The sequence below is a fragment of the Fistularia commersonii genome, chromosome 29, assembly GCF_037954325.1.
Source record: "Fistularia commersonii isolate RoL2024-O1a breed Wild chromosome 29, RoL_Fcom_v1.0, whole genome shotgun sequence".
Classification (NCBI taxonomy): Eukaryota; Metazoa; Chordata; class Actinopteri; order Syngnathiformes; family Fistulariidae; genus Fistularia; species Fistularia commersonii.
The window spans coordinates 492388-553335 of record NC_141312.1 but is presented as its reverse complement, the minus strand read 5'-3'; the positions used below and the strand labels follow the sequence as shown (position 1 = coordinate 553335).

General features: G+C 56.0%; 5 protein-coding genes across 8 annotated transcripts in view; 2 read left to right on the top strand and 3 right to left on the bottom strand.

Annotated features, from left to right (window-relative positions):
• Positions 1-271: 271 nt before the first annotated feature.
• LOC147216526 (insulin receptor substrate 1-B) lies at positions 272-8784 on the bottom strand. The gene is made up of 3 exons (XM_086176836.1): positions 8439-8784; positions 4241-7273; positions 272-2931 (listed from the first exon to the last, which is right to left on the bottom strand). Exons 1-3 carry the CDS (start codon positions 8782-8784, stop codon positions 2924-2926), a joined length of 3387 nt encoding a protein of 1128 aa, XP_086032962.1. The 3' UTR covers positions 272-2923.
• A 3233-nt stretch (positions 8785-12017) lies between these two features.
• gucy2d (guanylate cyclase 2D, retinal) lies at positions 12018-29598 on the bottom strand. Of its 3 annotated transcripts, XM_086177237.1 has the most exons (20): positions 29566-29598; positions 27224-27323; positions 24815-25823; positions 24419-24720; positions 23568-23940; positions 23399-23483; positions 22483-22594; positions 22259-22378; positions 21992-22069; positions 21635-21811; positions 21394-21550; positions 20305-20454; positions 20064-20212; positions 19818-19981; positions 18945-19137; positions 17500-17674; positions 16454-16552; positions 15485-15579; positions 15093-15175; positions 12018-13626 (listed from the first exon to the last, which is right to left on the bottom strand). In XM_086177237.1, exons 3-20 carry the CDS (start codon positions 25656-25658, stop codon positions 13542-13544), a joined length of 3441 nt encoding a protein of 1146 aa, XP_086033363.1. In that variant the 5' UTR covers positions 25659-25823; positions 27224-27323; positions 29566-29598; the 3' UTR covers positions 12018-13541. The 3 variants fall into 3 exon arrangements, with proteins under 3 accessions (XP_086033363.1, XP_086033362.1, XP_086033364.1); XM_086177236.1 differs by lacking the exon at positions 29566-29598 and having other exon boundaries at positions 24815-25819; positions 27224-27579; XM_086177238.1 differs by lacking the exons at positions 27224-27323; positions 29566-29598 and adding an exon at positions 26317-26382 and having other exon boundaries at positions 24815-25819.
• A 6326-nt stretch (positions 29599-35924) lies between these two features.
• On the top strand, positions 35925-38690 carry hsd20b2 (hydroxysteroid (20-beta) dehydrogenase 2). The gene is made up of 10 exons (XM_086176606.1): positions 35925-36075; positions 36154-36200; positions 36275-36350; positions 36465-36575; positions 36833-36900; positions 36985-37029; positions 37122-37156; positions 37557-37638; positions 37725-37790; positions 38502-38690. The coding sequence occupies exons 1-10, from the start codon at positions 35925-35927 to the stop codon at positions 38688-38690; spliced, it is 870 nt and encodes a 289-aa protein (XP_086032732.1).
• Positions 38691-39913: 1223 nt separating this feature from the next.
• Positions 39914-51544, bottom strand: slc12a9 (solute carrier family 12 member 9). Its single transcript, XM_086176712.1, has 14 exons — positions 51291-51544; positions 47720-47936; positions 47479-47613; positions 47264-47401; positions 46600-46902; positions 46393-46500; positions 46123-46234; positions 45885-46042; positions 45043-45125; positions 44845-44969; positions 43912-44104; positions 43274-43448; positions 41898-42044; positions 39914-41824 (listed from the first exon to the last, which is right to left on the bottom strand). The coding sequence occupies exons 2-14, from the start codon at positions 47916-47918 to the stop codon at positions 41007-41009; spliced, it is 2694 nt and encodes an 897-aa protein (XP_086032838.1). The 5' UTR covers positions 47919-47936; positions 51291-51544; the 3' UTR covers positions 39914-41006.
• A 2395-nt stretch (positions 51545-53939) lies between these two features.
• gnb2 (guanine nucleotide binding protein (G protein), beta polypeptide 2) overlaps positions 53940-60948 on the top strand; it is a 10020-nt gene continuing 3011 nt past the window's right edge. Inside the window, exons 1-8 of one of the 2 annotated variants that reach the window (XM_086177206.1) lie at positions 53940-54410; positions 55599-55679; positions 55762-55800; positions 58008-58114; positions 58344-58407; positions 58543-58705; positions 60009-60075; positions 60151-60352. In XM_086177206.1, coding sequence (XP_086033332.1) covers positions 55623-55679; positions 55762-55800; positions 58008-58114; positions 58344-58407; positions 58543-58705; positions 60009-60075; positions 60151-60352 — 699 coding nt within the window. In that variant the 5' untranslated portion in view covers positions 53940-54410; positions 55599-55622. Of the gene's footprint in view, positions 54411-55029; positions 55680-55761; positions 55801-58007; positions 58115-58343; positions 58408-58542; positions 58706-60008; positions 60076-60150; positions 60353-60948 lie in introns of those variants that run through there. The other variant, XM_086177207.1, reaches the window with a different exon arrangement.

Sequence of the window (60948 nt, the reverse complement as noted above, 5' to 3'; positions counted from 1 at the left end):
GCACGGTGGCGGACCGGCCGAACGCTCCTCCGGGGTTCTGGACTCGGAACCGGCCCGGGGGTCACCGGGTCACCGGGTCACCGGGTCACCGGCCAACACCGACAGAAACACGGCTTGGAAAAAATGTTCGTCTTGGCTGGAATTCTTCTTCCTTCCTGAAAACTCAGGGAAGACCCGGCCCCCGACCCGACCCTGGCCCCTGATCCGGCCCCTGATCCGGCCCCGACCCGGCCCCCGGCCCCCGGCCCCCGCCCCCCGGCCCCCAGCCCGGCCCAAGTCACACTCTCTTTTTGGTAAGTTGCCGGACAGCAGCAGGGGAGACACCTGGACGGCAGGAGGGCGGGATGAGGCGCGAGCCGGACCTCCGGGTCCAGACCTGGGTTCGGGTTCCAATCCACGTCCAGAACGTCCGAGGAGGAGAACAAGACATCACCGTGACTTGGGGGAGGGGGGTTCAAAAATGTACGCCACACCCTCCTGCTAGTTAGCTTAGCACAATGACTGGTGGTCTATGGGTTTGTTAGCCGTCACCCATCAGTCGTCGAGGAACCACCGCTCTCATTCCAGCTAAACAAGCCGGAATTACTTTTCCCGGAAAACCGGCGGAGGGATTTGAAAGAGGACCTGGGGGGGTCAAAGGTCGAGGCCCGGCCGTCCTCCGCGATTCCGTCCTCCTGTTCTCGACTCTTCATGGAGGCAGAGCTTTCCTCCAGCAGGGCGTCCAAGAGCTATGGTGTAATTGGTTAGAAGACTTCCCGCAGCTGCTGAGAACTTGGATCTTCTTCCGTTCCTTCTTTCTGCGCCAAAGACGAGGAGATCCGTGCGAGGACGCTCCTCCCGCCGGGATCCCACTTCTTGACGACCGCCGTCGGGGGCCGGGTCGTAGCATTTATCGTGCTAAGCTAAGTAGCAGGGGACGGTAGACGTCACCGGAGATGATCCACATCCCTGAAGAACCTCCGGCGCCGAATTATCCTTTGTCCTGGAGAGTTCTGGGCCGGCTCCGGGCCGAAGCGCGAGGCACCTCAGAGATCTTTCTGTTTTGACATGTTTCCGATAAACACAGTAAGGCAGTTTGATTCTGGCTCGCCTCCCAACGCCAGAGAAACTTTAGGGGCGGGAAAGAAAGTACAATTTGTTTTTTCTCTTTCCTCCCCCCGCTTTGAGATCACCGGTGTAAAAACAGCTACAATCAAAAAAGAGGCACTTTATAAAAGAGTATATAGATATCTAGGCTATATAGTATTGATCATTATACTGTATACTGTATATCTTATATACCATTGTAATGTGTCGCTTTATAGTAGAATTGTGTAAACGTAGAAGAAATGAGGAAACGTACTACAGTATATACTATAGTCCATGTTCTACTTGTACACTATAGTAAATACCATAGTTTAATATACAGGTTTTTTTGTCTTGTTTTTTCACTTTTTTTTAAAGCAGACGCCAGAAAAGTCCCGACACCCTCAAAGTCCTTCCCGAGCGCCGCGGGGTCCCGCCGCGTCCTGCACGTCATTGGTTCTCTCCAGACGTTTGACTGGAAGGTCTCGCCAGCGGCCGACGGAAAGGGACGGTTTGCCGGCTGAGGGTTTCAGAGCCGCACAAAAGACGCCGGGTCTAATTCACGCCCAAAGATGGCGGTTACGCCATCGGGAATCTGCTGCAAACGCCACCCTTTTCCTGGAGATTATTGAACATCTGGGCCTCCACGGGCCGCCGGGGTCGGAGCTGGAGAAGGTCCCGTGGACGGGGATCCTCCTCGGACCCTCGCTTTCAGGTCTTTCTCGCCAGCGAGTCGCACGTCGGAGGCTTAAACCGCCGTCCAAATTGCCGTTTACGCCAAGAAGCGCTGTGCTAATTTGCTAGCTCGCAGGCTAACATGCCGTGATGGACTCGCACCGCCGGCCCTCCTGAGGGACGCGCGTGAAATTAATAATTTAGAAATGCCATGGCGGCGGCCGGGATTCTGACGTGCCGTCACACAAAAGAAACGCAAGATGAAACCGGTTATGTATTTGTAAAGTTTGTCAGCAGCGGCTTGAAGGTCAGACCTGCGCTGGAACGCACCCGGGTTCGGGTTCGGATTCATGCCAAAGCAAGAAGCCGTCGGAGCCAAAGCCAAGGCTAACCCTCGACGGGGCCCGCGGGCGCCGCCGGGGGACGTCGACTTCCGTGTGAAAATGCAAATGAAACGGAAGAAGATCTCGCAGCGACGGCCGACTGAGAGCGTTTCACGACGGTTGCGTAAGCCAGGTGGGACCCCGCGCAGCCGCGCTCTTCTTTTGTATAGAAACACAAAAGAAGCACATATATATCCATACAGCAGCAAAAGGAGGGGCCTCTCGGGTGTGAAGACTTTTGGGGCGTCAGCGTGTGTGTGTGTGTGTGTGTGTGTGTGTGAGTCTAGCGCCGTGACGTGTGGAGCGAAAACCTGCCCAGCTGTTGTTTCCCGCCGCCGTGAACCAAAGCGGCGGTCGGCGACCTTTCACCCCGGCGTGCGGACATGGGACGGCGTGACGGCTGGCCGGCGTGGAGGCTCCGCCCACACGGCTGTGCTTCGCCGGAGATCCGTTGCTTGGCGCCGATTCCCATCGGGACTCGGCCCCGCGAGCCGAGCACGCCGCCGTCTGCGCCGAACGTCACTTTCCATCAAACCAAGGCCAATGCCGTTTCCTTACCCTGTGTTTGGTGTGTGTGTGTTTGCATGTGTGTGTGTGTGTGTGTGTGTGTGTGTGTGTGTGTGTGTGTGTGTGTTTGGCACATGTTTGGCTGACAGGAAGCCGTGGTCGGGGCGGGCCGGGGGCTCCGGCTGGGGGTTCCGGTGTTCAGACTCCAGAGGAAAGTTCTGCTGCGGCGCCACCGAGACGCGCTCCAGGATCCAGATCCAGATCCAGATCCAGATCCAGGCGGCGAGCGCGGATCAGCAGTCTGGACGGGGAGAGAGGGAAACACGCCTGGAGTCAAATCACAAAGATCTCAGCGCTCAGACAGCATCTGGTTTTCAGACGGTTTCCTGCGGAGGTTGAGGTCCGTTGGCTCGTTTTGGAAACGACGATCAATTAAACCGATTCTCGATTGAAATGCTTAACTGTTTTGAATTCCCGCTTTCGTTTCTCTCCTCCAGACCTCCCGTGTCGCCACCCCGAGACCTGACGTTTGTCTCGTCCGGCCGATAAAGACGTGCGAGCAGCTCATTCGGGAAACGAGACGTTTCAAGTTTGCGGGACGTCGTGCCTCTGTTGACGTTCAGCGGATTGAATAAAGGCCGGGCAACATCGGCCTGAACGCGGTCCGTCTCCAACCGCCTCCGTGATCCCGGTGACGCCGATGTGTCCTGCACCTGAAGCCTACTGATCCTTCACGGACCGCCTGAGGAGCGCCAAACCGAGGCGTGGGAACGGAGCGGCGGCCGCTAGCGAGGCACATGATGCAAAAGGCCGCCGACTGAACAAACGGTTGTTTATATTTATTGTTTCGCTGGAGGATCTGAGCTGTGCTGCAGCCTGCGTCCGCCAAACACACATTAAATCATTTCCATGGCGGGAGGAGGAAAGGGGAGGCAGGGGGAGGAAGGGGGGGCCGGCAGCCGCCACGTGACTCCCCGCAGCCGCCGGCTCACCCACACGAGCGCCGACACCTGGCCCCGCTCGCCGTCCTCGCAGCGCCGCCTGCGTGAAAAGGCTCATTACCAGCAGACAAATCAATTGGCCGGGCTCTCTGAACGCCCACTCCTGATAATAAGAGACTCTACAGACGACCCGCAGCCGGGAAGCGCCGCCGCGCCGCCCGCCGGCGAGACGCCAGCGCGCTCGCCGCCGACGGACGGGAGGGGAGGGGAGGGGAGGGGAGGGAGCAACCGAGAGCCAGACGAGGCTCGACTGCGGCTCGCTCTCAGCGCGAGGAAGGCCGGAGAACATCGGCGGGGAACGCGGACGTCCTCCTCGGCGTCCCTCTGGAAACCGGTTCACGGGTTCACATGGAGCTTAAACAGCACCGCAAACGGAGACATGCGACCGTTCGCAGCTCCGGACACGTCAGGGTCTCCAGGAACACCTTTGGACTGCAGGAGGAACCCGGAGAACCCCGAGGAACCCCAAGCAAGCACGTGGAGAACATGGAGACTTCCACTCAGGGAGCCTCCTCACCGAGCCTTCTGCTTTCAAACATGGCCGTCCGGAGCTGCGAACCGACGCCACGGCGACCGAACCGACGTGCACGTGGATCCGCTCCTCCTTACCTTGACCGTCCTTCCTGCTGATCTGGTGTGCTCGAAGTTCTTCTGATTTGCAGAAATCAATACTGGCGTAAGCGTTGAGGCCGCCGCTCACAGCTCCTCCTCCCACGCCGTAGGCGGCGGTGGCGACGGCGCGCTCGGCTCCGGCTTGAGGGCTCTCCTTCACGGCCAAGTCAAGGTCAATATAGTTAAGGCCTTGTTCGGCGGGCTGAGGAGGAGGCGTGGCCGACAGGCTCGCCGCCTGGCCGGCCTCCCACAGCGAGCAGTCCAAGCTGCGGCGGTGGCTCGCCGCCTGGCCGCCGTCGGGGAAGAGGGAGGTAGAAGAGGGCGGGTGGCGCGGCACGGAGGGGGGCGGGGCGAAGACCTCCGGGTGGCGGCTGCGCCGGGCCGGCCTGCCGCTGCGCTCCGGCGACTGGAAGGACTTGACCGGGGAGAAGCCCGAGCCGGGCTCCTGCTCCAGGGACACGGACGGCCTCGCCGGGACGCCGCCGTCGTCCGTGAAGGCGGCGGGACGATCTTTGACCGCCGCCTTCTTCCCCTTGGAGCGATACCCGACGTCGCCCTCCGCCGCCAGAGGAGAGGACGTGCTGTGTTCGTGCCGGGGTTTGGGGGCGGCGGCGAGCGGCGGGCCCCGGGCGACGCCGAACGTGGAGACGACGCGGGCCGGCGCGGCCGGCGGCTTCCCCAAGTCCATGCTGACGTACTCGGCCGGTGCGGACAGCGGCGCCGAGAAGCTGCGCGGGAGGTGGGCGGGGTTATCGTGGGTGAGGATGGGCCGGTTGGAGGGCCGGAGGGTCCCGTGGATGACGGGCCGGCCGCCGTCCGGCCCGCCGGGCCCCCCGTCCTCCTTGAACACGATGCTGACGTACTCGCCGACGTTCGGGGCCCCCGGCGGCGCCTCCTTCACCCGCGGCAGGGTGTTGGCCTTGGCCACGTCCGAGGAGACGGCGAGGGGGCGGGCCCTCCGCTGCTGCTTCGGGCTTTTCCCGCCGGGTCCTCGTTTCTGCGGGTGGCGTCCGTCTTTGCCGCCCTTGAAGTCGGCCCCGGCCCTCGGCAGGCTGAGGCCCCTCCCCGCCGACACCGCCTTGTCCTCCAGGCTCTCGCTGCTGGCCGAGCTGGAGGAGAAGGAGGACGAGGACATGGAGAGCCGGCAGCCGCCCGCCGGGCCCACGCCCAGCTTGTTCCTCTTGTGGTACCCGGCGCCGCCGCCCCTCCCCGCACCCTCGTGCCCGCCGCCGTCCTTCTTCCCGTCGCCCTTGTTCAGATCCTCCTCGAAGCGGGAGTAGAGGGTGTGCTGATACGCTCTGGGCAAGGAGAAGTAGGAGTTGAACATCTTGGGCTGCAGCTGGTGCTGCTCGGGGTGGGAGGGCGGCGTGCTGCAGGCCGAGCGGCTGCTGACCGGCGAGATGTTCATGTAGTCGCCGGCGGCCCGGCTCTCGGCGGCCGACCGGCCGTCCCACATGCCGAGCCCGTGGAGGTCCGTGGAGCTGCTGCTGTTGGGCGACATGACCATGTAGCCCTCCACGCTCGGCTGCCGGACGTGCCGGGGCGGAGACACGCTGTTGTTGGGGGTCATGGCCATGTACTCGTCGTCGTCCGCCGCCGCCGCCGCCGCCGCCTTGGCGCCGGCCTCGGACATGCCGATGGACAGCGAGAGGGCCACGGGGGACGTGACTCCCGGCAGCATGGACATGTAGCCGCTGTCCGGCGGAGCGTCCGCGTCCCTCCGGCCTTTGTCCAGCCTCTTGCGGCCGTCGGGCAGCGCGCCCGGCGCCGGCGCGCCGCGGTGCGACGGCCGCTCCGTGTTGGTACTCCGGGACATGACGGCGTAGTCCTCGTCCTCTTCGTCGTCGTCCTTCCGAGGAGGAGCCGGACGCTCGTGCGCGGCCAGAGGCAGCGAGGCCCTCTTGCTGAGCAGCCGGCGCTCGGCCTCCGACTCGCGGCTGGACGAGCGGCGCAGGATGCGCCGGCCTTTGGCGCGGTGGTGGGAGCCCAGGAGCCCCTCCCGCTGCCCCATCACGATGTAACTAGAGGGCCCTTCTCCGTGCACGTGGTGGCCCGACAGGCCGGGCGCCAGCAGGGAGTGCTCGCCGGGGCTGGAGCCGTACTCGTCGGACGAGCCGTAGTCGCTGGGCGAGCCGGACACGGAGACCCTCTGGGAGACGCGGGAGTAGGAGCACACCGTCATGGCGCCCGCCGCCGCCCCCGCCAGGCCGCATTCGGAGCCGTGACCCGAGCTGGACGAGAGGCTCGGCGCCGGCGAGGGGGCGGGGTTGGGCGTGTAGCGCGCCAGGCTGAGGGTGATCTTGGCGGGGGTCGGGGCCCGGGTGGGCTTGGGCCTCAGGGTGGGCGTGGTGGAGCAGGACCCGTTGAGGCTGGGGCTGGAGCTGGCCCACGTCCCCTTGGCGCAGGCCCCGCCCTCCTCCGAGCGCGCCCCGATGCTGGCCGTCCGGGCCCGGGGGAACCCGTGGCGCGACGTGGGCGAGGTGCTGGTGCTGCTGCCGCCCGTGCCCGGCGTCTCGGTGCGCGCGCGCCTGGAGAAGCCCACCTGGCTGGGCGGCAGGTTGGGGTGGTGGCGGCGGCTGGGGACGCTGATGGGGTTGGACGCCGTGCCGCCGCCGCACGACGTGCCCACCGACTGGGACTTGCTGCGCTGCCGGAACTCCTCGCTCAGGGCCTTCATGGCCTCCAGCAGGGTCTCGTGCATGTTCTGGGCCACCACCGAGTCGTCCACCTGCATCCAGAACTCCCCGGGGCCGGTGACGGCGGAGCGACCCACCTCGATGAAGAAGAAGTTCTCCGAGTGGCCGCACCTGCGGACGTTCATCAGCTGCAGCACCACGGCCGCCACGTCCGAGTTGAGCTTGACGAAGTTGACCGTCTTGTCGGTGAGGCACAGCCGGTAGATGCCCACCAGGTTCCTGGCGTGACCCAGGCCTTTGGGCCACACCTTCACCTGCCACACCTCCTTGAAGGTGGGGACGGGCGACGGGGAGCTGCACTCCCCGCTGCTGCCGTAGTCCTCCGGGGTTCTACCTGCAGGCACAGAGAACATGGTGAACACCAGGGCTTCTGCACCTCCACCTCTGACACCAACCGACAGGACACGGACCGAGGAGCGGAGGCCATCTCCTGTCCAGAAGATCTCCTGTCCAGAAGATCTCCTGTTCAGAAGATCTCCTGTTCAGAGGATCTCCTGTCCGGAGGATCTCCAGTCCAGGTGTTCTCCTGTCCAGAAGATCCCCTGTCCAGAAGATCTCCCGTCCAGGTGATCTCCACCGTGGAACCCCCAGCTGCGACGGCTACACATCGCCCCCCCCCCTCCTCTGCTCCTCCACCTGATATCTCCCATCCTCGCCAGCCCGCGTGCACGCCCGGCGTGGACAGGTGTGATGCAACACCGGCGTGTGCGCGTGCACCAACGCACTGTGCATCTATCAATCGATTTTATTTATTTATTTATGTATTTTTTTGCAGCATTAATCTACATGAGGGGCGGGCGAGCCTTGCCGGGCGGCGGGATTTCGAGGGATGGCGGCGGGGGGTGCACGGGGGGTGCGCGGGGGGGTGCACGGCGCCGACAACGTAAACACGAGGATAACCGACGGAAAACACGTTTTCCCCGCGAGGCTCGCACCGGCCGCCGCCGCCGCCGCCGCCGCCTTCCTTCCGGCGGACACCGAATGTAGGTTAGGCGAGCGGCGGCGGCGGCGGCGGCGGCGGCGGCCGCGCAGGAAAAACAAAAACACGGGCACCAGCGGCGTGCACGGTGATAGGCTGCGCGTACATGATGCATCCCCCGGATGGTTGCTATATGCCCACTGCGCCATGCAAGAAAAAAAAAAAAAAAAAAAAAAAAGAAAAACACGCCGTCGTGTGAAAAACGTGCAGCGTCTCCGCGGGAGGGGGGGGGGGGCGAAGCCGCGGGTTTCCTTTTCATCCGCCGCTTTCACGCAAATATGTGCAGCGCGCAAACACGGCGCACGCCGCCCATGGCGTGTGCGTGTGCCCCCGTGCACTTGTTCTTCACAGGACACACACACACACACACACACACACACACTGCAGCACTTGGGGGTGAGGAGGAAGAAGAGGAGGAGGAAGGGGGGGGGGGCGAAACCGCGATGCTCCGCAAAACACACGCAAACGTGCGTGAGGAGAGAGAAAAAGGCCGGCCCGCGGCGGCGCGCTCCGGGCTTACAGTTGCACTGGAGGTCCAGCATCGCCTGGAACCACTCGCCCTGGACCTCCTCGCTGTCCGCCGCGATGGCGAAGCTCTCGCTGCGAGTGTAGAGCACGATCATGTGCTTGTTCTTGGAATCCGCCCGCTTGTTGATGTTGAAGCAGCTCTCCAGGCTCAGCACCTTCTTGGGGACGGGAGACTTGCTGCGGAATTTCTTCTCGTTCTCGTAGTACTCGAGCCGTGCGGGACCGCGCTCCGAGGCCGCCCGCAGCACGAAGAAGCGCCGGTGCATGGACTTGTGCTTGCGGAGGTAGCCGCTCTTCTGCACGTCCTCGTAATGCTGCTCGGCCGCGGGGGGCTCCATGGCGCGGGGGAAGGGGGCGGGAGGGGGGGGGGGGGGGGGTTAGCGTGCGTGTCCGGGTGTGCGCCCCATCAATCCAGGGCCGGCCGCATCCCGCGTCCCGCCCGCGTCCACGCCGCGCAGGGCGGGAGAGTCAGCCGAGCCGCGCTCCGGAGCCGCCGTCCATGGCGAGAATCCGGCGGCTTCTCCGCGGAGAGGAGGATCGGGGTGGGGGTGGGTGGGGGGGAAGCGGAGGGGTTGGGGGGGTGGGGGGGCGCCCCGCGTCCCGCAGCCCCGGCCGAACCCGCCCGAACCCGCACCGAACACGCTGCAGATCGGCCGCCCGTGGACGGCTCCGCTCCTGCACCTGTCTGTGGATGCCCGCCGACGAACGACAGCGGCGTCAAGCCGGCCGCCTTAGAGCCCCGCATCCGGTTTGAACCTTTCAAAATAAAACAAGCACGATAGATTTTAGTGCAACGAGGTTCAAGATATAAACAACAACAACAAAAATATGAATAATGATCAGAATAATTCACCAATGGTTACATCACGAAACGTTCAATTACATCAGTTTTCCTTATAGCTGATGTCCCCTGAAGGAGCAGCCGACGGGAGACATCATAATGTTGTTGTTGTTATCATCATCAACATCATCATCATCGATGTCGTCGTCATCAATATTATTATTATTGTGGTTGTTGTTGTTGATCTTTGCTCACCGAGAATCCAGCTATTTGTTTTTAAATGACAGCCAAATATGCCCGATGGGTCGCTTTTATAATCGCAATTTGCCATCGTGCTTTTACTTTGAAAAGCCGAGCTCCTCAGTTTCCGGTGCTTCCCGCCTCTCCCCGGCCAGCTTCACGGAGCCCCTGCGAGACTGGCACGTCCAAAGCCGGTGGCAGCCAGGAGCCCGGGGCTGCACGGCGGACGCGCCGCGCACACGAACACCGTGTTCGGTGGCGTGGGAGGGGAAGCAAGGGGAGGGGGCTTCGGAAGCCGTGGCGTGGATGAGCTGGTCCTCCGTGGGGTCAGAGCGGAGGATTGCTTTTAATCGTCCACAAACCAAAAACATCTTGTTTGAGGGTTCGAGGACAGGACCTGCAGACCCGCAGACCTGTAGACCCGCAGACCTGCAGACCCGCAGACCCGCAGACCTGCAGACCCGCAGACCTGCAGACCTATGGAGCTTCTATGGAGGAGCAGAAGATCCACGAGAAAACCTGAACTCATTCCTGCATAACAAGATGCGTGTGGAAAAAACACAACTGCACCCAATATTACACTAATGGAAAATGGTGACAACAACAACAACAATTCCAGTACTACCAATAATAAAACTCGTATTATTGTTGTATAGTAGTAATAATAACGATAATAACAATACATTAGTTGTTAATAATAGATATCACGAAAAAAATAAAATAAAAACAACAAATATAGATAAAAAAATGTATAAATAAAGACCAAAAAACATTTCTTGAATTTTACCACCTCAAACCACACACACACACACACACACACACACACACACACACACACACACACACACACACACACACACACTTGTTTTCCAGTCTTTTATCTTTTTTAATCCAATCAAATCTTCTTCCTCTCCTCCTTTCTGCTGCTCCCACCAGGGGTCTTCACAGCCAATCATCTGCCTCCATCCCACCCACAACCAATGACCTGCCTCCATCTAACCCTCCTCTCGTCCATCCATGAAGCTCCTCTCCGGTCTTCCTCCAGACCTCCTGCCAACTGGCTCCAACCTCAGCCTCCTTCTACCCAGATCTTCTCCATCCCTCCTCTGTCCGTGTCCAAACCATCTCCCTCTCCAGATCATCTTCCACACACCGTCCCTCTGATGGACGCCTCCATGATCTTCTCCATCCTCCTCAATCCCAAACAGGAAGCGTCTCATCTTCATCTCTGCCTACCGGCTTCTCCTCAGTGCCTCCAAACCACGACATGGTCGCCTCAACTCCACCTCCATCTCCTCCACCTTTCCATCCATTCTGGCCGATGCTTCTTTTCTCCAGTTGTTCCAACGTCTTCTCACTCATTTCTCCTCCTCTTCTCCAGTCTCTCCGTTGCTCTGTGGATCCTCTGTGACTCCTCCACCTTCTTCTTCTCCACTCCCCGCAGCCTCACCGCTCGTCTGGTGTTCCTCTCATCCACACATGGTTTCATACCTCCACGTCTCCAGATGTTCCTCCACCTGCTCTCCCTGTAGATCACGGTTTCATCTGCAGACACGCTGAATGTCAAACATAAAGCAGGAAATAAATGGTTTCTTCTTCCTCCTCCTGGAAGTTTTTCTTTACGAATCGAAGAAGTTGGATGAAGGTTCACCATGAGAAGAGCCCCCTCGTTCCTCCTGTCTCTGACTCAAGATAATGGCCGCGGTTCTTCAGCGAGCCCACGCGTCAAACCTCAGGACGTGACCTCCAGCGTGCGGTCCTGCACAGGAAGTCCTCTCCGCCGGCGTGCGGTTTGTTGCAAAGACGTTGCATTATGCAAATGGGATTGTTCCACCGCAGCGTAAATGAGTCACAGCAGCCCAAAGCCTGTTAGGAGAACCCACATGGGGGCGAGAAGATGGGGTTGGACCTTTGAGCAGCTCCAGACGCATCTCAGCAAATCGCTTCACACCGGGAGAACTCAGCCTCACCGTTTACAAACCTGCTCTTCTTTCGTCCGACCCCCCCCACACACACACAAACACACACACACACACACACACACACACACACACACACACACACACACACACACACACACACACACACACACACACACACCACCACCTGCACCTGCACAGCTACCCATCATGATCCTCCTCCCCGCAGCCAGAAGGTCCCTGCTTGGATCCCCACAGGCGTGGAGTCTCCATGTTCTCCCCGTGTCTGCACGGGGTTCCTCAGGGTTCTCCGGGTTCCTCCTAACATATGCACGAGGTCCATGGACCCCCTACGTTGTCCTGACGTGTGGAGGAGAAGGTGAAGGTTGGACGTCTCCGTCACCAGCAGGAGAAGAGGCGAGGTTCGGCCAAGGAATGATGAACAAACTCGAAAATGGAACAATCAAGTTTTTGCAAATTCCTGATTGTAAAGTCGCCTGAAGGTCACAAACCTCCATTCTGTGTATTCACGTCATGTGTTCTCGTCATGTTTTGCTACTTCTGTGCTGAAGTTCTCGTCGTGAGGCCGAGGAATAACCGGAGGAGAGCGGCGTCTTCACTATATCTGTCATTTATTTACATAAACATGATGGAAGTCCTCTTGGAAAACATCACCAGGGTCCGTTCCATTCCGATCTACCGCTTTGGCAAGAAAGAAAAGTCTAGAAAAAGTAGGATCTACCTGTGAGGGGATAAAATAGTGATGCTGGACTTTAGTTTGTCCGCTGTTGCTGTTTGTGGTCGTTGGCGCCGTGCGGGTGGAGAACACCAACAACAAAAGCCCCGCCAGAAACACCAAAACCCGACCGTTGGACGTCCATCCTCATGTCAGTGTTTAATGTGTGTGTGTGTGTGTGTGTGTGTGTGTGTGTGTGTGTGTGTGTGAAGTGGAAGGATCTTCTGCAGAGCGTCCTCGACACCTGCAGCTCAAGGTCACGAATAGAAAGAACCATCATGGCTGCTTTTCCCCCTTTTTTCCCGGAGCTCGCCGAGGGACGAGAACTCATCCAAGAACATGCAGGACATGAAGACCTCCAACAACGCTAACCTCGTACAAATTTACAGCGCACACACACACACACACACACACACACACACACACACACAAGGACCCTGCTCTTCATGAGCGGGTGAAGTTCCTGCACGTCCGGCCCGAGGCCTCGCTGGAACAGGAAGATCAGGCTCGAGAAGAAAAAAGTCTCTGACGCAGACGGGCGTGTTCCTGGAGGAGACGTTAGCGTAGATCCGCAGATGTTCTGCGCGTGGCAGATCCCACTGGAAGCCCATTAGAGAAAGAGCGCGGCCAGCCAAGCATACATGTTGGGGTAATGGGTCACATGGTTTGCATATTCCTCCCCGTAGCGTCCAAATCGCTAAGCGCGTCATTAAAAAACAAACAAACAAACCAAAAAAAAGAAGAAAAAAAACTACATGCTGAGGATTGTTAGCGTCATTAGGAGGAGAAACCTGGAGGTCGCCGTTTGGAGAAGACAAACCCCCCGAGGCTCCTCCGGAGAACCCCGCTCTCGTTATGGAAACGGCGTCGTCGTGAAACGTCTTACGCAAACAATCCAGACGAGCTGGCCGGGGCTTTTTTTATCGGGTATCGATCGGGAGACGCGCTACGTGAAACACCTGGCTGCTCTGAGGAGCTCCATCCCAGGCGTGCAGGAACCTCCGCCGGGATGCAGAGATAGAGATTTCTCATGAAGCCGTTTCAGGTAAACTCTTCCGGAGCTCAACGTCGAGCGGGTTTTCCCTGGAGGTAGCCTCCACCCTCGGGGCCTTCAGGAAAAATTTCCAAGTCTAAATACGGGGATCTGGAGATCAGATCATTGTCTCATCATCTCAGCACACGCAACACACTCTACATTCAGACGCTAGCTGTGGGATAAATACAGTTGGGTTCTGGTGGCGCCCCGGGGGTTCAGGTCGCCCCGGCCTCGCTGAGGTGGAGATGGAGGAGGTGCCGGGACCTCTGGAGATGTGGGTGATGGTCTCCGGCGTGTTGTTGGGGGCGGAGGACGTGGAACGGCCGGATTAAATAATTGATAAACCGTACGGGGGGCGGGGGGGCATCGGCCTGGACCTCGGCTCAGCCCATCCTCTTCTGCCGGTCCAGGAACTTCTGCCTTCTGTCGGGCGGGATTTCTTCTAAAGCGATGCCGTGATTGCTGCCCCTGCAACAAGAAACACAGCCTTGGGTCGGTGGCGGGTGAACACGGGACGGGACCGAGGTTCTGCTTCTGAGAGGACACTCATCTCCTCATCTCCACAGATCCGAAGGACCTTCACTCTGAATAAAGGTCTGTTTCCCACCCGACCCGAAGCATCGTCGCTGTTTTACGCCAAACTGGAAAACCACTTGCAACTGTGTGTGTGTGTGTGTGTGTGTGTGTGTGTGTGTGAAGACGACCTGTAGCTGGACAAACTCAAGCAGTTCATCGCGCCTCAGACCAGGTGACGATGGAAAGTTCAAGACGTCCCCACCCGTTGGTTGGGTATAAATAATGTTTTGGTCACCGTGGAGACGCCGCCGCTCATTTTATGAAATAAAATGCCTGAATAATAAAGAGCTCGTTCACGTCACTTGAAGACCTTGAGGTTTGTAACCGGGTGAAACGGCAAGATGGAGGAGGGTTTAGGGTGCGAGCTGTGGTGGCCTGCTGTCCCTTCAGGAAAAGTTTAAGATCTCGTCGTTGTTCGTTGTGACAAATTATTTATCATGTTTTGTACTTTTGCGGGTCTCAGAGTAACGCTAGTTGAATGCTACGTGTGAAGGTACGGCAGCGTTGACATTAAAGTCGACTTTGAGATCTGCTGAAGGTTCATCAACATCCTCACATGCTCAGCCTGATCGGAGCAGATGATCCATACATTTGCTTTCCCACCAGTGGCTGTTTCTTCTTTTCTACATGTTTTCTACATGGGCGGGTGCTGGCGTGGACGCCCAGACGCCTCCCGGCCTCTCACACCCACCAGTGAAGCATCGCCCTCTCTGAACTTCAGCCCTCCGCTAAGGTCACTCTGTATGCCGACGATACGCTGATGTTCAATCGCGGCATCGGCGTTTGAGCGGACACCGCCTCAGCAGGGAAAAAATACGGCAGGGAATAGAAAGACAACGTGGAGCAAGGAAATGAAAGATGTTTGGGCAAAATGGAAAAACTTTGCAAGCGTCGAACGGACGTGAGACTCATGTGCTCATTCATTTGTTTGAAAATGAATATTCCTTTGTGCTTTAAGATGCTACAATTGTAAGTTTGCTTTGTACAGCCCTTTCATCTACATGTACAGGACAATACACTTGTACTCTTATTCCCATTTTCCAAGAGCATCTCCTAACATGGTTCTCCTTAACAATCCAGCTGTTCTGTCTCCTTCAAGGCCTTCTATCTGACATCATGAGCGAACGAGGAGGTGAACCCTCCAACCTTTCCTTTTCGCTGGAATGTGTTCTACATGACTCCTGGTGCAGGTAGCCTAGCAACTCCGCTAGCCGCTGTTCACCGTGCTAAGCTCACGGCTGAAGGGTGATTTCTTCATTTCACCGCACACTCACAGAAGAAGGACGTGCAATCGTTCTCCTGTCGAACTTCCCCAAAGCTCAGCGCTCGTTCGAGGGGTTGGAGAAGCGTTCACTCACCCTTGGAGGTCTGGCGGAATAGGCAGGGGTTTCTTGAAGTCCTCCCTCCCGACCAACCAATACGTGTTCTCAATGCCTTTGCCCTGAAAGAGCAAGTATGATCAGCACTATGTGAACATCACGGCAGGGCGGCATTTGAACGCGTGATACGACTCTCTGGATGAAGAGCAAAGTCCGGTCGAAATATTTATGTTTTTTTTGACATGAATCTGCCGTTGTAGTTTGAGTCTCTGGGAATAGTTGTGACGTCAAGGGGCGAAATGAACCAACGAACAACCGATGAAAAGGAGGTCAATGGAGGTCGGGAGACAAAAGACGCACCGTCGCGCCCGCAGGACATCGACTAAAAATCAAGAAACCGAAAGGAGACGGATCCCGGATCCCCGACTCACCTTCAACTCCGTCAGGCCCCTGACTTGTATTTTGTATCCGAGCTTCAGGCTGTTCAGGACATCCACCGTGCTCTGGTTGACGTGGATCCTGTAAGCTGCGACAGCGACACGGTGGCCATGTTTACTCATCGTTAACGCCTCGTATTTCCCAACGCGGGTCGGTGGTTACAGTGCGGTCCGTTCTCGTGCGCGTGTTCACAAATACATCGCAAGAGTAGATACAGCTTCGGATATCATGGTTGGGCGGCTCATCGGCGTCAGCGCGATGACTTACTCAGGAGAACTCATACTTTCTGAAGCTGAGAAAGCGTTGGCTGTGGATAATCAAGTGTGAGCGAGCCGTCCTGCGGCGCTGACAACTCCACATGCAAAGAGCAAATCTTAAGAATTCATCCCTTCACATGAACACCAAGGTTTAGCCAGAGGCTTGATATGGTTTAGATGGCCGCAGTCCACCCGCCTCAGGTAAATACCAACATGCAGTTGAAACATGGAGAGGCAGTGGACTGTGAACGTGGAGACGCCAAAGTGCAAGGCCTGGTTGGGCCAGCAGGGGGCAGTGGAGTCCACGTGTGCACACACACATATTGGGAATAAACAGGAAGTTTAAGGTGCACCTTCTTCAGCTTCTACTCAGATCCCTTTGGTCCTCATTTTGCCGAATTAAGGCTTGTGTTTGATTCCCGCAGCACGCACGCACACACACACACACACACACACACACACACACACACACACATTGACCACATTTACATCCAAACTTCAAATTGGCCTGTAATTCTGTTGATAGCCTTAAAGGCTTAGCGAGGGCTCCGCCCCCAAAGCCCTGTTTAGCCTGCGGAGGCGTGGCTGAAGGCCCCCCCAACTGTCCACTCCACCTCTCTCACAATGGACGGAAAAAAAAAAAAACATCTCAAAGGTGAGAAAAGCAGCATTTGTGAACTTTAACCGGCGACAAAAGTCACTCACGCAACCCCGTAGACTCCATCCTGGACGCCGTGTTGACGGTGTCTCCAAACAGGCAGTACCTGGGCATGGTGAGACCCACCACTCCCGCCACGACCGGGCCTGCAAACACACACCGACATCCTTTCACCTCCTGTGAATCCAACGTTGGTCGTTTCTTCTCAAAGTAACGGCGAGGGCAAAGCGTGGAGCGGCGCTGCGGAGCGACGCTGCGTGTTAATTGGATGACAGCACCCTAAGTGGATAGTGTGTCACTGCTCCTGCAAGGAGTTCCAGACCAGGATCAAGAGGGTAAAAATACCCTCTGGCCTTAGCAGCTTGGGCTGCTGTGAAAAGCCGTGGCAGAACCTCCTGCAACATCAGCAGATCTTTCTGAGAGAACATAGAAACACAACTCCAATATCTGCAGGTTTCACTGCGGCGATGGACGGACACAGGCGAAGTTAGACGGGATCTTCACCGATTGAGATGTTTGCAGATGATATTGCAATGGAGGAGGAGGAGGAGGAGGAGGTATGTCCTGGAGAGGAGAGGAAGAAGGTGGAGGACTTTAAGGACTGAGGGTCATCTGTCCTGCAAACATCTGTCCGGTGGAGAAGATGCTCAGGGGTGACGGAGGAGCATCAGACAGTATGGAGGGAAAGGTGGAGAAGGTGGAGGTGAAGCAGCCGCGGGGTCTGCTAGAAGACAGGAGGCTGAGCTGGAGGCAGCAGAGATCTTCTTTGGGAGAGAGGAGGATGGAGAGGGTCAGGAAGGAGTCCATCAGGAGGACAGCACATGGGAGATGTTCTGGAGATCAAGTCACAATGAGATGGTTTGGACACGGATAGAGGAGGGATGGAGAAGATCTGAGTAGAAAGATGCTGTGGTTGGAGCTGCCGGGCAGGAGGTCTGGAGGAAGACCAGAGAGGAGCTTCACAGATGGAGGAGAAGAGGGTTAGACGGAGGCAGGTCATTGGTTGTGGGTTAGATGAGAGGGGATGGAGAAGATCTGGGTAGAAGGATGAGGTTGGAGCTGGAGCAGGAGGTCTGGAGGACATGTTGCTCACCGGAGTGCAAGCCGATACGGATCCTGACTTTTAGCTCCGGCATGTGCCTCATCTTGAAGGTCCCGATGCAGTGGAGGATGTCCAGGGACATGTTGGCCATCTCGGCCGCGTGACGGTTCCCGTTCCTGGTGGGAACTCCAGAGGCCACCATGTAGGCGTCACCGATGGTCTCCACCTGAACTCCAGAGAGAAAGGCAGAAGAGTCAGAACACGGCCGCCGCCGTCGGAACGCCACCGTTGCTTGAAAACACCCGATCGCTGTCGGACAAAAGGTTCTTCTCCGTCCATTCATCTGAAAAGACCTCCCCGCTGTATCTCTGCATCTTCTCAGTCATTTCATCGTCTGGAAGACCAAGGGCTAATCTGATATCATCTAATGGTCTGGATCGTCTGTACAAGAGCTGTGGGAAGGTGGGGAGGAGACCAGGTGGAGGTGGGAGAGCATCAGGAGCAGCTCTGAGCACCTTCTAGTGTTGCTGCAGTGATGGACGGGCTGGAGGACGAGGTTAGACGGGAGTCATACGGGACCTTGATGATGTTTGCAGATGACAGTGTGATCTACAGGGAGAGCAGGAAGCAGGTGGAGGAACATCTCTATGCAGGTTGGTCGCAGCAAAACACAATGCATGTGTGTGAGTGAGAAGAACCCAGGAGGAACATTGAGGCTACAGGGAGAGGAGGTGAAGATGCTGGAGGAGTTTAAGTAATGAGGGTCAACAGGCTGGAGAGGAGGTGGAGAACACATGCAAGCAGGCTGGAACTGGTGGAGAACACATGTATCTGCCGGAAAGAACGAAGATGGAGGTGACAGCAGCCAATGGGTCTGGTTTAGAGACACTGAGAAGAAGACAGGAGGTAGAGATGAAGATGTGGAGTTTCTCTTTGGGAGTGAGGAGGATGGAGAGGATCAGGAAGGAGTCCATCAGAGCGACAGCACATGGGAGATGGTCTGGAGATAAAGCCACGCTGAGATGGTTTGGACATGGACAGAGGAGGGAGGGAGAAGATCTGAGTAAAAAGTAAAAAGATGCTGTGGTTGGAGCTGCCAGGCAGGAGGTCTGGAGGAAGACCAGAGAGGAGCTTCACAGATGGAGGAGAAGAGGACAGGGAGAGGAGGTTAGATGGAGGGAGGTGATTGGCCAGGGCCCCTGAAGGGAGAAGCCCAAAGAAGAAGAAGAAGAAGAAGAAGAAGAAGAAGAAGAAGAAGAAGACCCTAACCAACCCCATATCGATCCCAGCTGCTGCCAGTATCTAAATGTGACGGACGTCCTGACAGCAACTTCTTCACCAACATCAACCAATGATAAACAGCAGCATTGGTTTGACGTTGGTTAGTGCTGGTTCTGTAGAAGATCTGCTGACTAGTCTGCAGAACCAAAGGACCAGGCATTCATGGAGATGGAGATGGAGTTGGAGATGGGGATGGAGATGGAGGAAGCACTGACCTTGTAGACATCGTGCAGCCCAATGATGGCGTCAAAGAGCGTGTAGAGGTCATTGAGCAGGTCGACCACCTCGATGGGCTCGCTGAGCGCCGAGATGGTGGTGAAGCCCACGATGTCGCTGAAGTACAGCGTGACCTCGCTGAAATGCTCCGGTTTGACGGGCTTGCCGGTCTTCAGCGCCTGGGCCACCGTCCTGTGGAGGACACAGAAACACTTCTTCTCCATCATCCCTTCATTTGGGCTGATTTGCCTCTCCTCAGGATGGAGGCCCTGCTGGATGAAGGTCAGAGACAGCGAACGGATCATCTAACCAGGGACTTCCTGGTTCATCTTTACCCGTAAATTCAAACTGAACTTCTCTCTCAGAAGCCACAACAAAGAATATATTCATTCATCCGTTGCTTCTCCATACCGCTGATCTTGGGTGGAGGTTCTCAAGCCCACCCTGGTCGTCACCCTGGACCGGTCACAGGGCCTCGTGGAGAGACATCCAACCCTTCACCTTCTCATTCACACGTCTGCACAACGCAGCATCTCCACTCAACCTCCCGCATGTGTTGGACAGCGGGAGGAACCCGGAGAACCCTGAGGAACCCCACCCACCACCGGGAGAACGTGGAGACTCCACTCGGGAAGGAACCCTGTGGGAATCCAGCCAGGGACCTTCTGGCAGTGAGGAGGAGATGCTGACCTCTGCGCCGCCCAGAATATAGTTAGATATTGGAATATTTGTGAAGACGATAAAGGCAGGAGCTGGTGGAAGCTCTGCTATAACGCTGGAGGGGAGGAGGACTCCAGAAGAACGCTAGATGAATCATCTAACGCTGCTCTGCGGCCTTTTCTGAAGCCAGACAAAACACTTCCTGCACTCACTTGGGCAACATCTGAGCCACGAGGTGGTCGGTCTTCTGTCTCTCCACCTCCAGCTCCTCCGTTCTCTCTCGGATCAGGTCCTCCAGGTTGGAGGAGTACTGCTCCAGCATGCGCAGCATGGAGTCGATGATGTTGGTCTTCTTCCCTTTGGTGATGCTCTTGAACTGCGGATAGACGGAGCACGGTGGAGGGGTCATCTCCGGCCCGAGGTCCATCACGGCTTCTCGCAGGAGGACGGGCTCTCACCTGCTTGAAGATGTCCTCAAAGGTGGGCCTCTTGTCCGGCTCCTCGCTCCAGGCCTGCTTCATCACCTGAATCACGTCCACCGGGGCTTCTTCCACCGACACCGTGGGCCGACACAGCGGAGGGGGCTCCCTCACCTTACTGATGATCTCTGACATCACACACACACACACACACACACACACACACACACAGGTCAGCATGCAGATCAGACATTTGCCTGGAGTTGCCGGCGGACCTCACCCTTGGGAGGCATGTCCAGCATGCAGAAGGGAGCGGAGCGAGAGACGACCTCCTGCACGACGATGGAGAAGCTGTAGACGTCTCCTGGGAAGGTTCCTCTCCGCCGCAGGCTGGAGCTGCGCAGAAGCTCAGGAGCCGTCCACAGAAGGTCTTGGTGTGCATGTCAAGAAGGAAGAAGAATGTAAATGGAAACCTTGAACGCTGACCTACAACGACGGGGATTCGCGCAAAGAAAATCGATTCCACCAAACTGAAGTGGGAAATATGGAATACATTCATATCATCAAACTTTAATAATGATCACAACTGGAATCAAGAGGAAGTTAAACCTGGATATGTTGCTGCAACTGCTGACATGGACACATAAACTACACTTTCACAGGTAAAAACATGTGACAGGACCTCAAAATAAACCACAAACTACCAAACCAACATCCAAGGACAAGTAGAAAAGTGACTAGAAAGGCAAAAAACATAGAAATAGAGAAATAGGATCAAAATAACTTGATACTAATAATAAACACAACAACAACAACAACAGTAATAACAAAAGAATCAAACAAGAAACATGCAAAGAAAATGTGCAGGAAACTCGTTCAGGAGCTTTTTCAGTAAGAATTAATAAAGTTTGCCATGTTTGACAATTCCATCCATCCATCCATCCATCTCTCCATCCATCCATCCATCCGTCCATCCGTCCATCCCTGGTAGATCTCCTGAGGAACCCTGGACACCCTGAGGAGGAAACTGCTCTCGACCTCTTGTATCTGTGATCGGGTTCTTTGTGTCGCCGCCCACAGCTGCAGACCTCAGGTGAGGTCGGGAACGTAGACCGACTGGTCCTACAAGCTTCGTCACGGCGGAGCTTCTCTCCCCAACGAGACCCGTAGATCATTGACCTTGTCCACCTGGGGCAGGATCTCAGCCCGGAGCCGGAGCAGTCGCTCCACCTCGGCTTCGCCGGCATCGATTGTGGCAAATGTGCTACAAGTCCTAATTAATAAAGAAGCTCACGCTCGGACGGCACTTGTATGCTTCCCGACCCTTCGGGCAAACATACTCGTTCTCCGCAGGAGAATTTGAACTCACCCTCGGGCTTTTCCGCCTCGGTGTCGATGCTTTGGGCGATCATGATTTCATTGAAGCCGTAATCCGTCACCTTTAGCACAAAGCGCCCGTCGACCACACAGTTGCGGGATTTCAGCCTTCCGTGGATGATGCTACGATTGTGCAGGTACTTCATACCCTGAAGGCAGGAAAAGGTGTGGCGGACGATGAAGCACAGCTGAAGGTATCTCTGGAACCAAGAGGGTCACTTTGCCTGTCCTACCCTGATCAGATCCATCAACAATGACGACTTGAACATCCAGTCCAGACGCACGTCCTCGTTGCCGAGCAGGTCCTCCAAGCTACCTCTCGAGCAGTGCTCCGTCACCATGCCGAAGATCCCGGAGTCCAGGAACAGTCCCAGGAGCAGGTTGAGGTTCTCGTGCCTCATGTCCCTCAGCTAAGAACGAGAAGGAGAAGACGCCCGGCTTGACAACGGCAACGCAAGCTCTCGTCACTTCTCAAGAAGAACCGCGGTACATGTCGGCGGCCTGAATTCCTTAGGTTTTGGTTTGAGGCTGCGATCACCAGTCCGTGTTGCAAAATCGAGATGTTTCCAAAGTTCACGAGAAACACTGACCTTCACAAACACAAACGACGTGCTGCCGTTTATGCTCGATCCTCCTCCGGGGCACTTCTTCAACCAGACCCAGTCCCCCTGGATGGGCACGAGAACACAACGTTACTTTGTGAAGGTACTACCAGGGAAAAAGCGGGCGATGTAGAATCCAAAGTGTCACAATCTTCTAAAACCAGACTGTTGGGATGAAGCTCACATTGATCTTTGGGGGATTTAGAGCTTCTTTTCAGGATTTTGTTCAAAGACGCTGAAAACAAGGAGTCTCACCTCAAACACAGCTACGTTGGAGCTGTCGGGCGTGGAGGCCATGTAGCTGCGACCGGACACCGAGTGGTGCGGCGTCTTCATGTCCAGCTGGCTCTTCAGGATGCTCTCGTCGTTCAGCTTCTGCTCTCGGACAACAAGGACGCATGAGTTAAGAGCACGTGACCTGAAGCAAGGAGGGCAGCAAAGACGTCGGGTTCTTGGGCTGGAAGTAGCAGAGCACTGACCCGTTTGCTGATTTGTGTGTTGATGAAGACCAGGTCGTCCAGGGTCAGGACCACCTTTGTGGATCCTCCGTTGGCCCCGCCCCCAAAGCTGAACCCGATCCTGCCACTTCTCCTGGGTAGACGGATAGAAAGCGTTTTTTCAGTGTGAATCTGTTTGAAATTTCATCCTGAAACATCAGACCTCCTCAGAGTCCAGGATGTGTTCCATCATGTTCATGCTGCGCTCCATCCTTATTGCTTTGATGGACTTCTTCACACCCCAACATCTCACACAGCTAAATGCACTCGTGTTGCGTTTCTTAGTTTAACATCACACAAAAGCATATGTGAGAACATCCTAATGTAGATGCTTCATGGAGTCATTCATCTGTTGTCTATGGGTGCTGGAGCCCATCCCAGTCATCAGTGGCTGAGAGGCGCAGTTCATCCTGGTCCATGGTAGGGCCACTTGTGGAGACACACAACCATTCACGCTCTCAATCACAGGTCCAGACAATTCAGGGTCTCCAATGAACCTCCTGACTGTGGGAGGAACCTGGAGAACCCGGAGAGAACGTGGAGACTCCAGACAGAACCTATGGGAGTCCAACCAGGGACCTTCTTGCTGTAAGGCAGAGGTGGTCACCACTGCTCCGCCCAGGATCATTCAAGTCAGCTTGTACGGCTTGAGGAATGATTACAGTACCACGTCATATTTTTTAATATCATATTACCACTGAATGTATAGATACTTGAAAATAACAAATCATGGAAGTGAGAAGGTGCGAGCATATTCGAAGTTCTCGGCTCGATGTAAATGCACCAGTTGAGAGTGACCACTTTCCTAAGTGAGACAATAATCAGACTTTACTCATGTATTCCTCGTAGTCTGAGAACAGCAAGAGGGGTCTCAGACGATAGGGTTTCTTGCTCTTACTTCATTCGAAGAAAGACGTTGATCCCTCCGATGGCCAGGACACAGAACAGCAGGAGCAGGAAGAAGACTGTGGCCGAGTCCAGCCCTGTGGGACGGGAGGAGGTCAAAGGTCAACGTACGTCACCCCCCCCTCGGCTTGTGTTCTTTGACGGACGGCGGCATCGCTCACCTCCGCTGCAGGCAAAGTAGGGGCTGAACCAACAGCTGGAGTCTTTGTAGGGCGTGCTGCCGGCAAAATGGACGGAGCGTCCGAGATATTTCAAGCCTCCCGTCCTGCCGTCGGTGTGCATGGCCTCCAGCGCGTGGGTGGAGTAGAGGGTGTTGCCGATGCCGCTGTAGTCCAGCACTACGTATCGGGCCTGCATGCCTTCGCCGTTCCTGCCCGCCCCGAGGTGCTGGTTGAAGCCCTCGAAGTCGAAGCCCCCCTCGCTGCCGCCCAGTATCTCCCCGGTGACCCAGCGCCCCCCGTTGGCCCGGGCCTGCTCCGCTGCCATGGCGGTGTAGTACATCATGTTGTAGATGGTGCCGAAGAACGGGGAAATCTGATGGGGAAGGAGAAGGTAGAATTTGTGGACTTGGCCGGTCATTGCTGTGTTAAAGGAAAAAAATCAAATCTTCTTCTTCTCCTCCAGGCTGGTCCCTTTGAGGGTCCCAGCCGATCACTTGCCTCCATCTACCCATCTTCTCTCACACCAACTAACTTCCTATCCTATTTCCCAACAGAAACCTCCTCTCTGGTCTTCCTCCAGACCTCCTGCTTGGCAGCTCCAACCCCCGCATCCTTCTACCCAGATCTTCACCGTTCCCCCTCTGTCCGTGTCCAAACCATCTCAGTCTGACTTAACCTCCAGAACATCTACCATGTGTTGCCCCTCTGATGGGACAGCACCTCCTTCTTTCCTGATCCAGATAGAAATGATGAAAAAAATGCCAGCTGTGGCGGTGATACCAAAATATCTATAAATCTAAACAAACAAATAAGTGATTAGTTGACCGGCGTAACAGGCCTGTGAGTCTAACCTGCTCCGCCGGGGTGCTGCTACGGATTTCGTAGCCGTCCTGCGCATCTCTGAAGGCCTCGATAAAGTTGCGCTCTCCAGAGTCCATGGTGATCGTGAGAACTCCGTCGTAGGCTTTCCGCAGCTTGGTGTCGTTGCCCAGCACGTAGTGGAAGGCGTTGGTGTAGGGGAGCGCGTAGAGCAGCGTGTCGTACGGGATGAACACGTAGCCTCGGTCGATCATGCGCATGGCCAGGGCGGTGGTCAGGAGGTTGTACTGGGCGTGTCCACCGATGAGGACGGACGGCATGCACATGATGACGACTGCCAAAGAGGAACATCGATTTGCGGGCGACTGAGAATTCAGGTTACCGTTCCCCAGCATCCATTAAAAAGATCAACATCGAGTCCAGCTCACCTCGGACTCTGTCCGCCTCCCGCACCTTCGTCAAGGCTCTCGTCGGCCCGTCCTTGCTGGCCTCCATCGTGACCACGGGGCCGACGGGCAGACCCAGAGCCCTCAGAGACGACGCCAGCTCGTAGCCAGTGGCCTCCCACAGGTCGGTCTCCTCGGAGATGATGGCCACGTGGGCCCAGCGGAAGTACCGCAGCACGCTGAAGAGGACGCGGGAGGACAGGGGCAGCGGGCGCAAGAAAGTGGAATACATCCCCCCTTCTTTCATGTTTGGTTTCAGACAACCCCAGGAAAGAAGCCCCAAGTCCCACTCCTTGGCGTACAGGGCCGCGGAGGAGCAGTAGCCCGGGTTGGCCGGACCCAGGAAAACGGCGCCGTAGCCTTCCAGCTCCGCGAAGCGAGCCAGGGCGCGGGACGACTTGCAGTCTTCGTTGATCAGAGTGTAGTCATACCAGTAGCCCTTGTTGAGATAGGGGTCCTTGTTGATTCGCGCCACAGCAAGGCGAGCCGCCTGGTCCGGGAGGGCCCTGGAGTATAAGAGGTCACACGTCCAGGGTCCAACCAGAGCCATCTTGAACGTGGTCGCCCAGGCTTGACAGGGCAGCAGCGAGACCGTGAGGAAGGCGATGAGGAACCAGCTCTCACAACAGCTCCTCGAACATCGCACGGGAGACGATGGCAACCGTGGTTTTGACGCCGGCGACGAGGACGTGGATTTAAAGAGACTACGAGCACTGGGAGGGTTTTCAGCCACGTGTCTTTTCCTCCTCAGCCTGAAGATGTCCTGTTGCCACCGCGGGTGGTAGGACAGGTTGTGCAGAAAGCGAGGGTCTCTGTGACTCGCCATCTCCTCACAGGTCTACTCTGATTACACCAAAGAGGAGTGGTTATGGCGATTGGCGTGGGAGTGTGCGAATGAGTGCGTCTGCAGGCGGGAGGGATTCCCTCGGCACTCGGCTGGCCTCTAGTCCAGATCTGGACGGGTGGTGACACGGGTCCAAGCCATCACTGCCTCCAGGAGACAAGAAGAACGGGAGAAAACAACAGTTACACTGAGGAACATGCTGCTGCTGCTGCTGCTGGAACAGAAAGGTGAACGCAAGGGCATCTGGACCCTCTTACAAGGATCAGACACCCGGCACAGCAACTCTGACCTGCACTGCTATGAGACATTTCCATGGAAATCTCCTCCTTGGCTCCTGGTTTTTCTTTAGTTGCCGCCCTGATCTGATGGCCAAGTAATTTAATTATTGAGGCCATGTTTTGCTCACGTTTAAAATGTACCCAATTGTAAATGAACCCGTGAGTTTTACGGTATGCCTCCACCAGGTTCTGTGTTTTACAGCATCTGAGATGATCAGCGATGGGATGTCTCTGTGAGCTGTTGACTCCCGCTTCACTCCTGGAGCTCAGACTCACTGTTGTTCCTGCTGAGGGGATTAGCCAAGCTGCGGCCAGTTTACATTTTCTTGCAGCATAACATGAAGCGCGACTGTAAATCTGACCTTGATTTCTTTATTTGGTCCTGCAATCTCCTGAGATCCTCTCAGCTCTTCTACTCAGGAGGACTCCACAACGGTGAGTCCAGTGTACACTTGGGGTTCTCTGCTAAAAACAGCTTAAACCTCCCCCTTTGCTCAAACACTTTCCAGAAGCTGAGCAGATACGGAGGCCAACCGTGTCCCGACGAGGAGGCCCAAGGTGAAGAAATGCAGATCTCCATAGACTGAGGTTTTCTTCAACTTGTATATCACTGAGTCATATTGACCATCCACTTCTGCTTCAGCCTTCAGTTTGAATGTTGGCCAGAATCCCTGATGGGACATCACAGCTAATGAGTCCTAACGTGCTGAGATGGTTAGTGTACTTCTTTAGCAGCACTGCGTAGGGAGGGTGGACTAAGTCATACCGACTCCTGTTCTGCACCGCACATTTAAACGTGGCCGGCAGCTTTACGACCGACGGTTGGGCCGAGGGCCTGGAGATCTCCAACCTGGAGATGCCCATCAGTTGCCCTTCTCTCCCTCAGGCCTCCTGACGCTTCGGAGAGATGTCAAAAAGCAGCTGTAACACGACATGATTCGTTCTGAGCGGCTCGTCTCCAGCTGGAGTGCAGTGATTGAGCGCTGAGCGTCGCGTCTCCCGGAGCTGCTAATTCTGACGTTGGCTTATCAGGTGCTAATAGGTTCAAAGGAACCTGACTGGAATGTTCTGCCCTTCTTCTTAGGGGCATCAGGAGTCAAGAATAACTTCAAATGATGTCCTGAAAACCTTACGATACCTTAGTACACCTGTTGATATTAGAAGCGGTTTATAATCGAACAGGACTAGTTAAGCAAAGCTTGTGTCCCCCTGAAACGCACAGGTCACCGTTAACATCTGATTTCAACATCTTTATGAGACTTCTCTGACCTGGAGCAGTTCCTCTACATGTCAGTGTCGCCCGTCCTCGACCAGCACCGTCCAAGCTCCGGGTGGACCAAGTACTCGGAGGGGGATCCTCGGTCGGCCACTGCGAAAAAACACCATACGTAATCCAGACCTCGAGTAAAGCGAGCAGACTATCTCGTGTTGAATCCCAGATCCTTGAGAACGGCAAAGGAGCTTTGAAATTTCCACATCTTCGGGCTTGTTCGGGGGTTGCCGCCCCCGTCTCGGAGCGAGACCGAACCCAGACCGCGGGCCCGGGGCCAGGAGGAGGTGCCGCCAGAGGTTAGAAGTCAAATTTAAAAAGAAAAGCTCAGCAGACCGCCGGGTTAAAGTGGCATGTCAGAGTAGAGCGAGGAGATGGACGCACTGCTGAGCTTTGACTCCTCGGTCCTCTACAGCTCTTAATCCACCCAAGTGTGGGAAGAGTGAGTGTGGGGGAGGGCCGAGGAGACGGAGGGAAGGTGAAAGTGGAGGTGTGGTCAGGCTGCAGGAACTGCAATGGGAAGAGCATGGCCAACAAACCTGGAGGAACAAGAAACACCACGCCGGGTGCATCCTGCCGGAGAGCAGGGGGCTCGGGAGGAGACCTCAATATGGGGCTCGAGGGAGGTGGATCAGAAGGATGGAGAAGATTCATTTGTGTTATTGGAGACGTTAGCCTTGATTTTTATGCCTTTGAGAACATATGAATGACAGAGGCTCCAAGAGGTTGACCGCCAAGAGGCCTGCTGGCGGTGGGGGGGGCCAGCAGCTGCACTCAGTGACCATAGTGGGCTGGAGAAGTGGTCCGCACCTCCACACCCCAGTCAGAAGGTCCCTTCCTGTGTGGGGTCTCCATGTTCTCCCGGTGTCTTCATGGGGTTCCTCAGGGTTCTCCGGGTTCCTCCCAGTCCAAACACATGCAGGAGGCTCACTGGAGACCCTGCAGTGTTCAGACATGTGGATGACAGGGTGAATTGTTGGAGGTCAGTATATAACTTGGAATGGTTGAATGTTTCCATATGAGGTTGGTGTTAAAAGGACCAGAGGCTCCAAAGGCTCCAGGGGTCCAGGGGCTCCAGGGGTCCAGGGGTCCCTGGAGCTCCAGGGGCTCCAAGGGCTCCAGAGCCCTGAACCACCCCTGCCATTGCCCTGCATTCCCAATCATTGCCATCCATCCTTCTACAGCCGACTGAGGTTTAGCCCACACGCAAAGGTAAGGAGTCACTTTGAAACCCATCAAGGCAAATAATGGATGTCAGTCAGCCAATTACACAGAATCTGCCCCCGATGGCCTCGGACAGGCCTGGTGGAGCGCAACAGACCAGGAGATCCTGGTGGAGCACAACAGACCAGAAGATCCTGGTGGAGCGCAACAGACCAGAAGATCCTGGTGGAGCGAAACAGACCAGAAGATCCTGGTGGAGCGCAACAGACCGGGAGATCCTGGTGGAGAGCAACAGACCCGGAGATCCTGGTGGAGCACAACAGACCAGGAGATCCTGGTGGAGCGAAACAGACCAGAAGATCCTGGTGGAGCGCAACAGACCAGGAGATCCTGGTAGAGCGCAACAGACCAGGAGATCCTGGTGGAGCGAAACAGACCAGAAGATCCTGGTGGAGCGCAACAGACCAGGAGATCCTGGTGGAGCGCAACAGACCCGGAGATCCTGGTGGAGCACAACAGACCAGGAGATCCTGGTGGAGCGAAACAGACCAGAAGATCCTGGTGGAGCGCAACAGACCAGGAGATCCTGGTAGAGCGCAACAGACCAGGAGATCCTGGTGGAGCACAACAGACCAGGAGATCCTGGTGGAGCGCAACAGACCCGGAGATCCTGGTGGAGCGCAACAGACCAGGAGATCCTGGTGGAGCGCAACAGACCAGGAGATCCTGGTGGAGCGCAACAGACCAGAAGATCCTGGTGGAGTGAAACAGACCAGAAGATCCTGGTGGAGCACAACAGACCAGGAGATCCTGGTTTCAGACCAGGAGCTGGTTTCATCACTCAGCTTCAATGCCTGTCATTCAACAGTGGGTCTATCATGCACAGAAAGAAGCTCAAGGAAATAAAGAGCAATAGACTTGAAGGTACCAGGAGTCTCCTCTGAACCAGCAAGAACTTGTGGGGATTCACAGGTGGAACTGAGGCTCTCAGGGAATTCTTAAAGGGAGTCGGTTTGAGAGGCTGCAAGACAATATGAAAGTTGACAGGACACACACACACACACACACACACACACACACTGTTGTCCAGGAGCCATCAACTGTGAAGGTTGAGCGTAGGAGAAGTCTCCTCCCCTTCTTCCCCCAGCCTGCTGCACCAGGGGATTGAACTGCTGACCTTGTAGATCCGCCAGCCTCTCTCACGCACAGCACTTCCTTCTGTACATCTGGCAGGTCACATGTTGTCGATGCTTTGGCTGGAGATGCAAAACATAGGACGCGTGTGCAGAGCATGAACCTCACGGAGTTTGGGTTTGGCGTACGGTTTGGTGGATGAGTGACCGTCCACAGTGTGTCGCACATCAAATTATGAAACATGTGGCTGAGGCTCCGTGCACAACATTCACAGATATCATACTCACAGCAGGCCTCCAGCCTCCAGCCTCCAGCCTCCAGCCTCCAGCCTGGCAGAAGGTCTTGCCAGCCTCTAGATCCTCGGAGATTGAGGTGAGGATTATGGAGATTCCCACAGCGGTTATCTTTAGGTATAAATCGTCAAGGCTGAGGTCAGGGAGTGGAACCCTGAGGAGGATCCCTTCCAGAGGGCCTCATGATCAGATCATCTACGGCATGAGATTCGGCAGGTTTCCTCCAAAGTCTTCTTTCCCCTTTACGTCCACGCCGTGCTTTATATAGATGGTTTTCCAGACAGATGATCTTAGGATGCTGCCGTTGCAAGTAGACCAGCCAATTAGAGCAGGTGGAAAAAGGCTCAACACAAAAAGACACATCAATAACTTCTACAAATCCCCAACCCCGTGTGTCTTGGAGGTCCACTCCATCAGACACTCCCTTACAAGCTCAAGGTCACCTGGAGCACCGTCCCACACAAGCGATTTCATAGAAAGCGGGGTGCAGAACCATCTACTGCGGAAGAAGCCCGCTCAAGAGAGAGCAGAGCTCACCAAACCCAAGCTGGTGGACAAAGATGTCTCTACGCCAGAGTCGCCAAGGATGATCAGTCACTGGCCAAGGCGGGCGGTGAAGGTAGGAGAAGGCGACAGTCACATAGCACCTTCTCCCTGGAAGCCAGAAATGTTTTTCCGCTTTTCCGGTCGCCCACAGCAGCGACAGACCTCCACAAGGCCGAGCAGAGGCGACACCACGCCCGTGGATGGACGGAGTGAGGCATCGCACCCGAGGAGAGCCTTGGGCACCACTTCCCTCGGAAGACCTGGAGACCCTGGTCAGACAAGGTGCAGGCCGTGTCCCCCTGCTGGAACATACAGACGCCCTGAGAGCAGCTGTGGCCTGAACCTGTTCTGGTAGGACTACAGTGAAGAGAAGATGGGATAAGATCAGATGAAGTACGTTCTAGGAAGCGCCGCTGCTTTGACGGCCAGATTTACGACCAGAATCTGGGGGTCTGAAGACCCGTGGGTTTGCTCCACAGTCCCACGGCTGCTCCGCCAGGACTCTTCACCTTCATGAGGTGAGGTCCTTCGGAGGCCGTCATGTGTCGTCGGGTTCTGCGGCAGCCGAGCTGCTGCCCGGCTTTGCATGAAGCAAATTGCAGAAACATGATCATCTATCTGCTCATGCTAATGATGGTCGCGCAGGTTCACAGACGTCCACTGACTTCCTTCTGGACCAACGGTCGGATAGCAAAGGTCAACATCTTACATATGGAGAGCCGTGCTAATATAGGCAGTGTGAGCTGGAGCTGAGGGACGAAAATATCTCGCGTTAAGCTCCTCAAAGTCTGCTGTGGCTCTTCTGACCCGGGAGCAGGTGCGGTTTCTCCGCAGCTGGAATTAAGCCCCGGGAGGAAAGTGAAATTCAGAGCTGCGACGAACGTCGGAAAAGGCGGACGCCGGCGTCTCGCGTGGGGCTCGTCCACGTCGGGGTGAGCCTGGATAAGTCCTTCTGACCCGCGGTGATGTGGAGATGTGGAAGTGTGAGGCTGTGTTTATTCTTGTTTAGCCTGTCTTGCACATTGATAGCAGCCTTGTTGAAGTAATCAGATTAGTCCGGGGAGGCTGTGCTAAACTGATCTGCTGGCCGCAAGCCTCTTAGCGGCATGCTGAGGAGCACTGACAGATATCACTGGAAAGCAAGGTCAGATACAGAACAGTCCTCCACGCTCACTCCTGACCCGAGACCCGATCTGCCCCTCCTGCCCCGGGGGGGGGGGGGGCTGGAGTTTGTTCTAACGTCTAAGAGGAGGGCAGAAGGTTGAGAAGGCGGCCAGACAAAAGGGTTCCTGCAAACGTCGAGGTTTCACGATCGTCCCTTTTGATGAAATCTGAGCGAGGCTCAGACCCGGTGAGCCTGGCACGTCAGAGCCACATGACTCCCAAAGCCGCGGTGCCACTTGCTATTTTATCCCTCCTGGAATTCCTTACTTTCTCCGGGGAAGCTTCTCGTCGAGGTTAATTAATTAAACACGGAGCGGACGTGTAGGAGGAGCTGCAGAGGAGCTTAAACATCACCTCCTCGATGACCCGGGGACTTCATGCTGGGTGATGTCACTGGCTACGTCTTTCTAGGATCACTTGATTCCAGTCGTCTCTGCTGGACAAGCAGGCCAGGGCTTACCGGGCACCTTCACCCACATCTTGACCTGCACCGTGAAGATCCAGGGTGCGACTGCAGAGCCTGGTTCGGCTCTTCATCTCAAATGTCCTCGTGTTTTAGCCGGTTAATTCAATGTGGAGCTCCTCAAAAATTCCTTTTCCATGAGTCTCATGGTGCCATGAGGGCGATCCCAGCTGCCACTGGACCAGAGGTGGGTCCAGCCTGGACCAGCTGCCGGTCATGACAGGCCCACCTATAGACACATGCAACTGTTCACCTTCTTGTTGCACAATCTGAGGTCTCCAATGAACCTCCTGCATGTTTTTGGACTGTGGGAGGAACCCGGAGAACCCAGAGGGAACACGCAAAGATGTTCACTCTGAATCCAGCCTGGGACCTTCTGGCGTCGAGGTGGAAGCATCAACCACTGTGCCACCAGCTCCTCAGTAATCGACTGATTGTCTTCTGCCATGTTGGAGCGTCACCAAGAGCAGCCCAGGGTCAGGACCAACCGGCACAGAAGAGTGAAGCCAAAGATCTCCAAGGACGGCACCTCCATCAAGCTTCATTTCCCAAAAACACGACTCCTGGATTGTCACGATACAGTGGAGGAATCGATGGAACCCAGAAGACAGCGACGTCTCCGAGATACCCCGTGAGTTAGAGGGACTTTTATTATCATCACGCGTTGCTTTTCCGGGAGAACGTTGTAGATTCGGTCGGCTGAAGCTTGGAGCACCGAAGGCCTTTTTTCAACCTCCGGGGAATTTTCATCACCTGCGTCAACCGGAGCTGGTGGAACGGCTCTAGAAGAGACTGCTGGAGAATCATCTCCCGGCGAGCTGCTCTGAGACAAACACTGTCGGCGGAGCTTCGCGTCTCCATCGAGCGACGTGGAAGTGACGTATCTCAGCGCGGGATCGTGGAAGTTTGAGCGTGAGAATCTCCGCCGAGCGGCCCTTTGCGCTTCGAGTCCAGCCTCCGAACGCGTCTCCAGAGCGGAGTATCTCCGAACGTGCGCAGGAGACAGAACGCAGCAGCCGACAACAAACGATAAGGATTTCCCGCGGCTCGCTTTCCCTGACCGACTTTTTTGTTCAAGGTTCCCGGCGTGACTGGAGAAACAGCAGCGGCACAATCGCTCTTATCTGACAACGGTATGATGAACCTCCTGACGTCACCGCGGCTATCGGGCCTTCTCCACCGGGTTCATCCAAGCAGAACCCGCTCACACGTGGCTTTCGTTTTCACATTTGCCTCCACGACCGTCCGGCGACGGAGCCCCGGGGTTTCACGGGGAGGCCTTCGTCGCGGAGAACAAATGACGCCGGAGCTGGAACTTCAGCAGCCGGATCGGAAATCGCACGGGTCCACGGAGAGGTTCTGGAGTGCAATGACAGGGAGACAACATATTAAGAAGGAAACAAATACGCCACTTCTCCAGAGACTGAGGAGCAAAGGCTGCAAACTCTGCTCCCCGACAGCTCTTGCGCTCTTCGGCGCCCCCCAGTGGTCAACGGGCGCCATTACGCCTCCCTGCGAGTGAAGAGGCAGATTCTGGGCCGTCGTTCCTTCTGGTCGGCTTATCTTTCCCAGCAGCCGGCGTGACGCTGCCGGGTATTTTATTTTTAATTAGTTTGAGACTTTTCCATGAGAAAAATATACAGTTTAAAACTACCCTCAGGCATTGAGATACTTATAGAGTACTTTAAAGTTACTGCAGTAGGACTGCACACACACACACACACACACACACACACACACACACACACACACACACACACACACACACACACACACACACACACGCGCGTGCACACGCAAATTTATAGCAGTGAACGATGTCCGTCCTGCCCTGCGTCCAGGAATGCGACATGACGCTACAGCTCTCCTCAAAGGTGAAGGTTTATCTGTTTTTCCGGGACATGACCAAGCAGCTGGTGTTTCAGATGATAGGAAGCTTCTAATCCACGCACGTGGACTTGTAAATACTATCTGTGAGGGCTTTTAATCGAGAGCGCCTTCAGATTGCGTCCGCTCAGACGTGGGTTCGGCGTTGCGGCGATTAGATCCCGAGCCGTGGCCTCCCGAACGGGCCGGGTGTTTGGTCTCCTGACATCATCCCGCCACGTCTTGTCCGGCGTTGGAAGCCGGCAGATGAGACGGGGACAATCGTCGGAAAAGCGTGGGAACCGATTAGACGGGAGACGCCAGAACCCGGGCGAGACGACGCCGTTTGTTGTTTTTGTGTCTGAAGAGTCAGAAGATCCCGAGCGCTCAGCTGAGGCCCAGCAGGGCCGTAAACACCGGCCCCGGGGCCCCCGGGGCCCCCGGGCAGCTCGGACACCCGGGACCGCACAGCCTTATTTTCACACCTTTTTGGGTGAATTGGTGAGAAAAATGTGTATCTCCTGCTGATCTTGCAGAATCTACATCACAATAACCCTATTGGCAGAGTCTGTTCACATGTATGCACATAAACAACACACACACACACACACACACACAGAAGGAACCACCTCAGGACACCCATGTCGTGCGTGCACTGACGTGCACGCTCACACACTCCCTCCCTTTGCTCTCCGCTTGGGCTCCACCACCCGCTGCCCTTCGTCGTGTGTGATTTACGAATCGCTTGACGTGCATCCGGCTCTTACTTACCTGAATGTTTCCTGAATGACGGTCAGATCCTCAGGTGAAGGCCGTCACACACCGGACAGCAACACCACACACACACAGCACTTACACACAACACAACACTATCATACACAACACTACACGAGTACACACAGTACAAAGTGCATACAAAATAAACTATGGATAAACGAATGTGTGCATACGCTGTACATAATGTTTATTTACATTGTAAATAATGTATATATACACTGTATATCATTTATAGCAGGGACACGCATGGCCCATATGTACAGTATATATATATGTATATATATATTCATATATACTGAGTAGAATATTCACAACAGGGTTGTATATCACAGTGTATGTATACATTATGTACAGTGTGTATACAATATATCCAGTGTACACACACAGTATATCTAGTATGTACTAGTATATCTAGTATGTACTAGTATATCTAGTATGTACAGTGACTACATGCAGTATAAACATGGGGCGGCGCAGGAAGCAGAGCGATGGTCTTTGGAAGCCAACATTCCTCCCCTGCAGCCTCCTGCTCATCTTCAGGGCTTCATTGCACAACAAGATTTCCCCCATAATAAAGAATAATAAAGGATGAAGTATTATTATAATATATCCAGTGTATATATGTATGTATGTATGCAGTGAGCAGCAGTTGGTTATCGTGCGCTGTAACATGAGCACCTCCTACCAGAGCGAAGGACAGCGTGGGGTTGATGGTCCCCAGGACCACGGGTGCAGCTTGGCTCCCGTGGTCCTGGTCCTCCTCTGGGTCTGACCAGGACCTCCTCGCCGGTCCAACCAAACCGTCTCCGTCCTGCTGGTCACACAGATCTGCTCACTTTTACCGGAAACCGATTGTTCATGTTATTGAAGATTTCTACGCCCGAGTATCTTCGGACAACATGTCTCCATCCTTGGAGGTGAATGACGGTGGAGTCCAGGATCTCCAGGCATCTTCTGAGCCGTCTTTCTCACACGCTGGGATGGAAACCATCATTCCTTCACCCCAAATTTGAATGTCCAGCAATTAAAGAGCAGAGCGAAGCTTCCTGCAGGTTGTCTGCTGTCTGAAGAGCACACACACACACACACACACACACACACACACACACACACACACACACACACACAGGGGGCGGAGCCAGGCGGGAGGAGCACCCGACGTCAGGGCACAAAAATCTCGGTCGTTTCCCTGCAGAGAGGCTTCAGACTCACCGCACCTCCAGCCTTGGTGGTGTCAGGGTCTGGCAGGACCTCGTCCTCTTCGTCCTCCTCCTCCTCCTCCACGGCGGCAGCATGACCTTCCTCGACCTGCTGCTCCTCGTCGGGGTCTTGACGGCCGCCTGGCTGCTCCTGAAGTGTGGCTGGAGATGCTGGTGTGGATGCAGGACCTTCTTGCTGTCCCGGTACTGGCGGGTGGATCTGAGGACGTACGGCCGCTGGGCAGGTACTGAGACCTTCTTCTCGCACGCATCAGGATCCGTCCAAATCATCTCTGTAATGTCTCGCCGTCTCCTTCCCGCAGTCGTCACCGGCGCCACCTCGGGCATCGGCAAGGCGTACGCCGTTGAGGTGAGTCTCCGACGGGAACGCCCTCCGTAACCCGAGGTCCTGGAGGTCACCTCCACCTCCGTGTTTCTCCTCAGCTGGCCAGGAGAGGCCTGGATGTGGTCCTCATCAGCAGGTCCAGCAACAAGCTTCGCCAAGTGGCCCAAGAGATCGGCGAGTGATACGCCCGCACGCACACATGCACTCACAAATGGCGTTCAGGTTGGACGCCGCAGGGCGAATGACTTCCTCCTTCTTCTTCTTCTTCTTCTTCTTCGTGTCCCTCAGGAGATCAGTGTGGGCGCAGGACCCGCACCATCCAGGTGGACTTCACCGACGGCCACGGCATCTATGCCGCCATCGCCAGCGAGCTGCAGGGCTTGGAGATCGGGATTCTGGGTAATGAGACGCAGAACGCGACCGGGCGGGCGGCGGCGGGTCGAACCCGTCGTCCAATCACAGATTTGCGTGGAGCTTCTGGGGCTTCTCGCCAGGAACGTGACCACGCCGCTCCGGGGGAGAAGATCCAGATGTTTCAGTGGTCCGGTTTAGCTCCCCTTCTCTCCGACCCCGAGCAGAGGGAAGGCGCCATGAGATCTTCTGCTTCCGAGACCAGAAGCGCCCGCTGACGACGCTCTCCTGCTCTCTCCTTGCAGTGAACAACGTAGGGATGGCTTTCTCCTCGCACTTCGACTTCTTCCTGGACGTTCCCAACGCCGAGGAGGTGAGACTCCCCTTCCGTCCGTCCCAGAATTAAACGGCGCCGCGCCGAGACTCATTCTTGCTCTGCTTCTCGTGTTTGAGTCAGAAAATCACCCAGGTGGTCAACTGCAACGTGCTGACGGTTCCTCAGGTGAGCTGACGGCTCCGCAGGAAGCCGCTGTTCCCACGCTGAGTAACACGCTCTCTTTCAGGGAATGATTTGTCTTTTTGTCGTTCTCTCAGATCACAAAGCTGGTTCTTCCCGGCATGGTGGAGAGGTAGGAGTACGCAGAAGTACAAGTGAAATCCCATGTTGTTCTGCTCGGCGCCCCAGGGTTCCTGCAGTGATACGTGACGAATGAATGAAAAAAGACCCCTCCTGATATAATGAGAGCTTTGCCGATCACCTGCTGTCGGTCAGAACCACGAAGCAGGTGCCGCTACTTTATCTGTCGGTTGTTGACGGCGTTTCTGTGAACGAACGAGCTGCTTCTGGAGCTTCTCCGCGGAGCTCATCCAGTCCGTCCTCGTCCGTTGATCATTTATTGACCGGAGCGTCTGAGAGCCGATCCACTATCGATGGCGTTCCTTCCCTCCGCCACTTATTAATCTCTGAGCGTGAAGGTTCTGCCCGTGCTGGAACACCCTGTCACTGGTTTATCATTGATCTCCATCCAGGAGGAGAGGGTTGATCATCAATATCTCCTCCGAGGCCGGCGTCCGGCCGCAGCCCCTGCTGGCTCTCTACTCCGCAACCAAGGTGCTCCGTTGTCCTCACACACACACTAACACACACACACACATCTGGGTTATTGCAGATCACCAGTTTGAAACTTACCCCCCCAGGCCTTCGTGGCGTACTTCTCTCAGAGCCTGCAGGCGGAGTACAAGTCCAGAGGAGTCACCGTCCAGGTACCACACACACCTGGGGGAAAACAGACTCACTGCATGAACATATCAGTGTTACCAGAGGGAACATGTGGGATGGATGGATGGATGGAGGGATGGATGGATGGATGGAGGGATGGAGGGATGGATGGAGAGATGGATGGATGGAGAGATGGATGGATAGATCAATGGATGAATGGATGGATGGACGGACGGATGGGAGGATGGATGGATGGATGGATGGATGGATGCACAAAGCACAGCTGAGACTGCAGACACACAGCAGGAATACATTTAACTCTGTCAAAACACACATTCCTAGCTGTTACCCTCCTGAATAAAGCTAATATATCATTTTAATGATATACAAACATACATACATATGAGTAAGATGAATATCTTCGCATGTAAAGTGCTTCATTTAAGAGGAGAAGAAGACACTAACTTGCAGGGTAAAAGGTGTAGGTGCAGCATAGTGGCTGCAGAACAGACACACACACACACACACACACACACACACACACACACACACACACACACTCACGGTCTGCACACTGTTATCGACACACTTTGACCTGACACACCCCAGACCTTGCCTCCTACTGTCCTCCACACGAGGACGACCTGACATTTTCTGCAAACACACACACACACACACACACACACACACACACACACACACACACACACACATGGTGTTGATGGTGCATTTGGAGGAAGCTGACCCCCCCACAGTGTGTGGTCCCCCTCATGGTTTCCACCAACATGACGAGCAACGTGGAGATCAGCTGGCTGGTGAAGAGCGCCAAGGCGTTCGCCCGCGAGGCCCTGAACACTGTTGGTCACTCCAGCTACACCAGCGGCTGTGTGTCCCACGCCCTGCAGGTCAGACACCCCACATCCACTCCCACTCCCACACCTTGACCCGCCGTCACCGCCGTCTTCTCACCTTCTCTTTCCGCCCGCAGCATCTGGTTCACCGCGTGATCCTGCCGGACTGGCTCCGGACCTCCACCTTCTTCATCCAGGCCTTGGACGGCTACGCCAGGCGGAGCAGGCGGCGCAGCGCGGCCAGGAGGACGTGCACGGACCGGGAGGCGCTCCTCTCCAAGGAAGAGTAGCCACCCGGCTTCGCTCCAGAACATTGACCTGACTTTGAGGTGGATCTGGTCTCCTCCGTGGACGGTCCATCCCATGGTTGTGTGTCGAACTGGTCCTCCAGCAAGGATACAATCATTTAACATTTAGTCTACGGCCAAGTCACGCGCTATTTATACGGCGTCCAATCCCGGCGCAGATGTCCGACGGCACCGTGCGAGTAGAACCGGTCTGGACCGCCGCTCTTTGAGATGATCTACAGAAATGCAGCCTTTTACCAGATCCAAACCCGATGAGGACGACCTTCTGCCCCGACCGCTGGAGACGGTCTACTGATACCAGCGGCGCTAACGGCTACATGCTAAGAGCTGACGTGACACAACAGCTGTAACATTTGTAAAAGATGGGTGGACCTGTGAGAGGACAGAAGATCCAATGGTGGACCTGTGAGAGGACAGAAGATCCAATGGTGGACCTGTGAGAGGACAGAAGATCAGGAGCTACGATCATGAACCGGTGAAGGGACTTTATAGGAGGCGTGGAAGGAACGAGAGCTGCTAACGCTAACGACGGCTCCCTCGGGAAGAAAACTTTGAAGCCTGTTCTTAAACGCAGAGAAGGTGATCTGAAGAGGGTTTCCACAGGAGAGGAGCTGAAGGACAAGGACACCCCAGACCTTGAGGGCTCCACGGCAGGATCCACCCGGAGCAGATACTGGAGAGACGCGGTCCCGGGACTGGGAAGTGAAATCATTTCTTACCGTGTTCAGTCCAGAGCTCCACCGCAGAGCCTTTCAGCAAGAACACTGATGACGTGCAGCACGTCTGACAGCTAGATTGTCCTTTAACGCGTTATTTAAGCATGTTTCCGGGTGTTTTCCACCGGCTGCCGTCGCGACGCTGGAAAACAAAGCCCCCCTCGGACTATCGCGGTTATTTTTAATGAAAATGAGAAATGCCTTATGCCTTGTTGACAAAAATTAAAAACTTCAGCCTTAAAAATGTGTTTCTTCTCTCCGCTGATGTCCTTTCCAGAAAGGCACGGCGCGATAATGGCACAACCTGTTTTTATTGCATTGAAGGAATGTTCCGGCGCACACTTCCTGCGGCGTTATTTACAGGATCAGTTATACAAAGCTCGTACGCGGCACAATCGGCCTTTACGTGACAAAACGTGGCTTCGGTGTGTTTACGTGCAACGAGTCGGAGGGCGGGCGAGGTTCTCGGCGTTCTCGCACGTTCTCAAAGACAAACGGTGGAGCCGAAGCAGACGAGGCGCCGCTTCCTGTTTGTGTTCAGGACACGTCGAACCCGGTGAGGCGGAGAAGCGGCGCGGCGAGAGCCGTGAGCCGGAGCCGCCAATCCACGCCGCTCGGCCCCGGGCGGCGTCGCAGAAAGAACTCGCCGTGGCGGCTTTCCCTTTGTGAGAAGCGGGAGAACGGACACTCGCCCGCCCTCGGTCCGGCCTGAGGCGAGGCCGGCGAGAACGGGACGGACCGCAGCGGCGGCCAAACCAAAGACAGCGACACACACATTTTCACACATCCGTGTGAAAACACCCGCAGGAAACAAAAAACAGCTTTATCACCAGGAGGCTTCGCTCGGCCGCGCTTCCTGTCTGAGCGGCCGACCCTCGAAGGAGCGCCGTCCTCCGGCGACCTGCAGTTTGCAGCGCCGACCCAAGGATGGGAAACAAAAAGATGTAAACACACACACACAGAGCCTGGTGCAAACATACCGCGATAGAGTGAGTGTGTGTGTGTGTGTGTGTGTGTGTGTAGACGTCCAGAAGCGGGAGACGGATCCCAACAGCAAAGCAACGTCAGAACGCAGATTTTCAAACACTTGGGTTTCACGATGCGGTGAACGTACGAGTCAGGACGAGTGCGCGGCGGCGACAGGAGGAAAGGAATGTGCGTGAGGTGAGGCGACCGCTACCGGAAGGTTCCGTTCACCATGCTAAGCTCACTAGCTGGAAGCGTGCGGGGGAGTCCGGGCGCTCTTCTTTACGGAGGCGAACGCGACGTGGACAAGGTGGGGGAGAAGAACGGCCCGACCCTCGGCGTGTGAACGGGACGTGGAGCTGCGGCGGCCTGAGACGCGCCGCGCGGGTGATATTAGCATGGCGAAGCGGGCGCGCCGCTCAGAGGTCGGTGTAGGTGACGGGCGTGACGCCGTGGATCAGCAGCGTCGGCCCCAGACCGCCGGTCACCGCCTCCAGCCGGGCCAGGTAGGCCTGCGCCTGGCCGCGGCCGGCCGGGGGCCGAGGAAGGTACAGGAAGCGGACGGCGGCCCGGGAGCTGTGCTCCGTCAGCATGCGGTTGACGGCGGTCAGGAAGGCCCGGCTCAGCTCGGCGGGAGGCCCGTCCTGGTGCCGGACCACCGCGTCCCAGGGCACGATCTTTATGGACGCTCGGATGCGGAGCTTCCTCAGCAGCTCGCGGAAGGTCTCCTCGTTCACCACCCAGCCCTGGTCGCTGGACTCCGTCTCCACGTTCAGGAAGATGCGCATTTTGGCGTGGCGCCACTTGCTGGACATGTTGAGCACGCACGCCATCTGCAGCAGGAAGAGGCTGCACACGTCCTGGTAGTCCCTGCTGCCCGGCTGCAGGAGGTTGAGCGGCCACACGTCGATGGTTCGCTCCGAACCGTCCACCTTGCTCTCCCGTCCTTCGCCCTCCAGGAGGAAGAAGTAGCGGCCCAGACACACGTTCTTGTTCATTTTGAGGGCGTCGGAGACGATGCCCACGTACTCCTCCGGGGAGAGCCAGCGCGGGCTCTCCACGTGGCGGACCGGCGGGAAGTGAGCCTGCAGCGACGGCAGGTCCACGCCGAAGGTGCACTCGCCTTCGCCGCCGCGTCCGGACGAGGAGTCGCAGAAGGCGCTGTCCTGCAGGAAGAAGTCCTCGGGGGTGCAGCTGTCGTAGAAGCCCAGGATCAGGGTGTTGGGCTTCATGCCGCCTGAGGAGAGAGGAGCCGTGGAAACCGGAGGATCTCCGGACGGTTTCGGACGCGGCGGGGAGGCGGGGCTTACCCAGGCCGGTGATGCGCAGCAGGTGCTGCGTCCCCTGCCGGACGCTCGGGGACAGCGTCAGGTCCACGAAGGCCTTCACCCCCAGCTTGTCCACCAGACTCAGCCAGAAGTTGTACTGCTGCTGGACCGGGTCGGAGGCCACGGCGTCTAGAAGGCACAGACGGAGCGCTCAGGAGGCGGAAGGCAAAGGGAAGAGCCTCTTCGTCTTCACGCCATCTGGCGAGCGGACGCTCACGAGAAGGGCCGCGGTCCTCCACCTTCGGCGACCGGGACGTCTAAACACGCCTCTCCAAGCTCTGTTCCGACTAACTGCGACGCGAGGTTTGAGGCGAGGACCTCCACGCTCCAGGAGGCTCCCGCCAGAAAGGTGGGGAGTGGATGGAGGCTCCTGAGAAGCACCGCGGGGCGAACAGGACCAGAAGGAACTCCAAACAGATAAAGCTCAGAAAGGCTTCCGACGGACGCTCCTCTTCGTGACAGAGGAGAAGAAAGGACCCGTCAGCCAGTCTGAAGGTTTGCCGCTCGCCTCCATCTGCTCGGACAAACTTCCCAGCAGGAGTAAATGATTGACCATCTCTGTCAGCGCCCCCCCGATCGCACGGCGCTCCCGTGGGCTCGGCTCGCCGCCGACGCTTCAAACGGGCTGTATTTACCTTTGAATGGAACATGGCGGTGGGGCGGGGGGGGGGGGGGGGGGGATGACGCGTGTTCGGCCGAGTAGATGAGCCGACGCTCCAACAGTAACACGCTACAGTAACACGCTACAGTAACACGCTTACTGTTATGTTTTTTACTTGAAACTCTGGCACAACAATTTCCTTCGGGATACATAAAGTTGTTCTCATCTCATCGAGGTCGGACTTCCAGGTCCTTCTGCTCCCTCCTTCGGGCCGCTCCCTCCAGAGGCTCTCCATCCACTCTTCCATCCAACCAGCTAACTTCACCTCCTCTTTCCCTCCATCCTCCACCTCCCGCCTGCAGCTCCGACCTCGGCGTCCTTCCTTCCCGCTTCACCTCAACCGAACCGTCTAGCTTTCCCTGTCCTCGTCCCGACGTTCGGAGTTCCTCCTCCCGGCCCCAGGCTCGGAAGAGGACAGCAAGACCGGGACCGAGACCCGGGACTTTGAGTAGACCAGGAGCCCCCGACCCAGCGGCGGGAAACACCGGCTCTCGGCCGAACACGCGCGGGACAAAGATTTCAATTGAGGCCCTCGAACTCATTCACACATTCAATTTGGCTGCGGTGGAAGAAAAGTAAACAACAAAGAGGAATAAACAGGACTTGTGTGGAGGTGGAGGGTCTGCAGGGACGCGATAGGATCAGCTAATGCGGTTAGCTGCTGCAGATGGCCCGAACACAGCCGACAGACAATTACCCAGATCCCCGAGCTGCACGTGGCCCAGCACGTACAGCCCGCCCTTCTTCAGCTGGTTGACGAACAGGATGAGCTGGCAGGACGAGCGCGGGTTGGACACCATCAGCAGCACCTGCGGCCTCCAGAACTTCACGTGGTCCTTCCTCACGTCCAGCATCAGCAGGTACTTCCTCACCTGGGACACGCGGCCGAGGAGAACATCGGATTACCGAAGCGAAAAGCAACGTGCGAATTCACCCGATGCTGACCCTCACAAGTGAAAGTGGCGCTCTGGAGACGCCGCAGGTCATTTCCTAGAAAAAGTATTCCGCGACGGAGCCGTTCCAGAAGTCAGGAGCTCCCCTGAGCCTCCAGGAAAAGGAGGCGTTTATTCTTTCTTTGAGCAGCGCGACCGTCCAAACCTGCAGCGGACGGATACGACCCCCGGACGAAAACATCCGCCGGTAAACATTTACAGAGCCAGAATCGATGCGTCGAGTTCGCGGCTCCACTTGACCCGGAGGTCCGGGGGCCGGCTGACGTCTCTGTGATTCTTGCAGAGCCACGATGTTGTAATTTTGGGATTCTTTCTGCTCCGAGCCGTCGTCATAGCAGGAACATTTACGGATGGCGGCTAAAATCAAAATCGGATCATTTACCTGGTGGAAGATGAGCGCCTGGCTGATGTAGCCCCAGCTGCTGGTGGGCGACCTGTAGTGGAGGAAGAGCAGCAGCAGCAGCAGCAGCACGATGCTGCCGGACGAGTACACCGGATTGATGACGAACATCATCACCAGGCAGCTGAGGATCCCCAGCAGGCAGGTGTGCCAGGAGAAGAGCTGGAAGGTGGGCCTGCGGAGCGGACGGGAACGCAGGGGTGACTTTGGACGAGGCCGCAAACAGGACTTTGGATTCTTGCGCAACCTGCTGGTTCCACGCTAGAACGGGGTCGGCAACCTTCACCGCTCAAAGAGACATTAGGAGCCGTTTGGCCGCACGAAAGGAGACGCCACACAACCCTTTGGAAATTTAAAATGCATTAACACGGCTTATAAAGTTGTTTTTTTTCCCCTTATGCTGTGTATCCAAATGCACAGCCGACAGCGAGGTTTCTGAATGTATAAACAAATATGTGTTGCAGCAGAGAAAACAAAATGACATTTCTGCATGCAACCAAGCATTTTGAACTCCGAAAAAAAGGCGTCCGGTTGAAGGTTGCTTTTAAGAAAAATACTCCGTGTCTATTTGGGTCCTTCTTGTATTTATGATCTGAAATGATCCACCGGAGGAAAACCAAAAATGCCGTCCTCTCTCTGCATCCTGTCATCCTTTTACTGACGGGTGCAGGCGTTTATTAAGAGCAACAAAAATATTTGAGTATGTTGTATTTAAAACTAGATTGCCATACTCTTCAAATTTAAAAAGAAACTAACTAAAAAGAAATACTTTTTAGTTGAATACTCGATTAATTTCAAGCGCCACGGGATTCTGAGCCCTGGTCTGGAACTAGCAGGACCAGCGGAAGGTAACTGGCAGGAGAAAGACCGGGAGGAAAACCTCCAAGACCGGGATTCGGCACGTCCTCCAAATACCTGAAGTTGGGAGCGGAGGCCCACTCCAGAGCCAGGCAGGCCAGGTCCACCGCCGCGTAGGCCAGCAGGTAGAAGACCGTCACCAAACTCGCCACGGCGTTCAGCTGGCCGGCGAACACCACGCACTGCAACGCAACGTCACGTCACGTCAGAGCGGGCGGGGGAAGAAAAAAAAACGGGCGCCGCCGAAACACCTACCTGGACCAAACCCCAGGTGTAGAGCACGGCCACCCAGGGGTTGCCAGACCTGGATGTGACTGTCGCCGGAGCCAAAGGCAAACCTGGAGGAACACGGAGCGTCAAACCTGTGAAACGCGACTCGGACCGCAGAAGGCAAAACAGTCAAACACGAGCCGGTCACTCTGAAGCAGCTCCTCAGCGCTTCCGTTCAGATGAAATGCTTCCAGACGACGGTTTGGTCACGTATTTTATGAATAACAAATAAATAAAGTGTTTAATATTGACCCTTTATTGACCCAGAGGATGGGATGAAGATGTCGGAGCTGGAGGAGGAGGTTGGGACAGTTTTCCATTTGGTTCTCTATCTTTAACTTAGCTTACTGGCTCCATCTTCAATGCTACGATGCTATGCTAAATGGCACTTTGCTCCACTTTACCTGACCCAGAGGAGGCGACACGGAAGCTAGCTGCGTTAGCAAGCCGGAAATGTTTAAAATAAAGAACGTCCGGGAGTGTACGGACGGAGTGAAGCTGAGTGAAGCACGTTTCCATGACCTTCTCTGGGCCGGCTTGTGTCGGCCGGCCGGCCCGGCATCTTTAAGCGACACGGACAGCGATGCCGACATCAAACCACCCCCTGCTCCTCGCTCAGATCCGGGCTCCGATCACAAAGCTAAACATCCGCTGAGCGCCGGCTCATATCTTGGAGTCGATGCACCGGTGGGCCGAGGTCGCGCTGCCTCGGTGAGGAGAAAAATACTCCAGTATCAATATATCGCGGCGCCAGAATCCCCCCGACCTGCCTCCCCGCCCCTGCTTGGCAGCCCGGCGCCCCTTCGGCAGCAGAAAGAGGGTCGTACCGAAGAGGTGGTCCAGAGCCAGGGCGTGCAGGATCCGGGAGGCTCCGATCATGGAGCACATGGCGGCGGACAGGGAGGCGCAGTAAATCCCGACGGTGACGAAGGGCGGCCAGAGGTTGATCCGCTGGAGGAAGCCGTAATCCTGAATCAGCAGAGTCCTGCGGGACCAGAGCGGCGACGACCGTCCGTTAACCGCAGCTCGGGATGATTCCGAGAGTCCGATTCTGAAGGACGTCACCTGTCACAGGTGGCGCCGACCAGGATGAAGAGCAGGACGTAGACGACGAAGGTGTAAAGGACGGCGACGATGGTGCCCTTCGGGATGGAGATGCTGGGCGTCTTCAGCTCCCCTTGGGAGGAAAGCGCTCGTGAGAAAGGCTTTCAGACACGACAAACGTGGATTCGGGAACACGGAGCCGACGACGAGGCTCCTCGTGTGCGAGAACCGGGTTTTCACCGCTCGTAGGGCGGTGATACACCGGACGCCGCGGGTCGCCGGGGGGTTTACCGGACATGTTGGCTCCGGCCATGATTCCCGTGCAGCTGGTGAACATCACGGCGAAGACGGTGGAGAAGGACATGACGGTGTTGGTGCTGTAGTCCAAGGAGTAACCGGCTGGAGAGAGAAAGAGGGGGATTCAGGTCAGGGATAAAGGAGAAGCTTCAAAAACGGTTCGAACAGAGGGAAGGAGCCAGGATTCGGCCCGGAACCCACAGCCCAGGTTGTTCCTCAGCGTGGTGGCGTTGTAGCCCGTGTAGCTGGCGTTGTAGCGCAGCGTCTGGTTGCCGGGACCCGAGTGGGTGATGATGAAGTCCAGGGGTTTGACGGCCACGGAGCTGATGAAGACGGACAGCAGCGACACGGTGACCACCAGCAGGATGACGAAGGCGGTGCGCGAGTAGATGTGAGCCCCGACCAGACACACCAGGAGGCACAGCAGCAGGATGACGGTGGCGTACAGCACCGAGTACCAGTAGCCCTGGGGGAGGACGCGGACCCCCTCGGACACCGACGCCTCTGCAAACACAACACGCAGGAACGACACCGACGAATGGAAACCAGAATACAACCAAGTATCCTGGATTTCCGTCGGAGACTTTCACATCTTCTGGTTTGTTTTCAAACCCGAGTCACCGACGCGTCTTCTGTCCCAGATTTGCACGCTTAATAAATCAATCTTTTCCATGAAACCAGCACGAGTTGACTTCAGATCGTCGGTAACGGAGCTGGAAAAGGTTGCGAAATAAAACCAACCCCGAATCGAACCGAATCTGAGAAACCCGGACAACTTTGACGTTAACTTTTCTGCTCAGACCCGTGAGCGGGTGTCGTCGGTGACTCGGTCCCGCGGACGGCGGGAGGGGGAGGAGGAGGTTACCGGGGTCGGCGCCGAACACGTCCAGGACGGCCTCCACCAGGCCGAGGACGTACTCGCCGCAGGCGAACACCTTAGCCAGGAAGAACATCAGGCCGATGCTTCCTCCGAACTCCGGGCCAAGAGAGCGGCTGATCATGTCTGAGGACCCTCGTCAAGGTCTGCAAAAGGGGAAACTACGTTTGGACTTCCCGGAGGCGCTCGGCTCGTCAGGATACAATAGGCTCCGCCTCCCTGGATGGCGCCGTTGGTGGAAATGGCGCAGATAGAGAGTATGGTGAGGGAGATGATGACGTAAGCCACGACGATCATGGACAGGCCCTGCAGCAGCCCGGCGTGGCCGACCACGAACCCTGCGGAGGAAGAGGACGTCAGCGTGGCGAAGGCGTGACGGAGGCGTGACGGAGGCGTGACGGAGGCGTGACGCGTCTCCTGCCCGGAAGGCGTCTGCGGTCTCACCGGTCCTCAGGAAGAGCACGATGCTGAACATGGACAGGACGGTCGGCACCATCACCCCGAAGAAAGTGTTGAGCTGTCGCGGGTCCGGGTTCGGCGCTTCTCCGTTGGAATCGACGGCGGCGTCCGTCGCGGCGCCACATGTCGCCGCCGTCATGGTCAGACCGCACGAGGCGATCAGAGGCGTGCGTTCATTGGACATGGCGGCTCGTGGACCCGCCTGCACACACAAGCAAACAGAAGCTCACATCTCAGACACTGGAAACGTGCGACTTGAATTGTTTTTGCGGTAAAATACAAATAACGCGGCTTGTATTTGTGTCCTGGCCCGCTGCGGCGCAGGAGTTCACCCACATCCAGAGGTCGCGGAGTGTGTGTGTGTGTGTGTGTGTGTGTGTGTGTGTGTGTGTGTGTGTGTGTGTGTGTGTGAACGTCATCCAGTTGAAAACCCTCTGGAAACCACAAGTCAATGAAACCGCCCTGGAATTGGAGACCGTTTGGATTCGGCTCAGAGAACTCGCTGAACCGCCCAAAACTAAACTAAAACTGAACTAAAAATTCATTCAATTTTCAAAGAAAATTTTGTTCCATGTTTTCAGGTTTTCACACACTTACAGCGAAGAGCTGAGACTAAGCGGACCTCGGTCTGCGCAGCCGAGGGAAACTAAAAGGGAAGCGACTCCGTGAGGGACTCAAAGGGGATTTTACAAAGCCTGGCGGCCGAAAGAAAGCAGACGCCCTTTTGATTTTGTTAGAGACTCACTTTGTAATTTGTAAATTAAATACTGAGCCTATATTTAAGCCAAATACCTACATATTTGATATAGTCATAAGTGAGCAATTTGGGTGCAACTCAAAGGTTTCTTATCCGTGGGGATAATTGAGTTAGCGGCTGACGCGTGAGAGAAGAGAGAACTCCACACGTTTCTTCTCAAAACCAGTTTATAGTCACGGAATAAAGGTGGGAGACTTGGGAAGCGATGCGGCAGGGTTGAGCCACGGCGTGGAGACACTAAATACAATCTGGCATCAACACATGGACATCAGGAAGTAGCGTACTTTCAGCCTGTTACATCACCGGCGGGGACCAAAGATAGAGCCCTGCGGCACCTCAGGCCTGACCGGGAAGCACTTTGGGCTTCATCTCAAGCCGTGGCCTTCAACGTGTTCAGCGTGACAAATGTACCAGATGCTTTCCACGAAAGCAGAAAGGAAGGTCTTAAACTATGACTTCAAAGCAAGAAAACAACCCATTACAGAGGAGCAGAGGAGTTGGTCGTCACCCCGTCTTTTCAGAAACCATCAGGTTGGATCCAAAGGCAGGGAAAACGACAGCTAAACCGGTTTGGTTGAAAATGAGAGCTAGAAGAGGCCTCGCCGCTGTGGCTGATGGCTCGCAGAGGTCAGTCAGACCGCCTGCGTCGGTGCTTTCAGACGGTTTTCAAGAACGCACAGCGCAGCAGATATTTGGAACCAGAGCCAAAGCGTGACGGAGAAGAGGAGGAGGTATTTGGAAACCTGCGTCTACTCGCGCCGCCACGCGTACGATCGGACGAAGAGACGTGTGATCGTTTGACCTGCGAACTCAGGAGGAAGCGACGCGGCCGTCCTTCCTTCCTTCCTGAAATCCCAGTAAGACGTCCACAGGAACGTTTTACTGGGAGCGTCTGGAACACGTGAGCGAGAAACGAGCCGAGAATTCTGACGCCGCCGTGCTACGAGCAAAGGCCTCCTGACGTCCGGCAAACAAGCTCTTCCCAATCACCAGGATTTCGGGGTTGTGATTCACGCGGGGCGTCCGAAGGTCCGCGGCCACGTCGGCGCCAGGAATCCTTCTGGAAGCTGCAGAACTCCGGCGTTTACGGCGGCTCATCGGGGCTTCCTGATAACAGACGGATCTGGGCCGTCTGAAGGTCAGCCGGTCCTCAGCCCTGGTCTTCATGATGCAGAACATCTGGTAAATGTGGCGAGAAGATCTGGTCTCTTTATCATTCATCTGTCTATGTTTTTAAGAGAGACATGTCTGTAGTTTGATGAGCATTCCTGAAAACAAGGAAAATGGTTTCCTTTGTTTGCGTTCGAATGTGATGGTTTCGCATATCAACACCATCATGTGCGCGTCAGCACATGCTTTGTCTCATGAATGCTTCCTCACCTCGGGTGAAAGTGCTTCAGAGAGGAGATACAAATCCTCAACATCTGAAGATTGTATTCTTTTTTGGGGCGAGGGCTTGACGCCGATCTCCAAAGCGAGGCGTCGCCCTCGCAAAGCGTGTGAAATGCAGCCGGCCGGGCCGTGGTCACCTGACGCTCACGTGGAAGATGATTCATCCGACTTCTTCTCCAACACAAGTCGTGTCTGCGTTCTTCTGCTTCTTCCCTGGAGGCGGGTCTCCGTCCAGAGCCGCCCACCTGTTCGCGCCCGGGCTCGATATGTGCGTCGGCCCGCTCGCACAGGCTTGTCTCTTTTGACACGCAACTCAAAGCCGACCTTCGCTTTCTCTGCGGCGTCACAACCTTTCGCCAAATCGGCCGTGGCGACGGCGAGGATCACGTGAAGGTTGAACCTCAAGCCGGGACGGGCGCCTCCAACCGAAGACATTAACTGTCCAAACTGAATGGATGGGTTTTTCTCCCCGTCGGAGACCTAATGAAGAATTATTTTCAACATCTCTTTGTTACAGCCACGGATGGAAAGCGTGTTCTTTCCTGACAACGTCTCCCTACGTTTATCAACAGATGCGATTATGGGCGATGCAGAAGATAGCTGTCGGCAGCGCCGGGCCGTGTTTGGACAGATGTAACGTCTGGGATGAGATGATCTACTTTGTGTTTTAAAACACATGTCAAATTGCTGCTAATGTGACTTTCAATTTCCAGGGGACATCAAAAAAGGTGCACTGCATGACAGGAGGTCACAGGAGGTCACAGGAGGTCACAGGAGGTCCTTCCTGCTGTGGCCATCAACAAGGGCCGCTAATAACATCACACCATCTCCTCATCATCCGTCTGCTCACGTAACTTCTGTATCTTAAACACGAATTATGTCTTATTATCTCCGTCTAGCCATTTCCTTCTGTATGGAGCATCTGGGGTGCGGAAATTAAGAATTGCTGATTCTGAAAAAAAAGAGTGTGGTGTTATATGAGGGGGATGAAAACTTCTGACACACACACACACACACACACACACACATAGAGAAGATGTAGTAGCAGATGTTGCGCCGCCTTCAAGTGACCGACCGGAACCGCCGTCGACGCCTCACACGAGTTCCGCGTAAGAATGGTTGGAAATCGGAAAAAATAAAAATAAAGTGAATAAAAACATTAAACCCCACACGAACAGCGAGCGGCCCGTCGGTCCGGCAGCACGGCGGGGAGGAAGGAGAGACGGAGGCTTTAAAGAGGAAGTGCAGCCCGGGAGATCGGCGGTGATGAAGCGGCGCACCGGACCCGGCATCCGCGTCACGCCGTCCCGGTGAACACACCGGGGACCATAACGGGAAACACACCGGGGACACACCGGGGGACACACCGGGTCCGGACGCGTCTCCGGCCGGTGCAGTCTCACTTACCGCGGGTTCCCTCCCCTCCCACCGGCTCCGCTTCCGGATCGCAAACTTCGACGGTGCGTCTCCGCGGGGAGGCGTCCCGCCGGAGGGCCGGGGCGGTGCGGACGCGCTGGGCCGGGCCGGGCTGAGCGGGGCCGGACGGGCTGGACCGGGCCGGGCTGTGCCGAGCTGGGCTGGACCGGGCCGGCGGACGTGCTGGATGGTGCGGAGGCTGCGCCGCCCAATAACAACACGGCGGCCATGACACGCCTCGGCCCCAGACCACGTGACCCAGAGGAGGCGGGGCCAGGAGGCTACACGGAAGTTAGCTACGTTAGCAACAACGACTGGAAATGTTGAAAATATAGAAGGACCGGGAACTGTGCTTCTGTTTATTTATCAACGTTTCTCTGGAGTCCAGGCCTCTTATTTTCATATGTTTATTTGTTTGAAGAAATATGAAATAAACATTTGCCATTCGGGACATTTTGCTGTATTTCTGCTTTAATCTGAACAAGGGTTTATGAACTAAACATGTACAATTTACGTTTGAGTACTGAGATTAAAGAACTTGCTTTTTATTCGTAATACTGGAAAGTTAACGCATTTGTGATTAAAAAAAAAAAAACAATTAAAAAAAAATGGTTGTAACAGGAATGTAAACAGTGGCTGAGCCAGACTCCCCCGCTGCGTGTAACATCTCGGCCACTAGGGGGCGCTGTGGGACCGGTGAACATTGCAACTGCCTTTTTATTGTCCACCATTGTTTTCCTTTCTCTTTAGAATATATATTTCTATCATTTATCCTCACGTTTTCATCCGTTGAGTGACATCTGGATATGTGTGGAGGGCGTTTGCAATATTCCTCCACTAGTTAAGAGTGAAGTTTGAGCGCAAATTATTGGTGGCGATGTGTTTCTATCTCTCACATACCTGAAGGAGGGCTTCTGAAGACAACATTCATCATGAAAAAAATAAAAATAAACTGATTTTTCAATTGGTGACTTACATAGCTATATTTTTTCCAGCTTCCTGGTTGTATCGTTGTAAGGGGTTTAGGGTGACGACTGGATCACTTATTGTCGCCCCATTTAAGTGAGATAAACAAATCTTTAGTAAATCTTTAGTACCTTTTGCTCGCTCTAAGCAATCTCAGGCAAAACTGTTCTCAGTTCTACAACCTCAGTGGTGGAACAAACTTCCAGAAGCAACAAGACTAGCATCATCTCTCTCAACCTTCAAGAAACAGGGAAAAACTGTTTTCTTCCAGGACTTTTTACTGCGCTGATGCCCCAGATCCGGTTAGGCAGCAAGTTAGGCTATGCAGTGTGTGTGTGTGTACGTTTGTGTATGTCTTTGTAAAAAAAAAAAACACTAACCCAAGTTTGCTGTTCTGTATATTTCCTGTGCATCGCGTATTTGCAAGTGTATTTGCAGTCCCTATGTCCTCTATTGTAAGTCGCTTTGGATAAAAGCGTCTGCCAAATGCAATGTAATGTAATGTAATGTAAATGCCCTTCTAGCAATGTTCTAGTTATACTCATGTATGTCTGAGTAAATAATATCCCTCTTTTTTAAATAAACACAAAACAGCTGTCAAACTTCACATGTTTTTTTTTACTTTGGCATTATTACTATTATTATTTTTGTCGTTGATGTTGAGCTTTTACCTCACGAATCCCTCACTGCCAAACACAAAAATACAGAAACACTTCAAACGCACCAAATACCGTGAGCTGTTTTTAAGCAAAACTGATAAAATCCAACAGATTACTGATGTCAGACTAGCTCTCAAAAAGTACCTCGTGCTTCCACTATGTGTAGAGAACCCGTAAAATGAGTGAAATGTGTATTTAAAAGAGGAATCAGCGAAAGGACAGAAACACGCTTCCGCGCTCACCGGGTGTAACGGCCTTCCCGTCCGCTAGGGGGCGCTGTTTCCCCGCAGACGTCGCCCGCCTCAGCAGGATGACTTGGATGTCAAGTCAGTCGTTTTTGGATTTTCCCCGGCGGGGGGGGGTGTTCAACACACCTGCATGCTCTCCTTCTGCACACCGACACCTGGAGGCCCGAGGAGGACGGAGGACACACACACACACACACACACACACACACACACACACACACTCATATATCTGGGGACACACACGTTTCACCCAGTCATCATCTTCTTCCTCCGCACAAGATAGCATCTTGTTCGCACGAGTTAAGGACATCATTGGGTTTGAAATGACAACAAGCCAGTATGATGTCACACACACACACACACACACACACACACACACACACGCCTGAATTTATTCCTGCCTCCATCAATATGGATACATGGAGGTGGAGGTCATGAGACTCACTGCCGCTGAGGAGGGTGTGGTTGGACCGGGCCCCGGATTCGAGGAGCCCTCTCACACGCACGGATGCACGCATACGCACGCACACCGCGTGACCCGGCAGAATGGTGGTGAATGATGAGATTTGGGGGGGGGGGGAGGGGGGGTCAGGTCGCTGCGTGCAGCTGCAGGAAAAAGGAGCTCACGCAGCCACGCTTTCACGCACAGGCGCGTGTGTGTGTCGTTACCGCGTGCACGCGTGCGAACCTTCGTGCGTTGCGTGCACGTTCGTGCGGGACCGGCCGTGGAGGAGGAGGAAGAGGAGGAGGAGGAGGAGGAGGAGGAGGAGGAGGGAGCCAGAGAGGAAGGAAACCAGGATCACGTCACGCAGAGCAGCGCCGGGAGGAAACGCGGACAGAAATAGCGCGGCGCGGAGTGGACGATCGTGGCCGGCCGTGGGACGGAGCGTGGGCTCGCCGTGCTTCTTGACGCGCCGACCGAAGATGATCCACTGAAGAGGAGGGGGGGTTCACGGGATTCACGGGCTTCATTTTTTTCCGTGGAGCGAGCAGCACCCCCCCCCCCCCCCTCCCACCCACCCATCCCTTCTTCCCGGAGACCCACTCGAGTGGAGCCATGGACCCGCGCGGAGCCCTCCTCCGCCCGGACGCGTCGTGACGCCGTCCCCCCCACCCGTCCCCGTCTCCCCCCCCCAGGAGCGGCGCGCATCGAGACGAACCCTCCGCGGGATTTGACGTCCGCTTCGATTTCCATTAGATTCCCGAGGGAAGCAGCGCCGCCGCCGGACCGCTAGCAGGTACGGAGCCACCGCGGGGGCGCCGGGGCGCCGGGGCCGTGCGTCCACGCGTGCGATCGCGGCATCTCTCCGCGCGAACGGCCCTCCGTGCACCCGCACGACGTGCGCGCGGAGCAGGCCTCCGCCCGCCGCCGTGCGGCGGCTCTCCCGTTTCCTGCACCCCGACATCCGGACGCTCCCCGCCCGCCGCGGCCTCCGCCCGCTCCCCCGTCTGCTCTCGCGCTTTCCCGCGGCGCGGATCCCCGCGAACGGCCGCGGGGCCGGAGCTCCGGGCCGAGCCCGGGAGGGGTGGGGTCACACGCACCGGGAGATGCACAGGAGAGCCCGGAGAAGGTCCCTCAGAGATGCATCCATCTCCAGGAGGTCTGCTCTGCTAGGCCCCTGCAGGTGGATCCACACACACACACACACACACACACACACACACACACACACACACACACTTCTGCAAAATGCATGCATCCGGGTATCCGGCTGGGCCATCCGGGCCTGACCCGGTACTTGGACCCCCGGTTCCAACCGGAGCAGCTGAGCCCGGAGAAGGAGCCGGAGACGTGATTCATGTGGTCGCAGGTCCCTCCAGGGAACACTGACCTACTGTAGATGCCTGCTCTTCCTCTGTGTGTGTGTATGTGTGTGTGTGTGTTTGGGAGTGCCGTGGTGAATCGGAGTCCCTTCACAAATGCAAATGCAGCCCGTGTGTTTGGGAAGCGGCCTGACGGCGTGACAGCAGGAACAGGAAGCGTGTCTTCCTGCTGGCGCCGTGATGCAGTGCGTATGACCCCGCTCGGCCTGCAGCCAAACAGGAAATGAGAAGCCTGCCATTCTTTACCCGCTAAGTCCACGATGAAGTTCTGCGCCCGGTGGAGCCGCCGGGGGTGTCCCGGGTCCCGGGGCCTCCGAGGGAGCGGTCGGAGGGTCTCGGCGGCTTAATCCGTCTGGATTATTCCCCCGGATAAACCAGGCGTGGCCGCGGCGGCGTAAACAGATTACAAGGTTTTTTTCTCTCCGCGGGCGTCCAGTGAACTTTGGAGATTAAATTATACCGACGATTATTATTATTAATCCTATTACCGCCCACAAACGCGGGGCAAACACATCCTCCGCCGGTGGAAGCGGGGCGATAGATGACGGTCCCTCTGCTTCCCCGGGCCGAACGCTCCGGATGTTCTTGTGGTCCCTCCCCAGGCGAACGCTTCCACGAGGCCCATCATGAGCGAGCTGGAGCAGCTCCGGCAGGAGGCCGAGCAGCTGAGGAACCAGATCCGGGTACGTCTCCGGGCTCCGCGGGGGGTTCCGCCGTTCGCCGGACCGATATGCAAGCTCACGCCTCTGTCCTCCTGTCCTGCAGGACGCCAGGAAAGCATGCGGAGACTCCACCCTGACACAGGTGAGCCGCCGAACCTCCCTCCGCTCGGACGGGTTTGGCCCCGGACGCGGCGAGAGGCCGCAGGGACTCCGGCGAGGCCTGCAAACCACAGTCATATATTTTAGTCATGTGAAACTATAAGTGGCTGCTGGGAAAATTCCTCTCCAGAACGGGTGAATATTTTTGGTATTTCTTTAAATAAAAACCCGCTTATTTTACGACGGGCGAACACATCAGACGGGTTCCTGGAGGACGAGCCCGGCTCGCCGCTTTGGGAAAACAGGGAACGTTCACGACGAGGCTGGTAAAGATGGGGAACAGCGACGGGGAACAGGTTTCAGGAGACGGACGCTCGGCCCCTCCGATCTTTAATTGTTTTCCGCGTTGATCTAGAAACGTGTCGTCACGGCCCGCGGGTCCCTCACCTCGCCGGCTCTTCTCCCGGTCCTCGGCCACCTCTGGAGGTCAGACCGTCCAGAATCGTTCAGTCGCTCATGAATGGAAGCTCGGACGTTCTGGCGCTGGACACCGCAGGCTCTCCGACGCGCCGCCTGCCCTGGACATTGCGCTCGGAGGCGTCCTGAGGTGGGGTTTGGACCAGGGACCTTCTCGCCGTGAGGGTGAAGCCCCTCTTCGGGGAAGACGTCCGCTCTAAGGCAGCGGCGCTGAAACGTCTTCATTGTGTCTGCGTTTCACCCGACCCCGTAGGTCTCGCGTTAGCCGCGGTAGAAGCTGCGTTACGTAGCTTCTGCTGAGCGGCGTCCCCGTCTGCTGATATCTACCGCTGAATTTCAGCCAGCAGAACCATCTTCCCCATGATTATTGGTGGGAGAGGTGGATCCGGGCCCGGAGGCGGCGCTGCATTCATTTCTACCAGAGTCTAGTGACGCATGAAGCCCAAAAAACATTTGTGGCTGGAGGGGATAGACTTTCCCGTCGCGGAGATCCGGTCTCGCCGGCCGACTCCCGCTTCGACCCCGGCTCCTTTTCCGAAACCAGAGCGGGACGCGGGTTTTCGCCCGCTGTCAGGCCAGTATTCCAGGTTTCATTCACTCCTGAAGTTCCCCCTGGGTTCTCCTGACAGCTTGCGAGATGCCTTCTGGAAAACGATTGTCCGGCCTCGCAAAACTGGTGAACATCCGGCAGACCGGCTCTGTCGTGCGGGAGCATCCTCGTATTCTTGTGAGGCGCCGCACGGCACGCCGCTTGTCATCAGCTCAGAGATGCACGCCAGCAAAGTTGTTTTTTTAGACGACGCCGTCGTCGAATGCTAATGGTTGGAGTCGGACGTCTTTCCCGCGCCGGCGCCGCCCGAACCCGCCTGCACGGCCGGCCCTCGGCTCGCTGGAACGGGGAGGAAATTGATCGGACCCTCGTAGCTCCTGCACATTTACAGAAGGTTATTGAACCAAATGGAACAAAGTCAGATGTAAATGCTTTCCACCCGAGAGGCCGACCCGTCTTTTGACGATATGAGGTAAGACGAGGTGTTTTGGTCGCATCTGCTTGTGCTTCTTCTTGGAAGCAGCGGAGAATCACACCGTTGATGTGAAGCGCCAGATTCGGGTTCCCGTCTGAATTCACTCTCGCTGCTGCAAGAGAAGTTCTCAATAAAACAAGTCCATCTTGCAGTTCTTCTGGACATTCAGAAAGCTATGGACGGCTTTAGAGATGCATCTGCACTTCCAGTTCCCCAATTTGGTGGCTGCAGAGCCGTGCTGGGAAGAGACACGTGAACCACCGCCTGGTTCAAACTCCATCTCCGGGTGTCCATTACTATCGTGAAAAACGGCGGGCAGCAGAGGCCCGAGAGGAAGTGACGGCCGAAGGCCGAACCAGCGTCTTCAGCGGGTCCGTGAAGGTCTCCGTGCCAGGCGGGTGCCATCCCATAATCTGCTGCCTGTGGATGAAGAGCTTCGGTTGGGGGGGATGAACTGCGGAGCGTCGGCATGGCGATGCCTCGGGTGGCACAGCGAGGTACTGCAGCGGCAGCAGCAGCAGCAGCAGCAGCAGCATCCTGTACCGTGGAGGTTCCACCCTGGAAACGCCGGATGCTGCTTTGAGCTGCTCAGACACATCGGGGTGTCGCGCTCGCCGTGGCCTCAGCCTTCTGCCGCTGGACGTTCAGAAGTGAACCGCGAGCGGGATTTCCATCTCTCCGTCTGGTCTCGCAGAACAACACCGCGGTGCTCTTGTTGATGTTTTTTAAACCTCCCCTGCTGCTGTAGATCACCGCCGGCCTGGATCCCGTGGGACGGATCCAGATGCGGACACGACGCACCCTCCGCGGCCACCTGGCCAAGATCTACGCCATGCACTGGGGCTCGGACTCAAGGTGACTCCTCGCGTTTTAAGCTTCCCGGGAAATGGACTCTTAAAGCTAATTCCCCGGTCGCTCGACGGTAATTTCCGGATTTATTTAAACGTTCTACCGTCCGAGTGCAGAAGTTCAGTTCTCTTTTTCATCTTCCCGTCGGGACGCACGGCACCGAGCCGCAGCTCCGTCGGACGAGCGTCGGTCACAGGCGTCCGCCGGGTGAAATGATGACCGTTTGACTCCGCAGGCTCCTGGTTAGCGCCTCTCAGGACGGAAAACTGATCGTCTGGGACAGCTACACCACTAATAAGGTAACCGAGATACATATTTCCGGCGGGGGCGTCGGCCGAAACCTTGAAGGGCGTCCTCCGGCTGAACCCGCGGCGTTTCTCCGAGGAACCCGGAGTCGGTGGCGATCGCCGCTATAAATATTTCCCCCCTCCCAGATCCACGCCATCCCCCTGCGCTCCTCCTGGGTGATGACCTGCGCGTACGCCCCCTCCGGGAACTACGTGGCCTGCGGAGGCCTGGACAACATCTGCTCCATCTACTGCTTGAAGACGCGTGAGGGGAACGTCAGGGTCAGCAGGGAGCTGGCCGGCCACACAGGTGAGGGGGCGCCGCCCTCAATTAGCCCGATGCGTGCGTCACTCAAACCCGGGGGGCCGGGGAGGCCGGGGGGGTCCGGGGGGGTCCGGGTCCCAAACCGCAGAGCGAAGAGCGAGGATTTAATTTACCCGGCTAATGAGACGCGTTCTTGATGAGGCGGCGCCGAGGTGTCACCGGTCCGTGGGCTCCTCCTCGCCGCCCGCCGGGCGGGGCTTCGGCCTGCGACGCCGGGTTCGGGCCGGTGCGCTCGACACGCGGGCCGGCGAAAGTGTGAATTTTAAAAGTATTTGCATATGAATGCGTTCTAGCGCTCGGCGGGGCGAAGGGGAAGGGGGACAAAGACCGACACACATGACAAAGTATTTCTGTGCTTCTTTCTCGGCCCGTCACAAGACACAGATGTGGGGGAGGGCGGGGGAGGGGGGGGGGGGGGGGGGCTCCGAGACCATTTCCAGAAATAAAATAATACACTCGACTGTTTTCCAAATCATAACGAAATGCCATGTTTATGCTGGCGGAAGACGGCTGCAAATTCGCAAGTCATCGCCGGCGGGGACGCCGACGGGCAGAGACGACCTGGAACCTTTGCGGCAATTAGGAATTATTGATCGCTCGCCCCGTCGATGTATTTGTTACATGGAAGATAGCGATCCGAAGAGTGGAAATGAAAAAGAGTTCTGTGAAGCGGCTTCCCGTCTCCGGTCTGTAACAGAGAACCTTTGTGGTTCCAGGAGAAGTAAGATCTGGCAAAACAGGCTGCATCTTATTATCCACCGGGCTCTTACGTAAGAGCGTGATTTCCACTGAGGATGGCTAGTTTCTGGGGTTTTTTTTTCTAACTCTTCATTCCAACCGTTTAGTTTTGACCTTTCCGGCGTAAAGCTCGGTCCCCAGAGGCGTGTCTCTGCCGTCCTGTTTTATCGGAGGTGCTTCGGTTCGCGTGTGACGTCTCCTCGGGCCGCGGGTGTTTTCCAGACGTTCGGCGCGGCTCGAGAAACCACGTTATTCCATCGCCGTCGTAGCGACTCGGCAAGCCGGCGGAATTATACCGCAAACGTCCAGGAGACCCGCGCTTTGCGTCAGGAAACGACTGGAAAATCACAGCGGCCGGCGCGTCGGCGACACGTCCGGGTCGTATCGGAAAGCGGGACGTTCTTTGACTTCCAGTAACTTTGACAGGACTTTGGAAAGTCCTGCTTGCGCCGGAACCGTCGCAAAAGACTTTTCTTTTCAACAAGTAAACTGAAAAGCGACGGTATTCGAGCGACGCTTTTGTAAAAGTACCCGCCTTTGTTTCCGCCAGGCTACCTGTCCTGCTGCCGCTTCATCGATGACAATCAGATCATCACCAGTTCAGGAGACACCACGTGGTAGGTCCTCAGCGCCGGGGGTCGGGTGGAGGGATCTGACGCGGCCGCCGTCTGACGCCGCCTGTCCCGCCGCAGCGCACTGTGGGACATCGAGACGAGTCAGCAGACCACGGTGTTCTCGGGCCACAGCGGCGACGTGATGAGCCTCTCCCTGGCGCCCGACCTCCGCACCTTCGTGTCGGGCGCCTGCGACGCCTCCGTCAAGCTGTGGGACATCAGGGACAGCATGTGCAGGCAGACCTTCACCGGCCACGAGTCGGACATCAACGCCATCTGCGTGAGTCATCGGATCTCCGACCCTCCGCGCGTCTTTCGGCCAACGCGACGTCACCGGCCGCCATCCAAACACGTAGCAGGGCAGTTCTTCTTCGACGCGTTCGCTCCGGCAAGTCAGGAGAATACGTTTACAAACACACGACAATCACGTTCGAGAGAATCCCGTCAAACGTAAACAGACACTAATCCAGTGTTTTCAGAGTTTACACTCAGACTGGCAAAATGAGAAATTAGCTGAAAAGAAGCGTAAAGATGAGGAAGTGGGTGAGTCACAAGGCAAGTATTATTTATGTTAAATATCTGACGTGACTTCAGGCCGCGGCAGAAAAAGCTTCATATTCTGTGAGAGGCAGGAAGTGACCCCACCTTCCTCCCTCCTTCCTTCACTCCCAGCCCACATTCACTCATTCACTCATTCACACACTCATCCATCCATCCATTCCTCGCTCCGCACCCCTGCTGTGATTGGCCGAGAGGCGGGTCGCCATCCACCCGTGTGGCAGGTCGGGGTCTCCGGTCAACCTCCGCCGTGCGCTTGGACCGCGGGAGGAACCCCACGCCGACACGGGGAGAACATGGAGACGCCACACTGAGAGG

Bases quoted from the DNA above. Each gene is read 5' to 3' on its own strand.
- hsd20b2 (XM_086176606.1), top strand. From the start codon at position 35,925: ATGACCTTCCTCGACCTGCTGCTCCTCGTCGGGGTCTTGACGGCCGCC. The intron at 37,157-37,556 runs GTAGGAGTACGC...ATCTCCATCCAG, and splicing joins CTTCCCGGCATGGTGGAGAG to GAGGAGAGGGTTGATCATCA. The intron at 37,639-37,724 runs GTGCTCCGTTGT...TTACCCCCCCAG, and splicing joins CTCTCTACTCCGCAACCAAG to GCCTTCGTGGCGTACTTCTC.
- slc12a9 (XM_086176712.1), bottom strand. From the start codon at position 47,918: ATGTCCAATGAACGCACGCCTCTGATCGCCTCGTGCGGTCTGACCATG. The intron at 45,126-45,884 runs GTACGACCCTCT...GTGTTCCTCCAG, and splicing joins GGCTCTGGACCACCTCTTCG to GTTTGCCTTTGGCTCCGGCG. The intron at 41,825-41,897 runs GTAAGCCCCGCC...CTCTCTCCTCAG, and splicing joins GCTGCGCATCACCGGCCTGG to GCGGCATGAAGCCCAACACC.
- LOC147216526 (XM_086176836.1), bottom strand. From the start codon at position 8,784: ATGGAGCCCCCCGCGGCCGAGCAGCATTACGAGGACGTGCAGAAGAGC. The intron at 7,274-8,438 runs GTAAGCCCGGAG...CTGTGCCTGCAG, and splicing joins GCTGGACCTCCAGTGCAACT to GTAGAACCCCGGAGGACTAC.
- gucy2d (XM_086177237.1), bottom strand. From the start codon at position 25,658: ATGGCGAGTCACAGAGACCCTCGCTTTCTGCACAACCTGTCCTACCAC. The intron at 21,812-21,991 runs GTCAGTGTTTCT...TCTCGTTCTTAG, and splicing joins CGTCGTTTGTGTTTGTGAAG to CTGAGGGACATGAGGCACGA. The intron at 20,455-21,393 runs GTGAGTTCAAAT...ATGCACACCAAG, and splicing joins CGAGGCGGAAAAGCCCGAGG to ACCTTCTGTGGACGGCTCCT.